At 43.5% G+C, this 72089-nt stretch overlaps 2 protein-coding genes across 2 annotated transcripts in view; both read right to left on the minus strand.

Annotated features, from left to right (window-relative positions):
* Window positions 1-10767: 10767 nt before the first annotated feature.
* LOC148543452 (protein kinase C theta type-like) lies at window positions 10768-39298 on the minus strand (the record flags this gene model as incomplete). The annotated part of the gene is made up of 8 exons (XM_088446676.1): window positions 39279-39298; window positions 25516-25543; window positions 21452-21619; window positions 20943-21034; window positions 16319-16361; window positions 16067-16258; window positions 13074-13202; window positions 10768-10881 (listed from the first exon to the last, which is right to left on the minus strand). Coding segments are annotated over exons 1-8 (786 nt in total), but the record flags the coding sequence as incomplete, so codon positions are not given.
* A 30946-nt stretch (window positions 39299-70244) lies between these two features.
* Window positions 70245-72089, minus strand: part of LOC148543453 (myb-related transcription factor, partner of profilin-like) — a 4758-nt gene continuing 2913 nt past the window's right edge. The window contains exons 3-4 of the mRNA XM_088476956.1: window positions 70963-71028; window positions 70245-70372 (exon numbers count right to left, since the gene is read on the minus strand). Of these exons, the coding sequence (XP_088333082.1) occupies window positions 70245-70372; window positions 70963-71028 (194 nt within the window). The remainder of the gene's footprint in view (window positions 70373-70962; window positions 71029-72089) is intronic.

Raw genomic sequence — 72089 nt, forward strand, 5'->3', positions numbered from 1 at the left:
ATTAAACATTTTTTTTTTACTTACCTGAATCCAGGTACAGGTTATCGGGCCTCCGGTGATGGCTCCTCTCCGGTCAGCTGGTCTCCCATAGTACACTGGGGCCCGGTCATCAGGTGATCGGGCCCCAGTGCAGTATGGGAGATCACCTGATCGGGAAGCCCGGAGAAGATCACCGGAGGCCAGGAGGATGCAGGTAAGTGTAATGAAGGGAGGGGGGGTCACGGGGGTCCGGGATTGCAGGGGTGGAGCTTAGTGCCAGGGGCGGGGCTTAGCGTTGGTGGGGGGGTAGTAGCAGTGGTCGGTTGGCGCATGCGCAGGCTCTTAGTCGCGGTATTTTTTCCAAGAATACCGCGACTAGAGTGCGGATGGGATCCGCAGGGACAGAGCAGTATCACAAGCTCTGTCCCTGCAAGGGATTTATAGTAAATCCTTGTGATATTGCCTGAATTCGCAATGCGAATTCACTCGGTAATATCACACTACAATCCGCATTCAATATGCGGATTGTAGTAAATAGAGCCCTCAGTGAGGACTGGGGTTAATATGGGGTTGAAATTATGCAGCTTTGCAGAAAGCTGGAGGTAGCCAAGGGGCACAGTGATTAACATTGCTGCCTCACTGTCCTAGGGTCAATAGTTTAAATCCCAAGCAGGACCTTTTTTGTGTGAAGTTTGTGTGTTCTCCCTCCGGGTGCTCTGGCTTCCTCAGACTCTGAAAACTGATGTGCATAACAATTATTCTCTTTATAGCGCTATTTAGTGGCATTATAATACTACTACTACTACTACTTATAATAATAATAAAAAGCTTATAGTGTCAATTGGAGCAGTACCTCAAGGCAACTGTAGATGTCACCATTGTATGCAGTAGCCACTCCTGACCTGCACGGTACAAAACTTTAGGATCATTTTCCATTGCTTTTGGTGTCGTTTCAGGCAGCCAGAACAGTGTTTAAAAAGTGACACATTATTTTATTTATTGCAGATTCAATAGAGCAGTGGTTCTCAAACTGGAAAACATGCACTGTTTGGGGTCCTGAGGACCCAGTTTGAGAACCTGTGCAATAGTGGTTCCAGCACAGAAATGTACAGCACACAGAAACAGAAAATAAGCGTATAGTGTACACTGTGGGGTTCAATGCAGAGCAGAGTTGCCCACCCCGGGAGAAGCCTGGGGAGGGGAAGCAGGTGGGCGGAGCTGGGGATGGAGTCGGCCGAGTCACATAATTAAGCCCCACACCCCTCATGGGAATTGCCCGTGACCGCCAGATATTTCCAAGAGGGGGTAAGGCCTAATGATGCGATTCTCCTAGAATTGCATCATTAGGTCCTGCCCCCAACACGCGGACCCGCTGATACATGGTAATATTCTCCCCATTCTGCCCACTTCACTAGGAAGTGGGCAGAATGTGAGATAAGTGCCTACCCTTCAGGGGGTGCGAGGGGTTACCCAAAGAATCGGGAGCCTCCCGCGACTTCCAGGGGGTAGGCAAGTATGATGCAGAGTTGAATACAAGTCATCCATATTTGTGTGCATGGAACTAAGGGCCTCATTCTGAGATGTATGCTGTTCCGATTTCTATGCAGTTGAGCAATTATTGGTGCAATGTGCATGCCGCCAAGCCCCCTGTGCTATGCCTAAAGGGATCGCAGTGCGACTGACAAGAAGACATCGTTTGGGGGAGGAAACTTTGGAGTGGTCGGCAAAACGCAGCCAGGTCGCTGCCGTTTTGGGGTCGGGTCATAGCAGGTGTCTCTAATTCTCTACATAAGACAGGGTTGCCGATATCCTGGCTGCCCCTTCCGGGAGGAAGCAGCCAGACCGGAAGGCAGGGTGTGTGGCCATAATAGGGGGCGTGGCCTGACAGGTTTGTGAGCAGCACAATCAGGTCATTTTGGCCCCAATGCACAATGCAGAGATTACCGCCATTGTGAAGCGAGGGGCGGGGCCAAAATTACAAGAATCGCGTCATTGGCTGTGGGGGTTTCTCTTAAAACTGCGCGGGAGGGGGGCCGGAGCACCTGCCTTTTTTGGGGGCCAGGAGCACCACCCGATTTTCATCCAAATTGGGAGAGTAGGCAAGTATGACATAAGATGGCACCAGCGTCTCAGTCTAGACGGCCATGCTGCATGACCATAAGGTTGCGCACAAGGGCTATTATCGGAGATCCTGTGTACAGGTTGCGAACGTGTACACAGTGCTGTTTGTGTTTACTCCGGTGGGCGTCTCAGTACTGTTAGAGGAGGGATCTCAGTACTGTTAGAGGAGGGATCTCAGTACCATTAGAGGAGAGATCTCAGTACTGTTAGAGGAGGGATCTCAGTACTGTTAGAAGAAGGATCTCAGTACCATTAGAGGAGGGATCTCAGTACTCTTAGAGGAAGGATCTCAGTATCGTTAGAGGAGGGATCTCAGTACTGTTAGAGGAGAGATCTCAGTACTGTTAGAGGAGAGATCTCAGTACTGTTAGAGGAGGGATCTCAGTACTGTTAGAGGAGAGATCTCAGTACTGTTAGAGGAGGGATCTCAGTACTGTTAGAGGAGGCATCTCTGTACTGTTAGAGGAGGGATCTCAGTACTGTTAGAGGAGGGACCTCAGTACTGTTAGAGGAAGGATCTCAGTACTGTTAGAGGAAGGATCTCAGCACTATTAGAGGAGGGATCTCAGTACTATTAGAGGAGAGATCTCAGTACTGTTAGAGGAGGGATCTCAGTACCGTTAGAGGAGGGATCTCAGTACTGTTAGAGGAGGGATCTCAGTACTGTTAGAGGAGGGATCTCAGTACTGTTAGAGGAGGGATCTCAGGCCCTAGATGGGTACATTCGTTCATATGCAAATTTGTATACATCTGCGTTCGGACCGCAGCTATCCATGTGCTTGGTTCACCGCCATCATCGTTATCAGTGCGCACTTATACCATCTCTATGACTGGTGCAGATCTGTCTGAAAACAGTTATAATAACGCTTACACACAACTCTACATCATACTTGCCGGGGAGTAGAAGCAGCTGGGTGGCAATGGGGGTTGGGGACATGACGGTCCGCATCATTAAGCCCCGCTCCCTCACGGTAAATTGCTGTGATGCATGCATATTTAAATAGGGGGTGGAGCCAAATGACAAGATTCTATTAAACCCCGCCCCATACACGGGGACCCGCAATCGCCGCAGAAATTCTCCCCATTCTGCCCACTTCACTAGGAAGTGGGCAGGAATGCGGGAGAAATGCCTACTCTACCGAGGGTGCAGGGGGTTACCCAAAAAAAACGGCGACTTCCGGGAGAGTAGGCATGTATGCTCTACATATCCTGCTATTCTGTTGATGATCCCCCTCCAAATTTTGCCTACAGCCCGTTGCAATCCAGTTACTCCCCACCAGCTGCAAGTGGAGATGCAACTGAATCGTGTACGACTCTGTATGATCCATACTTGTGTACGATTGGTTCCAGAGCATGTGCAGTACAAAAAAACGCAAGTAAATCTTGTCAGACAGACTTGCAATGAACTCAGCCCGTGTTCCTCCACAAAAATGTATTCAATAATTGAAGCACTCAACACGGGATGGGAGAGTGGTAAGATATATTGGTATGGTCGGCTTCTCTAATAATGTCCAAGGCGCTAAAGATTTCTATGACCTAAAATGAGAATCTATCATCGTGTAATATTTGGTGTGATCAAATTTAAAAATGTAATTTCTTACGGCTCTCACCCCACTGAGGAGCTTCATTTATACAGCTCTACATTTTTGCACAGAAACATGGGGCAAACTTTCAATACAAAGAATTCGGGAGAATCCCGTAGGGGGCAACCAGATGTGAGGTGCAGGAGTGAAGGTGGGCACGGCATCACAATTGCGTCATTGTTGCTCATCACCCCGCGGTATAAAGTCACGTTATGTAATATTGTGCAATGTGAGCAGGACCAGAATAATGTGATTCGCAATAAATTGCATCATCAAGCCCCCGAACTGCCCACCACTCAGGAAATGGGCAGCATTCAGGAAAGTGGCTAGCACTCTAAAGGGGTATATTTACTAAAGTGCAGGTTATTAGAAGTGGAGTTGTTGCCCATAGCAACCAATCAGATTCTACTTATTTATCTAGCATCTTCTAGAAGATAAAGGCTAGAAGCTGATTGGTTGCTATGTGCAACAACACCACTTCTAAAACCCACACTTTAGTAAATATACCTCTTAGGAGGCCAGGACAGTTCCCCAAAATGAGTGAGTATCCCGACCATTCCTGGAGAGTAAGTAAGTAGGAGATAGGGGTGAGCAATTAGCCCACATTTCGTGCTCTAAAACATTTGGGGATCTTTGCCTGTATTCAGAGTTTGCTTCATCTACTGTACAGTATGTAACTAGACAGCCCTATACATCCGTTTGTGAGAGTAGCACTCTTCATTATCGGTGCACAGACACGAGTAGGGCGTCACAAGAGGGGTGCGGGCCGCACCCGGATGTCACCCGGGTTGACACCAAAGTACAGACTCCCCCTCAGTGACAGAAGCCGAGTGCTGCACTGTAGTATTAAGTGCAGCACTCGGCTCCTGACATTGTGAGGGAGCCGGCACACTGCACACAACACAGTCCGCACCTCTTGCACCCCCCCCCAGTAGAAGAACTGGACCACAGGGGTTCATTGTCACCCAGTTACACCCATTTAGCCAGAAGTGGAGATGTGGCTAAATAGCCTGCAGGTCCACAGAGGTACATATGCCCGCCTCGGACACATCCGCAGTGCGAAAACTTGCAGATGCAGCCAATTTGCGTATGACTCTTACTCAGGCCCACAGTGAGCTCTTTACGCGTATTGACTTTTTACACATGTAGTACATTTCTGCGCCAGAATCACTAATGGGTTTGTCAGGTAATTGAGATTGAAAATCTATTACATCTGGCTTACACCAAAGCCACCATTTAAAAAAAAAAAAAATTATATCGTATTAATAGGCGGTAAGTATCAGGAATCTCAACATGTTCTGAATGTCAGCAGACCACATGAGAATATCCACAATGTCAAAATTTTCAGTATGTCGACATTGTGAATGCGGACAGTAACGGCATATGCAATTAGGGTTAGCGTTACGTTACAACTAGGGTTAAACTGTAATTAGAGTTATGGATAAGCTGCAATTAGGGTTAGGCTGCAATTAGGATTAGGGATAGGCTGAAATTAAGGTTAAATATAGGCTGCAATTACGGTTAGGCTGCAATTAGGGTTATGGATAAGCTGCAATTAGGGTTAGGCTGCAATTAGAGTTATGGATAAGCTGCAATTAGGGTTAGGCTGCAATTAGAGTTACGGATATATTGCAATTAGAGTTAGGCTGAAAATAGGGTTATAAACTGCAATTATGGTTAGGCTGCAATTTGGGTTATGGATAAGCTGCAATAAGGGTTAGGCTGCAATTAGAGTTATGTATAAACTGCCATTAGGGTTAGGGATAGGCTGAAATTAAGGTTAAATATAGTCTGCAATTAGGGTTAGGAATAGGCTGCAATTACGGTTAGGGTGGTATATGTTCAGAGTGTCGACAAAGAAGGGGTGTCAACATTCACAATGTTGACGATGACATAATGTCAATTAAAAAGGAAGGAAGAGGGGAAGACTTGGAAAAACAATTGCACAGGAGTAAAAGTAGGTCAGAAAATAAAGTCTACTCAGGTAGGGTCTCTACTTCAGGGAAAAGATGGGGGAGCTCCCAGTCCAGACATAATGCTGAGCATAAAGCTAAAATGAAGTCTGTTTTCCATGTAAGGAATTTGAGGTCAACAGATTCCAGTAGCTCGAAAAGTGGAAACTGAAAAGCTGGGGACTAAATTTAGGTACTAATGAGCTATCGGCAGAGCAGAAGGTAACTAAATGTGCAGGGGTCCATATGTTCTTGTGAGATGGGTACACACAGGCACCTCAATCCTGGGGGCCTACACTGCACACCATGCACTCATATAATTATTATAATTACTTTTCCAGAGTTCCACATCGGTCGGTTCTGTATACTGAAATCACTGGGAAAATGGCGTGGCAGCCATTTTCCAGGTGACATCATCACGTTGTAGAAAGCCAGAGTCCACTATACTGCCGGAGAAGAGGAGGCCCGCCTGTGGGCTGCACATGGGCCCTCTCCTCTCCTAAACCGTCCCCGATATTAATAGTTGATCTAAGAAATTACTGAATCTGTTGTTTGATCAATCTGAGAGAGAAATATGACTAACTATAACAGTTATTAACTTCTGTGATAATTTGAAAATAGGGCATGTTCTAATACAGCTTGGATATTCAGGTTTATTGATGATGGTACATGTGTGTAGTAATATATGCACTCCATGTACTTTTCAATATTATTAAAGAGTGATTTCTATTAATTTCTGTCTATTTCACACATATTTATACAGATTACCCCCAGCGCCATCATCTCTTTTACCCAAGCCCGGGCCTGTTGAAGGGGCCTGGTGGGGACCCGGGTCCTGCAGCCCGCCCCCCACCCCGTCCAAGCTGCCGTTGCTGCCGTCAACTTATGGACAGCAGAGAGAGCGGACGGACTGCTGCTGAAGCAGCCTCTCCCCAGCCCAGCACACACGCTGCTGTCACGCTGTTTGCTGGGCTAGGGAGACCTCTCTCCATGCGTTAGTCAGACCTCCCTTCCTGTATTATATGCGGGAGTGGGGAACAATTGCGCCCCCACCCCCTAACACCTGCACACCCTATGCAGTACGTGCGCAGCAAATGTAGTCTTTTTTTGGGGATGGAGGGGGTCTGGCCACACCTCCCCAGTAGACCATGCCCCCTCCCTATACCTGGGCCCGGCAGAGCTGTTGGCAGCCCTGCTCAGGATACCAGCAGTCACAATCCCAATGCCAGCATCCCGACAGGGTTAGGAAACCGACAACTGTTGGTATGTATCCTAACCCTGCCTCTATCCCTAAACCTAGCCCTCCCTCCCCGCAGCCTAAACCAAACCCTCCCCCCACAGCCTAAATCTAACCTCCCCCACAGCCTAATTCTAACCCTTCCCCTAGTGTCTAACCCTCCCCCTAACCCCAATACTTACCAGTAGGATTCTGGCGGTCGGGATGCTGGTGTCAGGATTCTGGCACCGGCATTCTGAGCACTGTCATCTGGACCGCCAGGATATAAACTACATCCGGAAATCAGTGCTATGTCCTCAGAAGGTCACATTTATGGGTGATAACAAAGAAATGGGCATTAATCATGGACAGATAGTCATTACACCATAGAGAATATCATTTTTTTATTATAATAACTGGACATAGTGCAAATATCAGCAGCTCACACAGTATATAAAGCAGAAGCTGGTGGAAATTGGGTCCGGCCTGTGGTGGGTGCGCACCCGCGCCCGGAGGGGGGGTTTCTGAGTACCTAGAAAACCCCCCTGCCAGCTGCTCCATCGCTGCGCAGCTGAACTATTTTTTTTTTTTTTAAAGAGAAGCTCAGGCAACTGTGCCTGCTGTCATACTGTGCTGGCTGTAGGGGGAGCTGCAGCGGCAGCGCACTGTCCCTCCTAGGCAGTTCACATGGCAGCACCAGCATTGTGAGAGGCTGAGAGGGAGCTGCTGCCGGGTGACAGAGATCTGATCTTACTGCCGGCAGTCTCTCCTGGACTCGAGCTGCACTGCAGGTCTGTGTATAACATGTGGGGTGTAATGATGCCAGAGCTGTATTTATTTGTGTTTTTAAGTGAGAGGTATGTGTCAGTGTAGTCTTTGTCAGTGTGTGTGTCTGTAGTCTGTGTCAGTGTGTGTGTCTGTGTCAGTGTGTGTGTGTCTGTGTCAGTGTGTGTGTCAGTATGTGAGTGTGTGTCAGTGTGTGTGTCTGTAGTCTGTGTGAGTGTGTCAGTGTGTGAGTTTGTCTGTCAGTATGTGAGTGTGTGTGTCTGTGTCAGTATGTGAGTGTGTGTCTGTGTCAGTGTGAGCCAGGACTTATTGCAGTGATCACTATAGGTTTCCTGTCCAGGCCAGACTCCCCATTTATAGTAGACTCTTCTGTGACTCCTGTTCCCATGTAGACCCGACGTCATTCTCCGCTGCCAAATGCTCCTATGCTCTGCAAGATGAAGGCAGGATCGTTTTGTTATAAATCAGTCATGTTTATATGGGGCTACTCTGAGACTGACATTAAATCATTAGTTTATTTAAACATGGAAAAGCTGTATGGTGACTCTTCTTTTAGCACCCAAATACTGTACCACTGACCACACTACTGAGCAGAATACCCCAGAACATCACACTATGTATGGCATTTCTCATTCATACAGGGGGCATAAGCAAAACCCAATAATTTTTGAAAGATGACTCCATGAACCATTAACAGTGCTTTATACCTGCACTCTTACCCCCATTCATAACCATGTACCATTATCCCTCATTATACTGCCCCTCACACTTACCTCCAGCCATAATAAGTACAGTGATCCCTCATTATACTGCCCCTCACACTTACCTCCAGCCATAACTAAGTACAGTGATCCCTCATTATGCTGCCCCTCACACTTACCATCAGTGATCCCTCATTATGCTGCCCCTCACACTTAAAATCAGTGATCCCTCATTATACTGACCCTCACACTTACATCCAGCCATAACTAAGTACAGTGATCCCTCATTATACTGCTTCTCACACTTACCATCAGTGATCCCTCATTATATTGCCCCTCACACTTACATCCAGCCATAACTAAGTACAGTGATCCCTCATTATACTGCTTCTCACACTTACCATCAGTGATCCCTCATTATACTGCCCCTCACACTTACATCCAGCCATAACTAAGTACAGTGATCCCTCATTATACTGCTTCTCGTACTTACCACCAGTGATCACTCATTATCCTGCCCCTCACACTTACCTCCATCCACAACTAAGTACAGTGATCCCTCATTATACTGCTTCTCACACTTACCAACAGTGATCCCTCATTATACTATCCCTCACACTTACATCCAGCCATAACTAAGTACAGTGATCCCTCATTATACTGCTTCTCACACTTACCATCAGTGATCACTCATTATGCTGCCCCTCACACCTCCAGCCACAACTAAGTACAATGATCCCTCATTACAATGCCTCTCACACTTACCTCCAGCCACAACCAAGTACAATGATCCCTCATTATACTGCCCCTCACACTTACCTCCAGCCATAACTAAGCACAATGATCCCTCATTATACTGCCCCTCACACTTACCTCCAGCCATAACTAAGTACAGTGATCAGTCATTATACTGCCCCTCACACTTACTTCCAGCCATAACTAAGTACAGTGATTCCTCATTATACTGACCCTCACACTTACCTCTAGCCACAACTAAGTACAGTTATCCCTCATTATACTGCCCCACCTGTCACTTATTATACTATTAGTAGTTCAGGTTTTTCAGTCGGTTTGTGGACGGCTAATGGTCAATTTCAAAACCGACTGTTAGTAAATCTTCAGTTTCTATAGTCGTCTATGTGAAAGTATCATTTGTTGGTCCAATGTTCTAAACTGTTGTAAAGTCAGATTTCTGGTTGGTTTTGCGTCGTTTTTTTACTTTAGTAAATCTCCACTTTGCACACAAGACAGCAAAATGCACAAGAATGCAAAATCAACCAAAACTGACTCTTAGTAACTTTAGCCCATAGTATGGAAAGGTCTTATGTACAAAGCAGTAATATATATTTACAGTTCTTCTCTCTCTATCTTACACCTGTCGAGCAGACAATTTATTACATGGGACTAGATTATAGGCTTGTTTATATCTGTGATTTATGAGTACGAGTAGCCAGTCATTGAATTAGGGTAAATAATGTATTCTGTAATCTGATAATACTGAACATTTATTTCCTATTAGTAATTTTGTTGGAATATTGACCATAGATACATCAGTGTCACTATAATGTTGTATATTGTATTGGGGTGTGCACCATTATACACATCCTGTACATGTTGTGATTAGGGTGTAGAGATGCTGGTGACTGGTGGACCTCAGCAAATACAGAGTTGTGTACACAGCAAATCATTCTACAATCTAAATGTTATAATTTAGTCAAATACTGTAATAGAGTTGATTGTATATAAAAATATTACCTCTGCTGTCCCAAGTTTTGAAGTACAGAGGAACTGCTGCTGCAACTAACATGTCAGTTTTATGGAATGCCGAGATTATCCAGGTGCAAGAAATAATGCTGCTACAGACTTGAGGAGGACACAGCAGATGTTACTACTGTGATTGTTGGTAAACAGCAGATGTTATTACTGTATTGTTGATAATCAGCAGATGTTACTACTGTATTGTTGTTAATCAGCAGATGTTACTACTGTGATTATTGGTAAACAGCAGATGTTACTACTGTGATTGTTGGTAAACAGCAGGTGTTACTACTGTATTGTTGATAATCAGCAGATGTTACTACTGTATTGTTGTTAATCAGCAGGTGTTACTACTGTATTGTTGTTAATCAGCAGGTGTTACTACTGTATTGTTGATAATCAGCAGATGTTACTACTGTATTGTTGTTAATCAGCAGATGTTACTACTGTATTGTTGTTAATCAGCAGGTGTTATTGCTGTATTGTTGTTAATCAGCAGGTGTTATTACTGTATTGTTGTTAATCAGCAGGTGTTACTACTGTATTGTTGGTATTCAGCAGATGGTATTGCTGTATTTGATGTTAATCAGCAGGTGAAAATTGCTGTGATGGAACCAGGCAGGATGTTATGCCGATCACTGGTTGTCCATGGTTCTCCACCGGTCACTTACAAACGAGAATCCACGGAACCGGCGCTCCTCCACCTTAGATATTGGTGGCTCCCGTGATGCTTGAGGTGGTACCAAGTCATCCAGTTTATGATGTTCACAGGTGGTAACTGGGGTCTAGGAAAAGGAGACAAATCAGATCCATCATGTAAACACAAAATAAATACACAGTAATTGGGCTCTTTGTCACTGTGTCATAATGAAAAATAATTAGGTAATGTGCAAACTCTGCTTACTAATATTATGCTATACCTGTATGTTGTGTGATTATATAAGCAATCAGTATATTAATATTAGATAATACTGTAACCTGCACATTAGGTGGCAGATATATGTATAATGGTAACTAGATGCCTCACTGACTTTGGGTTGCTGTATAATTACATTGTAGTTTGGATTTACCCTTCTACAATATCAATGCATGTTGCATGTGAAAGGAAGAATATTGCCATAGGCAAATGCAAGGTTTTTTTGGTTGCCCCTCTCCAGCCCACACCATGACCACAATAGAAATAGTAAACTAATAGAATTATACTAGTGTTGCATGTTCTTCTCAGTATCAGAAATGGTCAGCACCATCTGTGGATCTTTTAATGTGTCAGCCAGAAATAAATACACCTGTGCACCAACTAGGAAATCTGGAAAACATGCACTAAGGGGTGCACTACTACAGACCATCTATAGGGATCATTAATCAAGTGCACAAGGAAACTAATGTGTACATATATGCCCAGGGCAGTGCTAGGTTCTTCTGCTGCTCGCCTAGACTCCTGGACTTGCTCCAATACTCTGGAATTGTGCCCACATCTGAAATAAAAACATTCAGCTCAGGCAGGATGGCCCTACTGTCACATCTAATGGGTTAACTATGTTTGCTGGCCCTTTATATGTCAGAATTATGACACACACAGTACTTTGGGCCTGATTCACTACCGATCGCATCTGAGATTACTTACGCAATCGACCGATCGTTGCATTCTGCGCATGGAACGCAGTGTGTGAACTGAACACTGCGATCGCAGTGACTATGCAGATCCATTGCAGAGTGATTGATAGAAAGTGCCGTTTGTGGGTGGTCACGCGGGGTGGTTGGCGAAACACAGGCGTGCCAGTGCGTTGGAACGCCGTTGCCTGGGCTTGTAAAAATTATCCACTGCAATGCCATATGCAGCCTGAGGCCTCATAGCGTGAGCTGAAGTTAGCAATTCCTGAGTAAGGTCAGAGCTTGTGCAAGTGTGCGTGAGGCTGCGATGGTACTCAATAGTACAGATGGTTTTGCAGTCGTACTAAACAGTACATATGTATGTGTGTAAGGTAAAGTGGGCGTCCTTATGTTCTGTGATGGCATAGTGATCGCAATGGATTAGCATACTACTATCGCAGTGAGTCTGCGTGCATAATCGCTATTGCATTCGCAGTTACGATCCTTGCTGAATCAGGCCCTTTGTATGACACAGTGTAAGTGCTAATGATGCCCTCTCCATGGACTGGCCACACTCGCTCAAAATCAAGGATTTCTAAACTCCCTCTAGAAATTCTGCATTTGCCACCGATTGCAATAAATTGGCTGAAAGTAACATATACGTCTGATAATAAACATATACTGTCCATGTGTTTACAATTGAATTTCAAAAACATTCCACAAAATATTCTCCACATTCTGCATTTGGCCACAACATTTTTACTGCAGTCATTTAGCCATACTGTGGGCCTGATCCAGCAAGGATGACAAGTAAGAGATTGCATGTACTTGTCCGCTGCAAGAATATGCTAATGAATGTTATCTCAATGCCATCACACAGCCAGCATAGAGATGCCTACTGCTACCGAGTAACATCGGCCCCTCACGCACAATTACAGCAGGGTTGACCTTACTCAGAAATTGCTAACCTCATCGCACGCAGTGTGTGCACAAGCTGTGTATGTCGTTGCAGTGGCTAATTTATGCACGCCCATGAAAATGGACAGACACGCCTGCGTTTCACCAACCACTCCCCCGCCACCATCCCCAAATGCTCACGGCCTGTCACTCACTCTGCGATGGATTCCTATCTGTGAAGGTGAACGCAGTGTGATCGCAATGCTAACTCGTGCAGTGCATGCGCAGTACGCACCATCGGCCGATCTGCATACACTGTTGCAGTTGCGATCTGTAATGAATCAGGCCCATTGTCCCTCTAGATTGGCATTTGTGTGACCATTTGTACAATAACATTCATCTCTCCTGATCACCAGCATTGTCTATGAGATAATAGGACTGTATGATGGAGCACATATTGTGTACATTCCTATATTGTACATATACTTACCGGCGGCATTATGAATGGGGGACATATCCTGCCAGCCTCCAGGTCTTCCCAGTTAATGGGCCAGAAAAACTGATGATCTTTGATGTTAATATATAGTCGCTGCCTTCTTTCTGGGGATTTGCATAGGAACTATCAAAGGAATAAACAGAAAAGTATAGAGTGTTAATGGTAGATAAGCACTAGCTGACCAATGTCATACCTTTTCCTTATGCTACTTTATTCTCAGGATGACATGTATAAAATATTACATTTTGTCGTACAACTACAGCCATGGCCAAAAGTTTTGAGAATGACACACGTATTGGTTTTCACAAAGTCTGCTGCTTCAGTTTTTGCATATACTCCAGAATGTCATGAAGAGTGATCAGATGATTTGCAATTAATTGCAAAGTCCCTCTTTGCCATGACAATGAACTTAAGAGCTGATTCAGAGCCGCTCGCTAGATGTGTATGCAAATTGCGTAGGCAGTGCAATCGCACAGCAATGCATTTGCACGCCCAGTATTTCTTAAGCTGCATACACACACAACGATTTTTTTAATGAACGATTTGAGTAAATGATTTTTTCCCTTGAAAAAATTTACTAAAATCGTTTACTAAAGTTGTTCATTTACTAAGTGTCATGAACGATTTTTATGAACTACAAACGATTTTTGCATATTCCCTTAATGAAAATCGTTGAGTTGACAAGTCTGACTGAACGACAAACTACAAACGTGAACGTGCATGAATGATAATCGTTCATCGTTTGACTCAGAAAGTGAACGATTTTTGCCATCAATTTTCGTTAAACGATATCGTTTAACGATAATCATTAAAAAAATCGTTGTGTGTGTATGCAGCTTTAGAGAGCGATCACATAGTGTATGCAGACATCCCCCAGCCTGTCTTAAGATCCTCACTTGTGCACATCATGCCCAGGAAGTGTATCCAACCATCGGTACATGACCATACCCTGCCGCAAGCACTGCGAGCACTTCTGTGTAAATACAAGCCAGGTGACGTGTACTATGATGCTGTCTTATAATTATGCACACTACTAAAATGCAGTTGAGATGCTCAGGCATGCCTGTGTTTGCACCTCCACTCCCTTGTTTTTAATGGCCAGCCCCTGTTACCACCTACAAACTGCTTCCCCTGTCACTCACTCTGCTGGGCTGTCTATGCGCAGTGAGCAAACACATTGTGAGCTTTCGCTAAGGTATGCGCACTGCAATGCATACACACTGCATACCATCGGCAGCAGCGAACGTTTGCATCTTAGCAAGTGGGTCTGAATGAGCTCCTTAATCCCAAAAACAAAATTTCCACAGCATTTCACCCCTGCCACAAAAGGACCAGCTGGCGACATATCTGTGATTCTCTCGTTAACACAGGTAATGCTGATTGAGTTAGAATTAACAGACTGGAAGCTTTAAAAGGAGGGTGGTGCTTGAAATCATTATTCTTCCTCTGTTAACCATGGTTACCTGCAAGGAAACACGTGCAGTCATCATTGCTTTGTACAAAAAGGGCTTCACAGGCAAGGATACTGCTGCTAGTAAGATTGCACCTAAATCAACCATTTATCGGATCATGAAGAACTTCAAGGAGAGAGGTTCAATAGTTGTGAAGAAGGCTTCGGTGTGCCCAAGAAAGTCCAGCATGCACCAGGACCGTCTCCTAAAGTTGATGCAGCGGGATTGGGGCACCAACAGTGCAGAGCTTGCTCAGGAATGGCAGCAGGCAGATGTGAGTGCATATTAACGCACAGTGAGGCGATGACTTTTGAAGGATGGCCTGGTGTCAAGAAGTGCAGCAAAGAAGCCACTTCTCTCTAGAAAAAACATCAGGGACAGACTGATATTCTGCAAAAGGTACAGGGATTGACTGCTGAGGACTGGGGTAAAGTTATTTTCTCTGATGAATCCCCTTTCAGATTGTTTAGGGCATCTGGAAAATCACTTGTCTGGAGAAGGAAAGGTGAGCACTACCTTCAGTCCTGTGTCATGCCAACAGTAAAGCATCCTGAGGCCATTCATGTGTGGGGTTGCTTCTCAGCCAAGGGAGTGGGTTCACTCACAATTTTGCCTAAGAGCACAGCCATGAATAAAGAATGGTACCAAAACATCCTCCAAGAGCAACTTCTCCCAAGAACAGTTTGGTGACAAACAATGCCTTTTCCAGCATGATGGAGCACCTTGCCATAAGGCAAAAGTGATAACTAAGTGGCTAGGGGAACAGGTCCATGGCCAGGAAACTCCCCAGCAGAGCTGTAACTAGACTTTTTGGTGCCCTGAGCCAGAAAGGACATTAGCACCCCCCATTTTTCAAATAGGGACATAACGCACCCAAAACAAGGGGAAAGGCCTCATGGGAAAGGACCAGGGAAGAGATGGGGTAGGCCAGAAAATGCTTGGATGAAATAAGAGGAAGCTAGAAGTGAGAATGATAATAAACAGAAAATTAATAGGCCTGAACATTGCCGCTTGTCCTGCGGAGCCCTAGTTACAGCCCTGCTCCCCAGACCTTAATCCCATTGAGAACTTTTGATCAATCCTCAAGAGGCGGGTGGACAAACAAAAACCCACAAATTCTGACAAACTCCAAGCATTGATTAGGCAAGAATGGGCGGCCATCAGTCAGTATGTGGCCCAGAAGTTGATTGACAGCATGCCAGGGCGAATTGCAGAGGTCTTGAAAAAGAAGGGTCAGCACTGCAAATATTGACTCATTGCATAAATAAACTTAATGTAATTGCCAATAAAAGCCTGACACTTATGAAATGCTTGTAATTTTACTTCAGTATACCATAGTAACATCTGACAAAAACACAGAAGCAGCAAACTTTGTGAAAACCAATACTTGTGTCATTCAAAACATTTGGCCATGGCTGTACATTTGCTGGGAGTGTATTCATTAGTATTAATGTATGTTCTCAGACCTGTGCCTTATTTCCCCTGTGACAGTATAATCTCCTGACCCTGTGATAAGCCTGTATACTGCATACTCACTCGCTTTAGGATGTTACTGATGCCAGGACTGAGTTCCTTTGGGTAGACTGGGTTATCATTGAGGACAGATTTTATAACCTCAACAGACTCTTCACCACAGTAAAAGGGTTGGTCTCCTGTGGCCATCTCAAATACCATGACACCCAAGGAAAAAATGTCTGCCATGGCATCATACGGCTTCTTTCTAAGCATCTGTAAAAACATGATGGAGAAACAGATGATTAGTACATTGTCCAACCTGGCAGGAGGCACCGGGTTATGCTGACAGCTCTCCTTTTTGTGCACAATGAAACATCTGATGGAAGGAAGAATATCAATGAACATATACAGGCAATTACACAGACAGCATTCAGCTGAGGGTTTATATGAGGGAAATCAATTACTAAATTAAAATAACTGTTATGATAAATAATGACCGTGTATATTATACTAGAGAGCCAAAGCAAACACCGAGGCAAATCAGGCAATCGCAGCAATAAATATGGAGAAAGTGCAATGGTTACTGTTATATAGAAATATGATCATGTACATAAAGCTGTGGTGCCCAGTAGAGTAGTCAGCAGTTGGTATACATGGAGCTGCAGCGTGATGCTGGCACATTAGTGGGAGGAGAGACTTGGCAGCATTACTCGTCAGTGGAATCTTCTGTGAATGATGGAAGACAGAAGACACAAGTGACGGGGAAGCTACTGATACTTTCAGCCACTTATGTCACAGGAAGCGCTGGATAAGCTGCAGCGTGCAGAAGTACACCTGGGGGACTGCAGAGGAAGGACAGCTTGGCCATCTTTTTGGAAGCTATTTAAATATGGAAGTGGGAACATCAAGAGGGGTGAGAGCTCCCTGACTGAATGTACCACAAGGTCATAAGACTCATTTGGGGAATGAATACCCTGTGGAAGCCATTCATACACTGTACTGCTTACTATATATTGTTACTGAATCATTCCTGGTATAGGCTTTTACTCTTTGGTAAAAGGTTTTTATTAATGTAAACTCACTCATCTACTAAGCTCTCACCCACACCTCTCCTCCCTACATCTCCAGCCTCATCTCCTCACATGCTTCCTCCCACCCTCATCTCTCTGCTAATCTCCCTGATCACCACTTCCCACTCTCACAGTCAGGACTTCTCCTGGGCCTCTCCTAACCCCTTTTTTCATCTCTACATAATTATGCTAAGTGAACATTGCAATGCTTGGGTCTATTCATAAATAACAATGTTCCCACACCATGTTGCCGCATATCACAGTGATATGCAATGTGACATCTTATATAGGAAGAAGCAGTGATAGCCTCTTTCTCTGGCCAAAAACTCCACTTCACTGCCTAATAATTACACCCCTATGTGACTATGGGCCTAATACAGAGGTGAATGCAGTGCAGCGATTTTTTTCCACATACTGTGATTGATTAGTAACGATGGGGGGAGGTAACGGGTGTGAAGATACAAAAACACAGGCATGTCACCACCGTATTCTGGGCCCCTCCTAGTCAGTCTCTGCGCATTTGTTTGCAGATGGACTGGGCCCGGCCTCTTAGTTGAGACGGACATTATGAGACACCGTAGGGTTGCTCAGAAGTTCAATTCTGGGACCGATGTTGGGGCTATTGTATGTAAGCGGCGGGTCCGAGACGCCGGCCGGTGGGCATCTCTGTACACAAGACAGCGGCTGAGTCATTAACATATTTTCACAAGTCCGCTGCATCTGAAATCTCAGTTACAGTACGAATGCAACAGCTGCCACCTCTGCATCAGCCCCTATGTAACATTGCTTACTTGGATATATTAGTCTGTACTTATATAATTTTGTGTCACTTCTCTTCCTCTTGAAAATATTCTTCTGGACTATAACCTGATTCAGAGATGGACCCTAATCATGCTGCAAATGTGTACACAGCGACTGTGCAAGAATATGCAACTGTCACAGTCACCTAGATTTGTATTGAGCCGCCCACCGGTGACTTCACAAATCCAAGTGACTGTGCAAAGACCCAGCATTAGTCATAGATCAGTCGATTATCGGAGTCCTGAGTAACCCTATTGTCACACAGAGTGTCCACGGCAACTGAGAACCATTTTTCTGCATACGGGATCACAGACAGCGACATGCACCCAAAATGGTCACCAAATGCCTCCCCCTTTACTCCCCCCAAATGTTCCCGGCCTGTCAATCACACTGCAAGAAAATAGTCGCTCCGACAGCTGGCGGTAATGGAACTTGATACATGCTCAGATTCCGATAATTGCTCAATTGCGCAAACATCTGCATTGCGGTCCTGATTCAAAGTAATATGCAAACCCGATGGTATGTGTACTATTGCGATGTTAGAAAACTGGTGCATGTGCAGGATCTGTACTACACAGGCGCCAGTCTCTACTGCAAGATCTCTCACAGTTCCCCAAAGCTAGAGCCTGATTCACAGGCTGCGGCCATTTGGGGGTGGGGAGTGGGTGGAGCTAGCCTCCATGTCTTGTCCCATTATTGTAAGAGTGTTGAGGCCAGGGTCTGCGTCTTCCAACACAAACTTCCTGGCCTCGACTACGCAGCTGCTAGGGGCAATCTGAGTAACCTCAGGGTTACTCAGATTGCAGGTTGTCTTGAAGAACATCTGATGCTGCATCTTAGGGCACAGAAATTGTATATGCGATGCTGTCATGAGGCCTCTATGTACACAAGACGCTTCCTGCTGCATTAGTATATCAGCTGTACGGTATTGCACAGCTAATTCCCTGCAGCTGTGCAATACCACACAATGCTGGCTTAGGCCCTGTATCCATCCCTGACTCAGACCCTGCCTCCATCCCTGACTCAGACCCTGCCTCCATCCCTGACTCAGACCCTGCGTCCATCCCTGACTCAGACCCTGCATCCATCCCTGACTCAGACCCAGCATCCATCCCTGACTCAGACCCTGCGTCCATCCCTGACTCAGACCCTGCATCCATCCCTGACTCAGGCCCTGCGTCCATCCCTGACTCAGACCCTGCATCCATCCCTGACTCAGGCCCTGCGTCCATCCCTGACTCAGACCCTGCATCCATCCCTGACTAAGACCCTGTGTTTAGATATCATTAAGAACCAAGATGTTGTCCGATTAATAGTGAAATGGAGATACAGTATGAGAAGCCTGTAGCCAATTAATCTGTTACTCACCTCAGGGGCCATGTAACCCACCGTCCCAGCAGCTCCTGATATCTTCTGGCCATTGGTGTTTTTAACTGCGAGGCCAAAATCACCAATTTTGGCATGGCCAACAGCATCCAGGAGCACGTTCTCCGGTTTGATGTCCCTGTGAGGAGAATGAGTGTAAGTTCTGCCTGTCAGACAGCTACCAGCTGTACAACTTTGTTTGTTACAGAGAAAGATTCCCAGAGACACAATAAGAACCATGTCAGCGACACAGTGGGAAAAAGGGATCAGTGGTGTAAAACATGGTGACTGTAGGGAGGCAATCACTGTGACTGACAGCTGCATAGAGTCACTATGGGGCCTATTTATTAGTTATCAGCTTTTAGACCTAATAAACATAATTTCTTATCTATATCTATAGTGGCAGCTATTGCCGTGCAGACATCCTATGGATCCCTTTCCCAATAACTATCTGAAGATGGTGTTAGCTACTGGGGCCAAGCTCCAGAATACTTCACATTCCAGAGCTTGGTAAAATCGGCATATACAGTATGCAGCCCCCATATAAACCTATAGAAACCTATGGGGGCTGCTTTTGTGATTAAACTGGGGGATTGCAGCAGATATCCCCAATATGTGCTGAGATTCCCTATACATACATTCAGGGGTTACTTAATATTTGCAGGTACCACCTAAAAAATTGTATTTTCAGGGGAAATCTATGATAAATAGGCCCCTATGTATGCGGTGAGATAAAGAGGGAGATAAGAGGGTGTGTGAAGCAGTCACAAGAACCTCGCCCTACATATCATGTAACTCAAGAATGAATGATCCCCCATTTGCAGAAAAGGGCAGCGACACTTCTCTATAGCCTGACCCCCAGCAACATAATAGCTATACTGTAACTGCATATAGGGGGTTACTGTATGTGATCATTAGAAATAATGAGTTACCTATGGATAATGGCCCTTGAGTGGAGGAATTGGAGCCCACAAAGGATTTCTGCTGTTAAAAATCTGATGAGGAAGAAAGAACATAAATATTAATAGCAAATATTTTTAAAGTAAAATGACCAATAATGAGATAGTACATTCCCCCTGATATAGTATCAGAGTATAAGAGTGACACGTGACATATTATTATCACACATGGGGCGGGATGCATGATGCATTGCACTCGCGATGCATTCCACCGGTCATCGCATGCATGCTGGTGTTGGTATAGCTGGTATGCATGACGATCACCGCAAAGGACCGCTCTGTCGGTAAGAGCATCCCTTTGCGATGGAGGGACATTCGGGTCTTTGACCCAGAAGCCCCTCTGGCATGTGCTGTGGAGGATGCTGGGAAGGATTCAATTGGAAACCTCTCTCAGCACTCTGCTGAGAGAAGCCCATGGGCTCCTATTGATAATCCCAACAGGAAGATGTCGTTACCCACCGCGCCCTCCGAGGCTAGGTGCATATGAGAAATGCACATTTTTGACCACATTTCTGCCCTTGATGCATCCCGCCCATGCTCTTTGTATAGCTGAGTAACACAATGGAGCCCCTGTGTCCAGGAGACTCTGTATTATACACAGACCTGTCACCATGGACACCTATAAAGGCCCAGCCTGGATTTGTTAGGCCGCATAGGCCGGGTCCTACTGCAGCCCAGGTGCAGGGATGGAAACACTGATGTTACTATTTGTCATATCAATAATAATAATAATAGTAATAATATACCCACGTTCTTTCTTACCTGCTAGTGGCATCACCTAATGGGGCACTCTTCTCTATTAGCTGGTATAGATCTCCCCCACTCAGGTACTCCATGATGAATATGATGTGTTCCTGTATAGGAATCAGAGAGTATGATATAAGTTACATTATGGACATTACTCTGACACACAGCAGATTATAATCAGTAATACTCAGTCACCACTAGTGATGTGAATGAGGCCCAATGTATACGCTGTATACAGCCCATCTTCTGTCTGAGATGGGCCTCTACATATATAATGCCCACAGGACACGGGGTAAGTGATTGAGTCAGTGCTGGACAGTGAGGAGCACGGGATGAAGGATCCCAGATACTACACAAATGTACAGAATTAGGATAATAAACCTCTGTGTCAGAATAATGCGTCATACAATATGTGCCATTGGAATTATGCGGGGGTCCAGTAATGGTAAAATAATTGTCTTATATTACAGAAGCTGTGATATTCAGAAGTTAGTTACAATTATGACAGATACAGAGACTCTTACCGGGGTCTGGGATGCTGCATAGCCATGGGTGAAGAAAGTGCTGTTGCCAGTGACTTGCAGGATGTCCCGCTCTATAAATATAGGGTTCTTGCCCCTGAGTAGTGTCCTCTTCTTCACCAGTTTTACTGCCAGCTGCTCTCTGCTGTTGGGGTGGGATGCCAGCAGTACCTGCATGAGACAGATAATTTTACTGGTATGAATACCCCTTTCCCACTGCTGCAATAACCCTGGTTATTGCCGGGTCGATCCAGGTCACTGCTGAGTGGAAAATGGTCCTGGAAAAATAACCCAAGTCAAGTGACCGAGGAATCTAACCCAGGTCACGACCAGAGTTGATATCAGAAAGGAACTGAGTATCGGTCCACTATAAACAGCATGACCAGAGTCACGATGACCCGGGTCATTCCTCAAACCAGGGGATGGCCTGGCTTCAGTAACGCTTGGAGAATACATCAGCTTCAAAAGTCCACTGTAATGCCGGACCCGGGATATAACTCAGGTCCAGCTGCTGGTGTAAAAGGGGTAAAACCTGGCTCTGACCCGTGCTTACTCTGTGCTCAGTGCTCACAGCTGGGTTTTTGGTGGGATAAGGTATAAGAGTTAGAAGAAATTTGCAATGTTATTTAGCTGTGGAACCTGCCTGGCTGACACTCCCAAAGATCATTGTACAAACAGGAGACAGCAAGATAAATTGACAACAGCAAGGTGAGAATGTCCCATCACCCCGTAGGGAAAGTACAGGGGATGAGCGTCTTCCCTGAGCCCAGGATTGTAGATCTTTTGTGCCCAACATTTATTACAGAAAGCCCAATCTCCCCATCTAGTAGATCCTTGTGGGTCTTCACTTGTTCCTGAGATACCAACCATCACCAGCTTCTCAGCCCCTATAGTCTCTGTAATAGCCTGTACACAAACAGGACATTGAAGTGAGGTTATTTGGTGACTGTTCTGGGCAACAAAATGTAAGAACAATGGAGTCCCAGTTTTGAGCAGACAGCACCATATCCATACCTCCCAACTGTCCCGCATTCTGCGGGACAGTCCGGTTTTTCTGGGACTGTCCCACTGTCCCACCCGCGGGCCACAGTGTCCAGCGGTAGGGGGAAGTTGGGGGAAGCATACACCACTGCTCTGCATAGCAGAGCAGTGGATATGCAGAGCACAGCATCTATTCACAGCATGGGGGAGAAGCCCGGGGGCAGCCCAGCATCTCGGAGATGCTGGGCACGCCTTTTAGTGATGTAAATGGGGGCGTGCCATTAGGCCACACCCCCTTTACCATCTCATAATGCCCCCTTTTCGGGCGTGCATCTCCAGTCACAAATGTTGGGAAGTATGCCATATCTAACATTGGCCTATTACATGTACTGTAGCTCAGCTCTGTTAAAACGCAGAGCAGAACTGTCCCCTAGCACCTCAGAGGTAACAGAGGATTTCAGAGCAGGGAGTGGTACAACAGGCTGTTTGATAATAACTAATATCATTGCCATGCATGTGTGACCTAGCTCCGCCCTGACACCTACACTGGCCACGCCCCTGTCAGCTGTTCTAAGCAACAGTCCAAAACCATATATGGAGGTGAGTGTGGGAATGTGCCACTGTATCCTCTATATTTGCCTATTTACATAGGCCCCATTGTATTTTTAATGGAGAGCTCCCAATGTAAACACCTATGTGCATGTAATGATAATTATATTTAGATATGAGCGGTAAAGATTCTGTGGAATCCAAATCGCTCTGAACATAGGGGATCCGAGTCCACCCGAACCCTGTTCAAGTGTTCCCTGCCTGACTCAGATCCCCGTTAGAGGCCAAGCCGCAGCCTCCTGATGTCAGATTCTCGCGAGAGAATCCAACGTCAGGGCTCCTCTAGTGTAGGGCAGACCACTGTGAAAGCTGTCTGCCCTACACAGACACAAACACAGCCGCCAGCGGCAGCTGTGTGTTTGTAAAAGCAGCCAATGAGAGTCAGGCAGACTCTTATTGGCTGCTGCACGGAGGGAGACGGTTGGAGCTCACTCATGAGCTCCGTCTTCTGCCTCCCTCCACGCGTAACAGAGTAGAGCAGAGTGTACGGAGACAGGAGCGGGGATTCAGGTAAGTACTACTGGGGGCCTGCTAATGGGGGCACTACTACTGGGGGCCTACTACTGGGGGCACTACTACTGGGGGGCATACTACTGGGGGCATGCTAATGGGGTCACTGATACTGGGGGGCATACTACTACTGGGGGCATGCTTATGGGGGACTACTGCTGGGGGCCTGCTACGGAGGGCATACTACTATGGGGCATACTACTGGGGGAATGCTAATGGGGGCACTACTACTAGAGGGCATACTACTACTGGAGGCATACTACTGGGGGCCTGCTAATGGGGGCACTACTACTGAGGACCTGCTAATGGGGGCACTACTACTGGGGGGCATACTACTATTGGGGCTTGCTACTGGGGGCACTGCTACTGGGGGCACTGTTACTGGGGCCTGCTACTGGGGCATGCTAATGGGGGCACTACTACTGGGGGCCTGCTAATGGGGGCACTGCTACTGGGGGGCATACTACTACTGTGGGCACTACTATTGGGGGCCTGCTAATGGGGCACTACTACTGGGGGCACCACTACTGGGGGCATGCTAATGGGGGCACTACTACTGGGGGCCTGCTAATGGGGGCACTACTACTGGGGGGCATACTACTAGGGCATGCTACTGGGGGCATTACTACTGGGGGCCTGCTAATGGGGGGCATACTACTGGGGGCACTACTACTGGGTGCCTGCTAATGGGGTGCACTGCTACTAGGGGGGCATACTACTACTGGGGGCACTGCTTCTTGGGGCATACTACTGGGGGCATGCTAATGGGGGCACTGTTACTGGGGGCATACTGCTACTGGGGGCACTACACTGGGGGCCTGCTAATGGGGGCACTACTACTGTGGGCCTGCTAATGGGGGCATTGCTACTGGGTGGCATACTACTACTGGGGGCACTACTAATGGGGGCACTACTACTGGGGGGCATACTACTGGGGGCCTGCTAATGGGGGCACTACTACTGGGGGGCATACTACTGGGGGCACTGCTACTGGGGGGCATACTACTACTGGGGGCACTGCATAGGGAGCCCTCCTACTAAGGGGACTGCATAGGGGGCACCACTACTAGGGGCATTGTGTAAGGGACACCACTGCTGTGGGCATTACTACTTTGGGCTTTGTGTATAAGGGTCATTACTGTGGACATTGTGTAAAATGGTCACTACTGTGGGCATTGTGTAAAAGGGTCACTACTGTGGGCTTTGTGTATAAGGGTCACTACTGTGGGCATTGTGTAAAAGGGTCACTACTGTTGGCATTGTGTAAAAGGAGCACTCCTGTGGGCATTGTGTAAAAGGAGCACTCCTGTGGGCATTGTGTAAAAGGGTCACTACTGTGGGCATTGTGTAAAAGGGGCACTACTGTGTCGTAACATAGATAAGAGACACTACTTTATGGTGTAATGTGAATCAGGGGCACTATGTGCTGTGTAATGTGAATAAGATTGTGCACTGTGACTCCTAAGGCCGTAGCCCACTTTGTAAACAAGTACTGTGATTCTGCTGGCCGTACCCCACTGGGTGGGTGCACTACTTTTCATTTCTACCACTGCTGTGTGGCAATCTGTCATTGATGTGCTTTATACTGTGGTGTCTGCGCCGCTGCTTTGTCGCTTGGTAACCAGTAAGATCACTGCAACCTTTGGCCAATAATGGTGAAAACTATAATTTAAACTGTGAGGTGGTCTAAATTGACTGTAAATGACTGGAAATCAAGGTTATTTAGGTTAATAATACTCTAGGAAGAAAAAAAAGCCCAATTTATGTGATTTTAGCTTTTGTTTGTCAAATTTTGTAAAAATATCCAAATCCAAAGCAAGACGACGAATTAGAACCAAATCCAAATCCGTCAAAAATGGTCCTGCGCACATTCCTAATTATATTATATAGTTATTAAAGCAAAGTTCTTAAGATATATTTGCTGCATTGTTTACAGGTAAGTCACCAAATATGTACTAATCACTTACCTTCCCGAAACCACCCTCTCCAATAATACTGTGGTAGATCAAACATTCCAATATATGAGAGGCAGCGGCTGTTTCCGGGGGGCTGGCTGGAGGGGTCCCACTTACACCTTGTGGCATAAAGAGAAATCACATTTATTGACTGATATAAACATAGATATTTGGCAATATTTAATTTAAAGGTTTGAGATAATTATATCATAGAAAGTATTTATACCCTGTATTATATAGTATCTGGTAAGAATATTGTTATGTTGCCTAATTATATGTTGTTGGGGTGTAAGAGAAATGAAATACATGAATAGGGAATAGCTGCCAGCATTGGATAGGACAATGTAACAGTCACAGGTGCTGCAGAATAGTAATAACAAGGTATAAAGATGTTGCAGAGTTAGGTGATAGGGAAAGGACGTGAATGGTGGTGAGAGGTGAGAACATGACGTCACCGTATTGCACGTAAGTACTAACCTACACCTCACTTACTTCTCTATTACATTACATGTGGGGGGAGATGTATCAAACCTATAGCAACCAATCAGCTTCTGTCATTTTAAAGCTTTTTATTGTTAGACAATTTGATACATCTCTCCCTTATTAGTGTTTTCAAGCAAAAGGCTTTTTACCTGCTGTTCCCTTTTTAAATTTCTTTTGATGGTCTGGGGCTTCACTTTTGTGAGTTCTCTTATTGCCCCTCCGAGCTGTGAGCTCTATGATGGGAGCACTGGGTCCCTCTCCTGGGCTGTCATGTCTCAGCTCCTTCTTCTTTTTCTTATTGCAGCCAGTGTCCCCGGTCTTGTCTAAGGGTCTCTTTACAACTGATCTCTTGCTGATGGTGTTGTCTACCTTGGGCCTCTTATTAGGGGCCTTACCTGGCTGCTTTGATGTTCTAGCCTGGTTCCTGTTGTTCTTACACTGATGGTCCTCTCTCACCTCAATATCTCCTCCCTCTGTGATATTGGGAGAATCTCCTCTGCCCACACAGATATCCTCCTTATTACTCCTACTACTCTCCTTAATAGGAGACCTGTTGTTATCCGGTCGCCTTTTCCTCTTTCTTGACCTCATATCAAGATAAATCAAGAAAAATAAAAAAAAATTCGCTAAGCACGAATAAAATCGCCTTCACACTGCAATAGGTGAAAACACACAAACGTATCTTGTGCAGGTAAGCAACTGAGCCAACAGCTCTCTGACATCATAAAGCTTTGTGACATCACCAGCTGCTGTAGGCCCAGTGTCACTGCCTGTTACCCACAGTGCCTATAATACAACCATGTTTATATAAATTACTGGTGGGCCCTGTCCCAAGCACTGTGATGGGAATCTTTGGGGTCCAATGTGTCACCCAAATCTCATATGTAATTACTGTACTTATTTAGCCTATCAGGGTCAGGTGATACCTGTCTGCTTGTAAAAAACAATAAAAATGGGCTGCTATAGTGTGATCCACAGGTTACATTCAGCTTTTATTTTATATCAGTAAAATTATATACAAAATTATTCAAATTTAGCAAAATATAATAATAGAGCAATCTTAGGGCCTCATTTACTAACGAGTTTTATCACCAAAATGAGTGATAAATGTCACTGTGTATGATAAATGGTGCTCCAGCCAATCAGCTCCCAACTGTCATCTGTTAGAAAAATGACAGTTGGGAGGGAGCTGATTGGCTGGAGCACCATTTATCATACACAGTGAAACTTATCACTCGTTTTGATTATAAAACTCATTTGGAAATGGGGGCCTTAGTGTCAAAAAGATAGGAAATTATGAAATAAAAACTACTGTATTTTTATTCCTGAGATATCTCAAAAACTTTCTGGGGCTGTTTCAGAGTTGGGTGCAATGCAAAGAAAAAAGGAATCACTTTGCACCAGGACAAACCATATTGTACTGCAGGTGGGGCAGAATTATAATATGCAGAGATATTTAATTTTGGGAGGGGCATGTCCTATCTGAACTCTAATTTGAAGTGTAAAAATAAAGCTGCCCAGCATTGTAGGCTACATGCTAAATCAGCCATTATTTACCCTGCATTCAGAAGGACAGCGTAAGGCAGGTGCAATCTGACTGAGCCAGGTTAAACCCCGTGGTTGTGATAGCAGTATACCTATGAGAATGTTGTTGTTAGTGTCAGACATTAGAATTAGCCTATAGGGTTCCTAGGGGGTGTGGCCTTGCTGGTATATTCGGTCTGATATGCATACAGTAGATTCAGCCTCTTTGTTTCTGGAAATAATGTTTTTGTTTTTGCATGTTTGTTTGCTATGAGTGTTGTGGCGGAAAGAACGGTAGTGTGTTTTTAGTCGTCATACAAGTTAGATGGGTGCGCTCTCCTTGTTCAATTATAGGCCAAAATGTCCTACAGGGAAATGACACAGCCCGTCCGGGCGTGCTTTTTCTGGAGAGTTGAACTCTAACGAGTGATGTGTTTGGTCTGCCTGTTTTTTGTGGGAGTGTCCGTTCTTTGTTGTCCACCACCATACTAACTTTAAGCTCACAATCAATTTCAATTGGCAAGATCTAATGGTCTAATTCGATAGCCCAAATTCAATATTTAATTAATTATTATTAATTATTAATAATCTGTTGTCAAATAAAATTGACCTTTAATTTTAAATCCAACTGTTGTTGTCCGTGTGTTTATTTTTAGATACGTTTTTAGTCGTTTTAAGTCTGTAAGATATAGTGCACATATCAACCATTAGGGAGTTTAATAAAATACATGCATTTGTACCTTTGCATTGTAACATGGTTTGTCCAGGTGCAAAGTTACTGGCTTTGTTTTAGTTGACTTTGCTCCAAATTTAGAATCAGCCCCTTTATCTCATATTAGGGGTGTTGCAAATAAGGGCCAAATGTAATTGCAAGCGAATTGTGGAAGCCGCCATGATTCCGGCGAGATAGTCTTTACATTTAAAGTGATAATTAGTTTAAAGGCAATATCAGCTTTAAACCTAGTGACTATCTCACCAGAATTGTGCCGGCTCCTGTAAATCGCAGGCTATTACATTTGGCCAAGATACTTTAATATTTACACTAGGGGTCAAAAGATTTACAACACCCCCATTTTTTCAGTTTTTATTGACATTTTTTTTGCAATTCAAGTCCAGTTAATAACCTTACACAGGGAAGCCCTGAGCTGTTAGAGGATATGGAAAAGAGTTTAGCTTAGCCAAAACTGTGTAAATGTTACAGTTATAAGAAAACACCTTTTTCAGGGAACAAGCAATGGGCTAAGGGCCTGATTCAGAGCCGCTCGTAAGCGGCAGTACGCTCATTCTGAGCGATGTTCGCCCATCTGCGCATGCGTAGGGTTTTTAATACGCATGCGCGCAGGGCCGCCATCAGTGGGGGACTGCCGGTACTCGAGTCCCGGGCCCGGACCCTGGCAGAAAGGGAGGGGGTCCAGTGCTGCTCCTGCAACTGCTGCATAGTCCCCCGCAGTGCCCGCACTACCCCCTTGAGTGAAAAGGGAGTGGGGCACTGCTACCAACCTGAGAAACTCCTTCCTTCACGATTCCCCTACTTCCCCCTTCAGTCGGCTTGAAATGGGTGTGGAGCCAGTGTCAAACCCCGCCCCCCGAACACCCACGAATCGCGTCGTTCCTTGGGGGCGGGGCCTAATAATGCAAGATGCCAGCCACCCATTAGCAACCAGGTGCTGTGCAGAATTGTAAGTAATAAATATTTTTGTGTTTGTCTGTGTTAGTGTGTATGTACTGTATATGTCTATGTGCTAGTGTGTATATATGTGTATGTACTGTATATGTCTGTGTTAGTGTGTATATATGTGTATGTACTGTATATGTCTATGTGTTAGTGTGTATATACGTGTATGTGTACTGTATATGTCTGTGTTTGTGTGTATATATGGGTATGTACTGTATATGTCTGTGTTAGTGTGTATATATGTGTATGTACTGTATATGTCTGTGTTAGTGTGTATATATCGGTATATACTGTATATGTGTTAGTGTGTATGTACTGTATATGTCTGTGTTAGTGTGTATATATGGGTATGTACTGTATATGTCTGTGCTAGTGTGTATGTACTGTATATGTCTATGTGTTAGTGTGTATATATGTGTATGTACTGTATATGTCTATGTGTGAGTGTGTATAAATGTGTATGTACTGTATATGTCTGTGTTAGTGTGTTTGTACTGTATATGTCTATGTGTTAGTGTGTATATATGTGTATGTACTGTATATGTCTGTGTTAGTGTGTATATATGGGTATGTACTGTATATGTCTATGTGTTAGTGTGTATATATGGGTATGTACTGTATATGTCTGTGTTAGTGTGTATATATGGGTATGTATTTCGGTATGTGTTAGTGTGTATATATGCGTATGTATATATCTGTATGTGTTAGAGTGTACATATGTGTATGTATGTTTGTGTGGATGTATGTGTATGTACCTATGTTAGCGTGGATATATGTATATGTGTTATATATACATGTACATGTGTGTTATGCTGCATATATTATATGTGTATGTGTGTGTTTAACAATATATATATATATATATATATACACACAGTATATATATATATATATATATATAAATATATATTTATTTTATTTTAATTATTTTATTAGAAACCCCCTCCCTCTCCCTCAGAAAATCCTGTATTTGCCCCTGCACTTGTTTAATAAATTTTCTTTTCCTTTGGCGTTGGGGTGCATGACATCACGCCACTGGATGGGAGATGTCAGATGAGCCACGGCGTGTGAGGAGCAGCGCCAGCCAGCCCTGGAGGAGAAGAAGCCAGAATGAAGAAGCACAAGGCGATAAGGTAAGTCATAATTAATTAGACCTAGCAGTAGCGGGAGGGGGGGCCCAGGGGCCCTGCCTATTTTGTCAGTCCTGGGCCCCACAATATCTGATGGCAGCCCTGCATGTGCGAACCAGTCAGTGCGGCCGAAAATCGTTTGTTCGCTATATAGCGAATGCCTGCTATTTTGAGTGACAGAATGAGGCATATGTGGGTGGTAACAGGGGAAGGTGCTTGAAAACGGGGAGTGGAGATCAGAACGCAGGCGTGCTTAAAGGTCAAAACGGGCGTTTTATGGGTGTGCATAATTAATACAGCAGCATCATTGACCACGTCAGTTGGTTGTTTTATAGTCAGAACTGCTCACAATATAGTGGTAGGAAAAACCATCCACAAGAATAGCGAGCAGTTCATACGCTGTTCAATGTACTCGATTAATCTAATATATAGCGGACATGACGTATGATGCGAGCGGCCAGGGGGCGTATTTTTCAAATAAATGTCCGCATGTTTTGTTCGCTCATTCAGACATGGAGGCGTCAACAGACCGCAAGGAGCGAACGGTTCATTTGAATAGCCACCCCCTTTTTCTGAACGAGCGAGCGCTAATTGCTTCCGGCTCTGAATCAGGCCCTAAGACCTTACAGCTGTTCTGCAGCAATGACAAAGAGGCTTGCCTGGGCCATGATGCACAGTCAGTGTACTACTGAAGACTGGGAGAAGGTCTTTTGGGCTGATGAATCCAAACTTTAAATCTTTGGCTCATCATGCAGGGTTTTGTACACTATCGAGTAGACAAAAGGATGGTTTATCAATATGTGGGGTTTATTTACTTGTAATAGCCACCACTTCCACACATGTTTTAGCCAAATATTTAAAAGGCCAATGCTTTTAAAAGCAAAGCTCTCCATGTTTTGTAGTAAAAGCATTGACCTTTTTAAATTTCAGGCTGAAACACACCAGAGTAGGAAGCGAGATCGTCTGGGACTCTTTTGCTGGAACCGAAGCCAGCAACTTGCATGAAGTTACTGTCACCTGGAACCAAAAGGGTGACCTCAGCATTTGCAGTGCCATGCAATACCCTCTGCTCTGCATCTAATTGGTCAAGAGTTCATCCTATAACATTAACCTGAAACATATGTCCAGGCTATGGGGCAGATGTACTAAGCTCTGGAAAGTGATAAATTGGAGAGTGATAAACTACTAACCAATCAGCTCCTAACTGTCATTTTTCAAACACAGCCTGTAACCATGACAGGAGCTGACTGGCTGGTAGTTTATCACTCTCCAATTTATCACTTTCCAGAGCTTAGTACATCTCCCCCTATGTCAGAACTGCCTTCCGAGGAAAAGAATTAGACGGTAGGCTTCATATCATGGAATGGACAGCACAGTCTCCAGACTTAGGGCCTGATTCAGCTTTGGGAATAGAGTAAGATATAGCGAGTAACTGTGAACCTGGACAAACCATGCTACAATGTAAGGGGTGCAAATAGTATTACATATATTTTGTGTGGTAAATACTGGCTGCTTTTGCATGTAGCCCACAAATACTGCACAACTTTATTTTTACACTGCAACTTAGATGACAGTTTGGGCTCATCCCTCCCAAATCTAAATCTATCTGCACATTTTACATCTGCCCGACCTGCAGTGCAGCATGGTTTTACCAAGGTGCACAGTTACTTGCTATATCTTACTATATTCCCAAGGCTGAATCAGCCTGTTAAACCCAATTGAGCTGGCTTGGGATAAACTGCACAGAAGGGTAAAAACAACTAACCAATAAGCTCAATACATTTGTGAGAACTTCAGCAACAGTGTTGGAAAGAACTTCCCGAACTCTGAGCCTTATACAGAGATGCACGCCATGCTGATATTTATGCAGATTGAGCGATTGTTTACCATCGTACATGCATGTAAGCTGCATTGTGCATGTGCATAAATTATTTTGTGACTGCGCTCGCACAGAGGAGTCAATCGCAGAGTGAGTGACAGGTAGTCAGCATTTGGGGAGGTAACGGGGGGGCGACTAGGCATATGCAGGTGTGTCTGACCGTTTAAATGCCATTTCATGGGTGTGCATAAATAAGCCATTGCGATCTCCTTCGCAGCATGAGAGCTCTCTGTGTGTCAGTCGCTGTGTTTGAGACAGGTCAGACTTGCCACCTATGCTGCATGGCTGCCCGATCTACATCGATGTTACCGATGTTTATGCTGGTGTGAGACATCGGATGCATATGAGAAGGCAGCAGTGAGCGTCTCTATGCTTGTGCAAGGTTTGGAGACATTAGCATATTTCTGCAATTGCGACCCATGCAAAATCGCAGCTCTGAATCAGGCCCTCTATGTGATTTCCATGGTAGAAAGAATGACTATGAGTAAAAAATGTAGATTAAAACTTGTACAATGAGACAATAAACTGCAAGCACTTCACTAAGAACTGGAAACATGTGGGTGTACTAAATCTTTTGAATTTGTACCCCTATATTGGGCCTGATTCATCATAGATCACAACTGCATAAATTAGCCACTGCGATGCCATACAAAGCCAGGGCCGAAATCAGGGGGGGACTGGCAGGCCTCGAGTCCCGGGCCCGGAGACAGCGGAAAGAGAGGGGTCCCGGGTGCTGCAGTCCTGCACTTGCAGCCCTGTTCAATGGAAATACAACACTGCCGGCTGCTTGTCATTTATTGTGCCGCCGTGAGCCAGCCGGAGCTCGCGGACCGGCAGCCAATCAGGAGCAGCCGCTCCTGATTGGCTGCTGGTCCGCAAGCTGTGATTGGCTCACAGTCACGCCATATTGGAAATGCCGATGCACGGATGCAGCGCTACTACTAGAGCCACCCCGGCCCCTCCCTCTCTCTGCTCTCAGCACTGACTCTGGTTGGCTGGCTGCACCAGCGCAGCCAGTTGATAAAAAATCGAAAAAAGGTACCATACTACTCACCCCCCAGTCCAGCAAGCTGTCCCTGCCATTCTTCCTTGCCCTGTGCTTCTCCCTAGTCCTACCAGCCTTCCCTGTCCTGCCCCCTCCTCACAGGTCTTAGTAGCAATTGTAGTAAATAAGTATATGGAGTAGTGTCTCTTTATTTACTACTATTGCTACTAAGACCTGTGAGTGCCGCTCGTGACTCTCTTTTATATATATATATATGCTGCTTTACTGCTTTTCAAATTGGTTTACGCAAATTGGTGTCCGACCCTCTGGTGTAGCTCCACCCACCTCTGCCAACTCCCCCCCCCCTCCTTGGTGGGGGCCCTGCCTATTCTCTCCCCATGATTTCTGATGGCAGCCCTGTACACAGCTCAGGCTTGCCTACCCTCCTGATTTGGCCGGGAGCCTCCCGAATATCGGGTGCTGCTCCCGGCCCCCCAGAAAGGCAGGCAAGCATCCCGACATTCCCCAACCCTCCCGACCTCCCCCCAGAATACACAAGAAATCCCCACAGCGGGGAGACTGTTGACACGATTCGCGCTGAATCGCGTCATCGTGGCCCTGTCCCTGCTTCACAGTGCTGAAAATAATGGCATTGTGAAGAGGGGGCGGGGCCACGATGGTGCGATCGCACAGCCCCGCTCTCGGCTCCACCACCAAACGTGTCACAGCTGTCCGGACATGACCCCCCCTGTTAGCCGACAATCAGCTCCATCCCGGAAGGAGGTAGCTGATTGTCGGCAAGTATGACACAGCCTGAGGTTACATTGCATGCGATGAGGTTAGCAAATTCTGAGTCAGACCTGTAATTGTGTGTTAGGTTCCGATGGTGCTCGATGTTACCGATGGTTTTGCAGACTTGCAATGTGTTACGGATGTGAATAAGGTGAAGTGGGCGTCCTTATGTTAGGCTGTAACGGGATTGTGATTGCAAACATTAGCATATTTTCGCAGTGGGTCTCCGTGCGTAATTGCACCTACGATCGCAATAGCAATTATAATGAATCAGGCCGTGTGTTACTTATCTCAGGGGGAACACTGATGGTAAGTCTGGTCACTGAGTGATCCTTAAATGGACCCAGTTTTCCAAAATATTGATTATGTTTTATTTTTGTAGTTCAAATACCTAAATAATATTATGGGGTGTGTCCACCATTATATATGTGAGAATTATATTACACAGTGGTGATACTGACATGCATTGTGCTATTGGTGCTTCAATAAGTTTTATTTCTTATGTCTGTAAGTATTTAATAGAATATTTATTATTGAAATGTTAGAACTCGGGGAGAGAAGATCCCTGACAGGTGCTCACTGTCATAGTGTCCCTAGTAGGGTCCTCCTCCTAAGCGCCATTGAAGACCATCAGTAGGGACCTCCGGCCGTTGTCACTAAGGAAAAAAAGAATAGAATTAACTATTCAGCGCGTTTCGTCCTTTAGGGTGACAAGCAAGGGAATAGTCACGGGTGATGGTGACCTTCACCGGGAGGATAAACGGTCATCACAAGCACTGGTGCCTCAGCCACCCAGGTATCACCTAATAGTACTTGTGCACTGAGGGTGAAATGTGGGTGTGCAAGGATCACTGATACCGGAAGGAAGGGGACAAGGACAGGACACACACACGGAGTGTATACTCACCATTGTAATACTTGTCACCTTGATTGAGGGTCAGTCAGCACCTGTGAGGAGATATTACACAGCCACCCACACAACTACCTCCATACTAACCTAAGTAAGACCGAAGGCTGTCAATTTAAGCCTAAGGGACATTAAACCACAAGTGTTTTGAGTGTTGCCAGTTTAATAACGTGTTGGTTATTGCCACTTTAAGTGTAGCTGGTCTTATGCAGCCAATAAATCTTTCATGGGGAGTGGTCTAATGGTGCGTACACACTGGGCGATTAAAGTGGACGACTGAACGATAACGATATCGTTATCGTTCAGTCGTCCACTTTATCGTCCATTTTTAACACAAAAAAGATGAACGATGACGACGACGCGCGTTCCCGCGGGTCGTTCGTCATCCTCGTTCATCGGGCTGACATGCAGGCCAACCTGACGACCTCGTCAGGTTGCTGCATGTCAGGGAATGGGTGAGAGAGCCCGGCGCTGAACGATATCACTAATGATATTGTTCAGCGGCTGTGCTCAATGTCATGAACGACATTGAGCACAGCCTGCCGGGGACACACTAGACGATATCGCTCAGGGAGCATATCGTCTAGTGTGTATGCACCTTTAGAGTATATAATGGAGTGATGTATGAAAATCTGCCTCTTTGTTACAGTTTGTTTCCAGGACAGGGAAGTACAATGTGTGATGTGAATCTCCTGTATTTATCTCCTTTTTTCCTTTTCTCTTTCTCCTGTTCTCTACACTCCAGCTATTCTTTTATTCTCTTACCCTATACTTTCATTCTTTTCCCCTATTCTTCCATGCTTTCCCTCAATCTTCTATACCCCTGGGATTCCTTCCTGGTCTCTCCCTCTTGCCCTTCATAATGTCCCCCCATCACTCCTGTTAACACTGCCCGCTATGTGTGCTGCTGGGCTAAAACAGCAGGCTCCCATGCTGCCCAGCTCTTTCTCTCCCCCCCCCCGAGCAGGCCGCCGCGCTTATCGTGGACAGGGCCTGAGGCAGCGCTTGTGCAGTAGGGCAGGGCCGCAGCTATGGCCGTGGCTGTCAGTCCTGACCTTTATCTTTGCTGTACGGAGGCAACTGGCGGTATCCACCGCCTCCGATGCTGCCTCCACATGGTGCCCGGCGTGGCCGCGCGCCTTAGCAGAGCCGAGGCCAGAAACTTCGGCCCCGCCTGTGCTGTGAGACAGAGCGCGGCTCAGCATGTTGCCGCTGGCTCCGTCTCTATTTTGTTTAACCAGAGGCAGGCAGCATTGGCTGCTCCGCTGGTTTGGTTCAGTGAGCGGCCTGCGGGCCGTTGGGCACCCGCTATTGGGGTGGCGAAGGGCGAAGGGGGTATGGCTTTGCCCCAAGTGCGGCCGCCATCTTAATACTGGGGGGCTGCTGCTGCCTGCTCTAGGCGCGGCAGGAAATCCTCCCAGGTTCCACAGTCTGCCCTATTTGTGCCCCATAGTATAAGGGACCATACAAAATTAGGATCCCCTTAGTAATGTCACTAATTAACTAACTGGCACACTTCAGTCCCTGTTGATCTTTTAAAATGTGTTACTAGGAGATCTGGAAAACATGCAATGAATATGGTTGTGCAGCCGGTAGTAAATAAATTGGACAGCCAGTAATAAATAACGTGGTGCATCGACTAGGGGATCTGGAAAACATGTAATGAATATAGTGGTGCAGCAAGTAGTAAATAAATTGGAAAGCCAGTAATGAATATAGTTGAGCACCGACAAGGTGACCTGGAAAACATGTACTGTTTGGGGTGCACTGATATAGCCCATCTATAGGATCAATTATTAATACTGAATAATACCCTATCCAGTACATAAAGAGACCAATCTGTGCATCTATGTCCACGGCAGTACATGTTTCTTTTTCTGCCCTCCCCCAGATTCCCCAACTTCCTCAAATGATCTGTAATAGAGCCCACATATGTAATAAAAAGATTCAGCTCAGACAGGATGACTCTACTTTTTACATTGAATTGATTACTGAAGCTGTTTGTCCTGGCTGTATATGGAAGAATTATTTAATTCCGTATATTCGTATGATGCCTGTTATAGCTGGTTTTCAGTGCTGATTATGCCCTCTTAGTGGTAACATGCTAAAAATCAGGCATTTGAAAGCCCCTCTGTAGAAATTCTGCATTTGCCTCTGAGCCCTGTCCCCCTTTACAAACAAGGGCTGTTAGGTTTGCCCAAGCGGGAGGCACAGGCAGGCCCCTCCTACATATATTTAGCAGAGGTCGCGTGTGTGACCAGTAGCAGTGGGCTCTCCACTACCACAGTACGCAGTTACGCCAGCAGTTATTTAGTCTCCTATGCATAGAACTAGGCAGTCCTGGCTCCGCTGACCCAGAGTGCTGCCTGGTCGGCTGCCCAACACTGCGTCAGTTGTTACCAGAGTTGGGACCATGGCGCCCGTAAAAAGTGTATGTCATAGCACCCACCCCCCTGCACACACACTCCCTGTACTGAACCGAGCTAGTGGGGTATGGCAAGCTTGCGGGGGAATACTGGAGTGAAGAGTAAAAACAGCAAACAGTGGCAGTATCCAGTATCTGGGCACTGAGGTACTATTGGTAATAGAACTTTTTAGTTATGCACTATCTGACATTAATGGGTAGCTGCTTTGACACTGCTTATTTAAGTATAGCACCTAGGATCTAACTGTGATCTCCTTTGAATCATTGATATCAATTGATGAATGAGCTTGGCCCACAAAGTCACGGTGCTTGTATTTTTGGGCCCACAAAGTCACGGTGCTTGTATTTGTTATACACAGAGGGCTATGGCCCACATTCACGGTGCTTGTATTTGTTATACACAGAGGGCTATGGCCTACAAAGTCACGGTGCTTGTATTTGTTATACACAGAGGGCTATGGCCCACAAAGTCACAGTGCTTGTATTTGTTATACACAGAGGGCTATGGCCCACAAGTCACATTGCTTGTATTTGTTATACACAGAGGGCTATTGCCCACAAAGTCACGGTGCTTGTATTTGTTATACACAGAGGGCTATGGCCCACAGTCACGGTACTTGTATTTGTTATACACAGAGGGCTATGGCCCACAAAGTCACAGTGCTTGTATTTTTTATACACAGAGGGCTATGGCCAACAAAGTCACGGTGCTTGTATTTGTTATACACAGTGGGCTATGGCCCACAGTCAAGGTGGTTGTATTTGTTATACACAGAGGGCTATGGCCCACAATGTCATGGTGCTTGTATTTGTTATACACAGAGGGCTATGGCCCACAAAGTCAAGGTGCTTGTATTTGTTATACACAGAGGGCTATTTTTTATTTTTTTTACACAGCCACTTCTTGTAGTCAGTGTGCCCCCTTAAACAGTCACCTCCACTTGTGAGTCTCTGGACACCGCACTTAATCAGCAGAGTATAGTGCAGCATACATCAGCATGCAGTGTGCCCCCTTACATACACAGTCACTTTTGCCAGCGCAGCCACTTAGCAGAGTATAATGCAGCATCAGTGTGTGTCCCCTTATACAGCCACTCAGTGATCAATGCTAGTGATCTAGCCACTCGGTGCCCCCTCAGCCCAGTTGCAGAGTAGCGCACTATCGGAGTGTGCAGGACACATGGCGCTGAGTCGCGGGACTCGGCACCTTATGTAGAGGCGAACTCTTGCCTCTCGCGAGAGTTCAGCACTCTTGCAAGATCCCATGTCAGGACGCAGACGTCTGGCTCGCAGTGGGGATCAGAGATGGCAGGAACACCCGAGCCTCAGCTCAGGTGGACTCGGATCCCTACTGTTCTGAGCGGTTCGGATTCCACAGAATCCGAACCGCTCATCTCTAACTAAAATTCGCACCAACAGCCAAGATGGACAAGTTTGACACATACATGGACCTCAAATAATTATTTGCTAAAGACACCCATGCCCCCAACACAAACCAACAAGTAACGACATATACAAACACACCAATCATAAACCCACCTATCAATTCTACCCCAGTTACATCATGGAGAACCATATACAAAGGAACAAAAACATCATTATCAAACCGGCAGACAAATGGGGTGGAATAGTCCTACTAGACAAAGCTGACTACCTTAAAGAAGCGTTAAGAATACTTAGCGATGAAAACACATATAGTAATCTGAAACAGGACCCCACCAAAAATTTTTAGTCAGTACTTCAGAGATTACTTAAAAAGGGACTTCTTGAAAGAATACTCACGAAACAAGAACATGAATTCATTAATATAAAAAATTTGGTAATTCCTGTATTTTACTACTTACTCAAAATTCATAAAGACCAGACACAAGCACCAAGCAGGCCCATCATATCCGGAATTAACTCACTCACCGCCAACCTCTCACAATATTTTGATACCTACCTACAACCATATCTAAAGGCGCAAAGAGCATACCTCCGAGACACAACAGACATTCTCAACTGACTAAAAAGCATGAAATGAAATGAAGACTATTGGTTAGTTACTTGTGATGTGGCATCTTTATATTCCATCATAGATCATGAACAGGGTTTAGAGATCACCAGACACTACCTCACTTTGGACCCAGAAATGGAAGAAAAACAAATAGACTTCATCATTGAAAGCATAAATTTTATCCTAACACACAACTACTTTTGGTTCGGCGATGAGTTCTACATACAGACCAAGGGAACCGCTATGAGAACAAGGTTCACGCCAAGCTTTGCAAATCTCTTTATGAGTTACTGGGAGGACAAAAACATCTGGTCCCATCCTAAACTCGACGCGAACCTCGTTACATGGACGAGATTCATAGACAATGTCTTTTTTATTTGGAAAGGAGACATCATTTCACTCACAAACTTCATTACATACGTCAATGACAATGAAAACAACCTTGTATTCCCCACCAAATATAGCAAATCCCTAGTAGAGTTCCTAGACTTAAACATCTTTATCGAGAACAACAAAATCCAGACAAACACGTTCCGCAAAACAGTTGATGTGAACAGTATGATCTTAGCCTCAAGTGAACACCACCCCAACTGGTTGAATAACATACCAGTTGGGCAGTTCAAGAGGCTAAGACGTAACTGTTCAAAGCTAACAGACTATGACAAACAAAGCACGACAGTAAGATCACAATTTCTGGAGAAGAACTACAACAAAGACCTAGAACAACAAGCATACAAAGAAGTGAGAGAGCAAAATAGAGAACCACTTCTAGAATATAAATCAAAGACAGAATCAAATAAGCAAAACAAAGTCCTCTTCATCACACAGTACAATAGACAAGCAAGTCAAATCAAACATGTACTGAAAAAACACTGGCACATATTACTCCAGGACGAGACCTTGGGGGACATCCTACCACCTGTACCAAAGATAGTGTTTCGTAAAGCACCTGATGTGAGAAGCTAAGTAATCAAAAATCACATTCCCCCCACCAAAACTATCCAAACAACACTAAAACCAAAACCAATTACAGGGGGTTTCTACTACTGTGGGACATGCATAGCATGCAAAACAACCAAAGAAGCACAACACCCATACATGCAATAACACTCACTAGCAATGGAAAGGAACTTAAAATAACACTGAATCTCATAGTCATGATTGAGTAACACAGGTCTAGAGACATTTAGTATTGTACACATTAGTTTCCTGTCCAATGACAAGTACCAATCCACCAAGGGAAGAGCACAATCAGTAACCTTATGGTTATTTTCACATAAGTTACTGTAGGGACCTGTGATCGACGATCGCGGGTCGCTACAGTCATCGGTAAGTTGGTGGTGTGCTGGATGATCGATATTGATCATCGAGCATACCAGGGAGGGTGCATTTCGATCTGCCATCGATATCGTATCACTGGCAGATAGCTACGTGTGTGCGCATCATTACTGAGTGTTGGAGAACAGCTGCCACAGACAAGTGTGTAACTGTATCCGCCAAGAAGCCGCTGCTTCATATATATAGCCCCAAGTGTCAAGATGAAAATGATATGGTAATAAAAAAGAACTTTAAGAATGCCCCCTGAAATGTGCTGATATTTGCATGTGCCTAGTTTGCCTTTAGGGTGAAAATGAACTACAGCACTAGTCAACATACAAACCAGATGCCATATAAACTTATAAAGCTACATATATACTAAAAATTAAAATGAATAGTCATATATCGGAATGGATCTGAGAGGACTTGAACATTTGCTCAATGGCCTCCCCTCATGTCTTGAACTGCAGATGGTTCACCTATTTACAACACAGCAGTGTTACTGAGGTATGGATAGGTTACTGTACTCAGTGCCTCTCAAATTCAATACACGGACACACTAACAGTGCATGTTTTCCAGGTCTCACAAGTGAAATAATTAGAATTACCTGTGGATCTTTCAAAACATATCAGTTGGTAATGAATACACCTGTCTCCAACAAGAATATATTGAAAACATGCACTGTAAGTGTGTCCCGAGGGCTGGATTTGAGGAGCACTGCTCTACTATGAGCTGCAGCCAATAACCTGATCCAAAATGTAATCCTAATGCATGTTTTCCAGGTCTCCTCATAGAATCACAAGTTAAATAAATAGTACATTTTAAAATATGTTAAGTCAGTCAGTAATGAATACACTTGTGATCCAGCACAGAGTATGGGAATCATGCACTGTTTCCTGAGACCTGGGGATATATTTTTTAGAAGTGGAGATGTTGCCAATAGAAACCAATCAGAATCTACTTAACATTTAACTAGCACCTTCTAGAACAGGGGTGGGCAATAAGCGGCTCTTCAGCTGTTGTTGAACTACAAATCCCAGCATGCCTTGCAACAGTTTTAGCATGGCCAAATAGAAAAACTATGGCAGGGCATGATGGGATGTATAGTTCTACAACAGCTGGGGGGCCGCTTATTGCCCACCAATATTCTAGAAGGTTATAGCTAGAATCTGATTGGTTGCTATGGGCAACATCTCCATTTCTAAAAACTCTCACTTTACTAAATAGACCTCCTGGAGTACAGAAAAACTGATATAGTCTAAACATGGGCACACACTATACCAGAGTTTATCAAACTCTGCCTCTACATACTAAGTTTTAAGGATATCTATGTTTGAGCACAGGTGACATAATTAGTAGCTTAGTCAATTTGATTTACCTATCTGGACTCAAGTATGGATATCCTTAAAACCTGGACTGTGGCGGCGTGGCTTGGACGCTGAAGATTACGGCAGCATGGCGCCGGAGCTCCGCTGTTTTTAATCTTCAAACAGCGCCTGCCGCCGTGCTATCCCGTTCCCTGGGTCAGTCCTGCACTTTCTGACAAATTAAAGACCCCCGGGCAGATAATTCACCTGCCAGACAGCCTCTCTAGCCTCCAGACAAAGGGCCCTGGGAGCCAGCAGCAGCGGAGACGCCAGTGCTGAGGCTCTGACTTCTCCCTGACACGTCGGGATAAAAAGCTGCCGCATCCCCCGCCGCCGATTTATATCCCCGCTCATTACTCACCACAGCTTGCGGAGACATGAGAGAATGCCGCCGGTCGGGCCCTCGCTCCTGTCCCAACATTACAGGTGACAGTTATTCAAGAGAGGGAACTCCCAGGGGAGAAAGGAGTTCCGGGCGCCTTTTTAAGTTTATACAAACTCTCACTTTCTCACTAAGCGCTCCCCTTCTATTTTCAGAGCGGCATTTGAGCACAATATTATCTGAAAGTTCTCTAATTAATTACCACAACAGCCTTAGTGCTCCTAATTAATAGGCACCTAAAGAGCTCTACATTAACCCCGGTATTCCAATCCATAAAGCTGCACTAGCAGCACCTTAAATACAGCAAGATATCCCAGTGTTAAAAGGAGTTGAGGCTCTAACATCAGATGGAGCATTCTGGCCCTTCTCAAAGGCAGCCCAAACAACAAAGAGCTCGCTCTGAGAAAAGAAGAGCTGAAATCAACATGGCTTCTGCCTCTGAGTCACAGTGCTCCATTGCAGACATGGATACAAGCACTGCTATATCTCAGCCCGCTTCCCCTGCCTCAGATCATCAAGATAACCTTGTTACCTATGGAGAAGTGGTTAAAGTGATCCAGGAGGCTATGGGCCCTATAATGGACACTCATTCAACTAAACTAACACAAGCGGTCTCGGACATAAAATCTCAGATTTCAGACCAATGAGAATAGACTGGAAGTCATGTTCCACGATGTTGATGAGTTAAAAACCAATACTGCTTCTCTACAAAAATCACATTACCAAGTATTGAGTAAACTTGATGATTTAGAAAATAGATCACGAAGGAACAACCTTCGCATCACTGGCCTACCCGAAACCCTTAAGGGCACAGAACTGTCTCGATTTCTTATGTCGACCTTACCGGAACTACTGAATATAACGGATATATGTTCTGATATGGTAGTGGAAAGGGCGCATAGAATTGGCCCAGTGCATGACTCTAAGGACTCTAGACCACGTGTTATTATCCTCATATGCTTAAACTTTCTCCACAAGGATGCCATTTGGAGCGCTTCACGCTGACATGGAGAACTTCAGTGGGAGGGATCTAAATTCCATATATTTCAAGACTATTCTGCAGAGGTGACACGGGCAAGGAGAGAGTTTTCTCCTCTTTGTTCCCGTTTATACAAGGCCAATCGCAAATTTGCTCCGCTTTACCCTGCGAGACTGCGATTGTTTAATGGAGATTCCTTTAAGGACTTCACTTTGGTTGCTGATGCGGATCTATTCATTTCCGAGGAGATGGTGTCTTCCTCTACATTTGACCCATGAATCTATTAAGCCATCCACGTGAGCTGAAGTCAAAGTGCAGTTTAGTTTTCTTCATATGTCTTCATATATTTGTTTTTGAAGTCTAATTTAATACAAAAAGCTAACGTAAGGGGACTTTTTTCTATGCTGTCTGATTATTAGAGGTCTCTATAAATTTCTTAGACATATCTTTTTTATTAAAATTAGACTAGGAAGTTCTAATAAGTATAATGGTAACGTTATATTATGTTATGCTGTATGACGATTTATTTGTCTTCAAATGCCGGGGTATGTCAAATGCATTCCTAAATTGTTAAAGAGATGTTTTTGCGCTCTAATGCATTGAAAATCTGTCTGTATTCAAATCTTAGGGAACTTCTTGACCCTAACAGTTTTTTGTTTGTCTTCCCCCTTTTTTTTCATTTTAGTAATCCTCATGTGTCTTGTCTTGCTTATCTTATGATACGATCTATATGGTGTTCTCACTATCTGATAATATTAAAGTGGCTCAGTGGTTACTACGCTTCTTCCATATTTCATCATGACTAGTTTTGTTTATGGTACCTGGAATGTGGGTGGGATTAGCTCCCCGATAAAGAGAAAGAAAATCCTCCTTTATGCGAAAAAACTTAAACTTGATGTTGTTTTCTTACAAGAGACACATCTCCTCCCTCCTGAAGTGATTAAATTAAACATGCTGGGATGGTCAGTCTTAGCCTCCTCCACATATTCTTCTAAGGCTAGGGGGGTAGTCATCTTGGTAAACAAAAATCTTAATATAATTGTCCACTCAACTACTACCGACCCACGTGGCCGATATGTTATTGCAGACATATCAATCAATAATTCTAGATTTACTCTATGTAATATATATGCTGCTAATTCACAATCCAAGAAATTTTTTCTACATATTCTTTCTAAATTACATATGTACTCAGATGCACCTCTTATTCTTGGAGGAGATTTCAATTTAGTTACCTCAAATGTATTAGACAGAAATACTATGTTAACAAGACCTTCCCCCCCAAAGATTGGTGTGCCCTATGTATGTGACCAGCTGGGATTGGTAGATGTGTGGAGGGTGTGCCATCCAGTGGAGAAGGATTTTACATGCTTATCTGCGGCTCATGCACTCTCTCCCGCATCGATTACTTATTGATCTCCAACCATTTGTTCTCCAGAGTAATAAACTCTAAAATAGAACCAATACATATATCGGATCACGCTTTGTGTTGGATACCGATATTGGGTACTACAGACAGGGATCCTATCCGCCAGTGGCGTTTTCCATCTTACTTGTCTAGTTCTATTAAGTTTCGTAATATGTTGGAGTCCACATGGAGTGATTTTAAACTTAATAACTCAGATTGTGAACATACTGACCCGTTCCTCTTTTGGCAGGCCTCCAAACCTGTGATGAGAGGTGCTATTTTATCTTATTGCAAACATAGAGAAAAACAAATAGGATCAGATTACTTGGAATCCCAGGCAAAATTTACATCTGCATACCAAGATTTTAAAAGTAATCCTAATCTGATATCCAAACAATCATATTATCTTCAAAAAGCCCAGTTTGACAATGTTTTATCCTCTATGGAGTCTAAATATACTTTCAGTAAAGAATCGAGATATTATACCCATGGGAATAAATCAAGTAGATTATTATCTAACTTAATAAAAGGACATCACTCCCCTACAATTATTAAAGCCTTAAAAAAAGATGACGGTACATTGGTCAGATCCAATGCAGAGATGATAGCAATTCTTAAATCATTTTACTCTCAACTATATTCTGATCCGGTCCTGGATGAGTAAAAAAAACAGCTTTTTGGTCCAACTTGCATGTACCGGCTATGTCCACAGATCAGGCTCTATCTTTGATAAAACCAGTAACCACAGATGAAATAATAGCAATCATTTCTTCTCTAAAAAATGATAAAGCCCCAGCTCCTGTTGGCTATTCTAATGATTACTATAAGATTCTCTCCTCAAAAATTTCTGAAACCCTTATGGTAATATATAATTCAATTCTAATGGGTAATAGTCCTCCACAAAATTTAAATTCTGCCACCATCAGAGTTCTACCAAAACCAGGTCGGGATCCAGAACTCCCAAGTTCATACCGTCCGATATCATTATTAAACACGGACTATAAGATCTTCACAAAGTTACTAGCAAATAAACTTAAATTAGTCCTACCATCCATCATCCACGCTGATCAAACTGGATTCATCCACGGCCACCAGTCTGTTGCAAACATTAGGAAGGTATTTTCAGTTATGCAATGGGTGGAATTCACTGGTTCTCACCATGCCAATGTAATACTATCAACTGATTCCGAAAAGGCATTTGATTTAATCATGTGGGACCACCTACTTGAGTTATTGCGAAGGTTTGGGGAACCGGCGGAGTTCACTCAATTAATAGCTAATCTATACTCAGATCCTATGACACAGGTAATGAATAATGGATATCTGTCCTCACCGTTCTATATAAAGAGGGGTACACGCCAGGGTCGCCCACTGTCGCCCCTACTTTTTGCACTAGCTTTGGAACCCCTGGCGATTGCTCTACGAGAATCCTCACTTTTTACTGGTATTATGGTGGGGAAGGTAGAGGCTAAGATGGCACTGTTCGCAGGTGACATGCTTCTACTAATATCTAAGCCTAGTGAATCTATTCCAGTAATTGTCTCTTTAATTGAAGATTTTGGGAAGTTTGCTGGTTATAAAGTAAATTATACTATATCTGAAATGCTTCCCTTATCAGGAGATGTAACAGGATTTGATTTGCACCCAATACTTTCCCTGTTTCCAGTGGTCACAACTACTCTCACATACCTGGGAATTCAGATTGCTAGGTTATTAATAGATTTATACACGGCTAACTTTAGACCTGTATTATCAACCATTTCTAAGATATTGTCTGGTTGGATGAATTTGCCATTGTCTTTGTTAAGTAGAACTACTGTGATTAAAAGTATTGCCTTTCCCAAACTAGCATATTTGTTGCAGATGCTTCCTTTGGACCTCACAAAGAAAGATGCTTCCCATGTGGACTCTTTATTCTCAAAATTTCCATGGAATAATAAAAAACCAAGAATAGCTTATTCTAAGATGCAGCTGCCCCACTCTGAAGGTGGGGTAAATTTACCCGATTTACAATCATTTAGTAGAGCATCACATTTTAGATATATTCTGGATTGGTTTTGGTGTAGATCTATATTTGTAAATTTTGACCTAGAAGTAGAACTATTTTTCCCTTTCTCCCCGGGGGCACTACTTCACTCACCCAAAAAAGACATTCCAGCACAGATATTTTTCAGTACTTTATTTTTTACTACATATCATTCCTGGAGGTACACCAATATCAAATTACAAAGAAATACTTGCTCCTCCAGGTTTACGTCCTTTTGGGGAAATCCAGCTTTTACTCCAGGCCTGCAAAATTATGTATATAAGAGATGGAAAGAGGCTGGCATTGTATCGATCAGAGATGTTTTTGATCCGGGGGGAGTCTTGATGTCTTTTTCTGAATTAAAAAATAAGTATGAGTTAGTAGACAGACATTTCTTCATGTATTTGCAAATTAGACATTTCATTAATTCTATGCCCAAACCTATGTCCAACGCTGAGACACCTGACCCTTTGCAGACTATTTTTTCATTTTCCCATACCAGTCCTTATAGACTTAGATATTATAATATGTATCTCAGATATTCTCAGTATGGTAAATTTTGGGAAAACACTCTTAAAAAATGGACAGCTGAGGGCGTGGCCTGATGGTCTTTCAGCACAGACGTGCCTTGCTGGAGCTCCTGATAATTAACATATAAAAGTGCTTTTTATCCTATTATTTTATGACCAGCGCTGCGCTACTTAATGCACTGACCGCAACGGAAACCATTTGCCTTTTCATCATCGTTTATACTTAATTACCGAAGAAGCCATCATGCCTAACAAACGGAGTAAGCTAGCCACTCTTGCGCCTCCAATCAAATTTGTACCCCAGAAAACCGCCGATTCATTGTCTGCGGGAAGATCTTCACTGACAACCAAAGCCACTCCCACTCCTAGCCCTGCAGATTCTCTTGATCTAACTACTGATACTCCGCTGACAGTCCGTACACTCCATCAAATGCTTCAGGCATTCCTTACGGACCTTACCTCCGACTTTCAAGTCTCCATTAAACAGCTGACCAGTGAAGTGACCGGTATCGGGGATCACACGAATAACTTGGAGACTAAGATGCAAGAATTAGTTTCCTCCCACAATGACCTGCTGACATCCTATAACTCTGTCTTAACGGAGTTGGTTGCTGTTAAAGATAAATTGGCGGACCTCGAGGATAGATCCAGGAGGAATAATATTAAAATCAGAGGCATCCCGGAGTCCATAATTAATGCCGACCTCCAGAACTTTGCTTTGAATATCTTAAAAAAATTGTTGCCCTCCGTGGAAGCTCGTGATTTGCTGATCAATCGCATCCACCGCCTACCTTAGCCCCGATCAGCTCCGGCAGGTTCTTCTAGAGATGTCCTTCTACGGCTTCATTTCTTCCACATCAAAGAAGATATATTAAGGGCTGCCCGCGAATCGGAGGATACGGAAGTTCTTAATAACCTTCAATTATTTCCTGATCTCTCGGTCCACACTATTAATAAGCGAAGAACGTTCCAACCTCTCACGAAAGCACTCTGGGATAATGATATTCAATATAGATGGGGTTTCCCGGTAAAGCTTTTGGTGCGAAAGGATGGCTCCACGTTTATTATCTCCTCCTTGGAAGCTGGCGCCAAATTACTGGCTGAATGGGAAATACCTGTCTCGATCCCAACATACTCCCAGGGTCCCCTTCTACAACCGGAATGGTCTCGAGTGGGATGAGGCAGTGTCGTTTTGGTCATTTTGGTCTTTTAGGACTTTTCAATATTTCCTGGTTTCCTACTGGCCAAGAGCGGTTCAACATTGGGCCATTTTGGAACATTTTAGCATTTGCTACAATTAAGTTCCTTCCTCAAGAACATTATTATTTTTGTATATTTAGCTTTGGTTCATTAAAGTGAACATTCTCTGCTGCATTTTATACGATGTGAGTGTTCCCGGTGTAAGGTTTGTTGTATCCTTACAATTTCAGATTAATGTTTTGCTTAAAGTAAATGTTTTTCAGAATTATGACCATAGATTCCTCCCTCTCCCCTTCATCCTTTAAAATTACAGTTTTTTACTATGATTATTTTTCTATATTTAGGACAAGAGAGGGATGGTAAATGTGATTTATTGGTCTTTGTTATACTATGTTTTATAATAGGTCTCGGGGATGAGGAATGACACAGTCCTCCCCCACATGTTAACTATTTTGCCGTAATGTTTTTTCGCGGCAACTACTAAGGCCCGATATACTGGGTCTTTTGGGTTCTATATTCTCTATATGTGTTTTTGTCTTCTGTTTTACGTGTTTTGGTTTTACTTCCCATTTTTTTTTTTTTATCTTTTTGTTTTATTTTCTTTTTAGTTTATTTCTTTTTCGTTATATGACAGGTACATTTGGGCCATTTTTACTTACACAATATCTTATTACGCCTAATGGTTAAAGTCCTTTCATTGAATGTCAAGGGCCTTAACTCTCCTCATAAGAGACATCTGGCCCTTTCTACATTCCACCAACATGGGGCCAATGTTGTGGCTCTTCAGGAGACACATTTCTCATCCTTAGCTCCCCCCATATTTAAGGATCACAGATATCCTTTATGCTACATGGCTAATAGTCCACTTAAACGTAATGGTGTTGCCATACTGTTCCATGCTAACACCCCATTTATATTACACAGGAAGATAGCGATGGGAACGGTAGATTTCTCATTCTTATTGGTAAAATTGAAGAGACTCTTGTCACCCTGGTTTCCCTCTATGCCCCTAATTCTCGCCAGATCCCCTTTCTACGAGAAACTTTTGAGGAGATATCTAAAGTTAGACAGGGAGCACTTATTGTGTTGGGCGACTTTAATTTGGTCTTAGACCCTAAAATAGACAGATCTTCCCCCCAGGGCCTTTCCTCCACCCCTCGTGATATAGGCCCCTCGCTGGCTTTTAAGAAATTGCTGGCAGAGTATGATCTATATGATGCCTGGCGCACCCTATTACCGGATGAGAGAGACTATACCTTTTTTTCCTCAGTTCACAATAGCTACTCCAGAATAGACCTTGTCCTTTTAGATAAAAGAATTCTCCAATCTACAAAAAAGGTTAAAATTCTCCCCATTACTTGGTCAGATCACGCGCCGGTCCTATGGATTTGGGATATAGGTTATCATCTGACTCCCAACCATCCCTGGCGTCTTCCTGAGTATCAATTAAAAAACCCGGAGATTTTGAAGGCCCTTACCGACTCCCTTATGTTATATACTCAGACTAACTCTCCCTCTGATACCTCTATTTTCACACACTGGTGCACCTTAAAAGCGGTCCTCCGTGGTACCTCTATTCAAAAAGGAGCTCAACTTAAGGCTCGCTCTCGCGAATTACAAACTGGCTTAGAATCCACTTTACGGTCCCTGGAGTCCCAAAATCAGCTTCACCCTACTAGAGTGCTACGCAAACAACTCCAAGAGGTTAGATCACAGCTCCAAAAACTTTTTTCGTCACGAATGCAAGTGGCTTTTACCCGATTACGCCATAAATTCTATACGGCAGGCAATAAAGCCTCTCGTCTTTTAGCGCGTAAGCTTCGTGGGCATCAAGCTCGTAACAGAATTAAGTGCCTTTTAACCCCCTCTGGTTCGAAATGTCTTAACCCCCTTGATATAGCAAACTTATTTTCGGACTATTATGCAAAATTATATAACTTATGCGATGACTCCTCAATCCCTCAGCCTTCGATTAATGTAATTTCCTCCTTTTTGGATGATTTATCTTTCCCTACCTTAGATGCGGATGGCCTGGCATCCCTGAATTCCCCCTGGTCTTTGAAGGAAATTCAGGAAGTAATTAAGAATCTACCCAAGGGCAAAGCCCCTGGTCCTGACGGTTTCTCAAATTCTTTCTATTCTGTATTCACTGAGACCTTGTCCCCGGTTCTTTTAAATTTTTTCACAGAAGCTTCTGATAAAGGTTCTTTCCCATCCGAAATGGTAGAGGCACAAATTGTCACCATTTCCGAAACCTGGTAAAGACCCCTCAGTGTGTAAAAACTATAGACCCATTGCGCTCCTTAACATGGACGTAAAATTTTTTGCTAAACTGATAGCCAATCGTCTGAATCTATTGCTCCCACAATTGATCCATCCTGACCAGGTGGGTTTTGTTCATGGGCGGCAGGCTCCCGATAACACCCGCAGGGATTTAGACTTGGTTGAATGGGTGACGTTTAATAAGCTGTAACTCCTCCTTCTCTCTCTTGATGCTGAAAAAGCGTTTGACCGGCTACATTGGGACTACATGCGCCAGGTTGTGTAGATATGAAATCCAGGGTGACATCCTTCGGTCTATCAATGCCGTTTATTCTGGCCCTTCTGCCCGTGTTTTTAGTAATGGGTTTCTCTCCTTACCTTTCCCGATCTCTAACGGTACCAGACAGGGGTGTCCTCTCTCTCCACTGATATATGTGTTGGCCATCGAACCCCTTGCACAAAAAATCCGCCAATCATCTGAGTTTCCAGGGCTCTCCATCCACAATACCTCCCACAAGTTATGTCTGTTTGTAGATGATGTTTTGCTGTTTGTAACCGATCCGGAGATCTCGTTGCTTCCTCTTTACACTATTTTAGATACTTATAGTGCTGCTTCCTTCTATAAATTGAATGTTACGAAAACCGAAGCTTTACCTATTACCATTGCACCTTTATCCTTATGCTCTTTAAAGAGACGTTTTCCATTTGTTTGGAAAAATTCTTCTATATCCTATTTAGGATTTAACATACCATCCTCTATTAATGCCGTATTTAATGAAAATTATGTTCCCCTCTTGACCCAACTATCTTCCCTGGCCACTGCTTGGATGAGTCACGAGATATCCTCGTTGGGTCGCATAGCGGCGTTCAAAATTATGTTATTACCAAGATTGATGTATTTATTCCATGCCATTCCCTATGCTATTCCTCGCAAATTATTGCAGCAGATGCGCCGCCTGATGATTTCTTATGTGTGGAGGGGTAAGCCCTCTAGAATGGCTTATAGCCGTATGGTTCGGCCTAAATGCCTGGGTGGCCTTAACCTACCTGATCTGAATAGATACCATGAAGCGGCCCTTCTATCTCAAATATGTGATTGGTTTCTTCCCCCTTCTGTTAAAGTTTGGGTAGACTTAGAACATGCCCTTATCCGGCGATTCCCTCTCCCCGATCTTCTTTGGCTACCCCAACAGCATAGACCGAGATTCCCCTTGATATCTAAAACAATCCTAGATGCCTTAAAAGTTTGGGACTGTAACCTCTCAACCCATTTCGATTTTACCCTCCCTGCTAGAACTGTTTCCCTTCGAGCATTAAATATAGTATTGCCCAATCTCCATATGTCCTACTGGATAAGTCTGGGTATGGAGTCTTTGGCAGACTTTTTCTCCCCATCCTCAATTTTAACATATATTGGCCCTGATTCAGAGCCGGACGCTCTGACCAGAGCGCTCGCTCTGAATCAGGGCCCACTTCCATTAAAATGGAGCGTCCTCCTGGACGCTCGTATAGCTGTGGGTCACCACCCACAGCATATACGAGTGTGCAAAAAGATGGTCGCGATGTTCTTGACCATCGCGACCATCAGACTTGCGAGTGAAAGCCTGCGGTTGGGTTTCCCAACCGCAAGGCCAGGAGTGATTTTGGCTCTATCAGAGCCAAAATCACTCCCACTGACATCACTAGTGATGTCAGTGGGGCCGCTCCGTCTGGCAGGCATGCCCCCGGCACGCCCACCAAAGGGGGCGTGCTGTCAGTCACCATCGACAGCATGCCCCCTTTGATGAGACACTCCGAGCGAAGGAAAGTCCTTCGCTCGCCGGGTCTCACGCATGCGCACGATGGAGCTCCCTCGGTCGTGCGCATACGCAGTGGGGAACATCGACCCACTTGCGAGTGTACTGCCGCTCACGAGTGGGTCTGAATGACCCCCATAGATCTCTGTGCTAAATACTCACTAGGACCTTCTGCATGGTTTTTTTACCAACAATTAATACATACCAAGATGAGTACAGGTCCCACGGTGTACCAAACACCGCCGGACCATATTTTGAGTAAATTCTCTAAACCCTCATCTAGTGGAGCCATATCTTATTGGTATTCTTTATTATCTCCCATAGTTCTCCCAATTAAGTCCCCTGCCCAACTCCACTGGGAAACAGATCTCCAGCGTACCTTTACCTTTCCACAATGGGAGAGTATATATCTTTCTTCTTTCTCTATATCCACATGTACCAACCATATTGAAATGTATGTAAAACTTTTAAATAGATTATATTTAACTCCCTCTAGGTTACATAGAATATGGCCCACTGTCTCTAAGTTTTGTTGGCGCCTTTGTAACTCTGAAGGCTCTATTTTCCACGTTTTCTGGGATTGCCCCCTTATACGCCCCTTTTGGGAGGAAGTATTCAGTCTCATTAATGACGTACTCGGCCTCCAATTGACCTTAGACCCCTCCCTTGCTCTTCTCCATTGGTATCCAAATTCTGTTCCTAAACCTGCTCGGTATGTTCTTGGCCATATACTGATATCCGCTAAAGCCACTATAGCCCAGCACTGGAAGTCCCCTTCTCCTCCTCCATTTGCTAAGGTTATAACAAAAACACAATTCCATTTTGAGATGGAGACGAGAGAGGTCACTTATTCTGTGGCCGCTTCGTCTTCCACTATGAAGTGGAACCCCTGGTATCTATATGTTACGAATGGAGGAAGTGCGGCTGTGTCCATATCGTCCCCAAACCAGCAGAGTCCTTCTCCTTTTGGTCTTAATGAGCTTCCATAGAAGGACCACAACACCTAATACATTATGTGCTTTTATATTTATGGTTGTTTATGATTAATGTCTATGAATGTACTGTCAATCTTTCCCCCCTTGTATTTTATTTTTCTTTTTACCTGCATATACCCTTTTCTTTATTCTGTACCCCTATAAACATTTTGCAAGATATTCAATAAAAATTTATTGATGAAAAAAAAAAAATGGACAGCTGATATTGCTGATATCTCAGATTTAGATGCCTTATTAAGTCATAATTTAATGGTATTTAAATATCTACAAACTGCTTCACTGCAGGAAACACATCTCAAAACAATACACAGAGCATTTATATCACAGGCTCAGAGAGCACATATTGTTCCAGATGAAACCGGCAAATGCCCAAAGTGTAAAATGCAAGGAGCTACATTCTTTCACAATTTTTGGCAATGTGGGAAGATAGCAATATTTTGGCATAAAATTATTATTTATATCAATCAGATATTCAATTTGATTTATCTAGAGATCCAATAACATGTATGTTGGTAAATTTGTCGATGTGGGACCTGGGTGTGTTGGGAAAAGAAGTTATTCCTGTCATAACTGTTATCCTCACTGTTGCAAAAAAGTTGATACTGAAATACTGGATCAAGAGGTCTACACCCTCTCTGGCTGAGCTGAAAAATATTCTTCTCCGAATCATTTATTTTGAAAGACAAAGGGGGCGTGCTGTCGATGTTGATTGACAGCATGCCCCCTTTGGTGGGCGTGCCGGGGGCGTGCCTGCCAGACGGAGGCGTTCCCAAGGGAATGCCTACCATCAGAAGCCGGCACCACTGATAGAGCCAAAATCACTCTTGGCATTGCGGTTGAAAAACTCAACCGCAGGCTTCTGGTAGCACTGGCGATGGTCGCGATGGTCAAGACCATCGCGACCACCATCCTGCACGCTCGTATAGGCTGTGGGTGGTGACCCACAGCTATACGAGCGTCCTGGAGGACGCTCCATAGTTATGGAGGTGAGCCCTGATTCAGAGCGAGCGCTCTGGTCAGAGCGTCCGGCTCTGAATCAGGGCCATAGTCTATTAACATACCTCCCCCTCCCTCTTGCGTGTTCCTAAATACAACCCCTACAGTGGCAAACGCAGGATTTCTAGAGGGGGATTTCCAAATACTTGATTTTGGAGCGAGTGTGGCCAGTCCATGAAGGGGATATAAATAGCACTTATCCAGCTTTAATATGTTACATACAAAGTATATTGTGTTGCATAATTCCAGCATATACAGGACCAGCGATCACAGTAAGCTATTATATGCGGCAGAAGGTCCATCCTGTCTGAGCAGAATGGTTTTTTTCAGATGTGGGCATCATTCCAGAGCATTCGAGCAAGTCTGGGAGTCTGGGGTAGCAGCAGAGGAACCTAGCACTGCCCTGGACATATATGTACATATTGGTCTCCTTATGTACTGGATAGTGTATTATTACACAGTATTAATAATTAACCCTATTGACGGTCTATAACAGTGCATGTTTTCCACATCTCCTAGTTGGTGGACAGGTATATTTATTACTGGCTGACACATTTTGAAAGATCCACAGTTGGTGCTAATCATTTCATTTGTGATACTGAGAAGAACATGCAGCACTAGTAACATTCTATTATATTACTAATGTGGTCATAGTGTGTGCTAGAGAGGGGGGGTTTCCAGGCAGATGGAAACCCCCCCTGCGTTTGCCTATGCCCTTTTTGTTCTTTTATTGATATTTTCTATATTTGTTTATTTGTGTAATTTTTCTTTCTGTTGTATTATATAAAAGAATATCTGATTTTGATACTGTAATTTTGTAACCAACACTCAGTTTAAACTCTGACAATTTTATGTAAAATGTATTACTCTATATATTACAAGATTCCTTTTGAGAGAATTTAATAAAATGTTTTTGAAAACAAAAAACCTGGACTGTGATGGCAGAGTTTAGCAAACTCTGGACTATACAATATATATTGGCCGATCTTCTGATCCACAATGGATCACATCAACCATTATTATTATTATTATTATTATTATTACTACTATCATTTATTTATATGGCGCCACAGGTGTTCCTCAGCGCCTTACAAAGTACATAAACAAATAGGTTGACCAGTGACTTACTGTACAATACAGGACAAGGACATGGATAATATATATTGCTACATTACCGACCATAACACCCAGATAAGCTACAGAGCATAAACAACCAAGTGTTAGGTTCCCTACTGGGGAGTAAGAAGTAGATGAAAGTAAAGTAAGGAGAACCACAGGAGGGTAGAGGGCCATGCTAGCTTGAGCTTACATACTAAAGGGGACGGGGCAAACAAACAGGGGTGACACAGATGGGGTAGTCAAGGAGGAAGGAGTATGTAGCAGCAAGTTAAGATGAGAGCTGGAAGGCTTTGATGAAGTAGTGGGTCTTGAGAGCCTGTTTGAGAGATTTTAGAGAGGTGGAGAGTCTGATGGGAAAAGGGAGAGGGTTCCAAAGGTGGGGAGCAGCGCGTGCAAAATCTTGGAGGCAGGAGTGGGAGGAAGTAATCAGTTGGCATGATGGGGTGTGGCCACGGAGAGCATGGAATAGCACACTTTCTGTTGCGCTCTCCGGACCCAAATATCCGCTTTCCACATCCTGCCTGCTCTCCCGGGCTTATTATTCGGCAACCTGGTGGTAGTTGGTGTGCAGATTGCGCTGACCCGTCCTGTCACGGCTGCGGAGACTGGCTTACCCGGAAAGTTGAAGATTGCGGCGATGGGGCCTGTCCACGTGAGATGCCGGCGCCATCTTCTGTGTCTTAGCGGCGCCTCCACACTTTGCTCTCAGCTCATCTCCGGTGATCAGGGGGAGGGCTGACTGGAATCTCCCATACGGGGCTGCTGGTGAGTCCTTCCCTGCTGGCCGTGGTAGTCATGTGCAGGGCTCCTTTACATGCTGCTGCTGCGCTCCTCCAATTCTGTACAGACATGCATGAGGAGCCTGTGCTTACTATATCCTGCCTGTAAGCTGCTGTTGATACCAGTTTAACCTGACTCTGAGCTATATACAAAAGGAACTTTCTTTAACCCTCCTTTATTACTACTGTGGTCTGCTATATATATATATATATATATATACTCTGTTGGAGCCTCTCATATATACTGCATGATGGTGAAACATCATAACTCTCTGCTGCAGCGGCTAAGCTGGAGAAGTTCTCTAGAGTACCTCCAGCTCAATCCACTTCTACTTATCAGAAATGTAATTCTCCTCCTGCATCTCCCGCAGAGTTGGTGACTTCAGCTGAGTCCTCTGATGCTGGGCATCAGCGAGTTCTTGAAGCCGTGACTGCTTGTGAGACCAGGCTCTCAGAAAAGATTGGCAAAGTGCAGTCAGATCTATCCATTATACATCACGATCTGCAATGTGTTCGTGAGAGAGTCGGTGAGGTGGAGACCCGTACATCCACTCTGGAGGATAAAGTAACAACTTTGGGTGCTCGAGTTAACTCTCTTGATTTGCAGCTTACATCCATACAGAGGAAAATGTTTGACATGGTGGGACAGCTCAGGCGAAATAATGTGCGATTCGTTGGGTTACCAGAGAAGGAGGAGGGTACTGATCCTGAAAAGTTCCTGGAAAAATGGCTCTTAGACACGGTTCTACTTCTTTTTCTACATATATAACAATCGAGAGAGCCCACATTGTGCCGTCTAGACCTTTGCCACCTGGGGCGCCACCACGGAATTTCATAGCGAAATTCCTTCATTTCCATGACCGGGACTCTGTTCTTAGATTGGCCCATACTAATGGTCCTTTACAGTGGAACGGAACTCGGATCTCTGTATTCCCTGACTTTGACATAGAGATATAGAAAGACAGGGCCCAATTTCTTGCAATTAAAAGGCGCCTTCATGATCTTAATATCTCCTACGCAATGCTATATCCATCTAAGCTTTGTGTAGTTGCCGATGGTGAAACCAAATTCTTCACGCCACCGAGGGAGGCGGCACTATGGCTTGACCGCCACAGACCAGCCAGGGATGCATTGGCTAATGATTGATATCCTGAGCTTTAATAATCCTACATTTCCATATGGCTAATGTCTAATTTGTTTCTGATATATTTAATGTGTTTTATGTTTTAATGCTTCCGCTGTCTATGTAGTCTGGGTATATATTATTGAGGGCCAACCTTTGTTGGTGTCATCTACCTACAGTATTCTCATGGCTTTTTCAGCGAGTTAAGATTTCATACTTTTATTGTTTGCTCTTCAATATTCATTGTATAATCTATTTACTAAGCTAATATTGTTGTTGGGCTATATAGTACTTTATGGGTAGAATATTTTTTATTCTTTTGCTGACTGTTCACCAGATTATTCTATAACACAATATTTATGGTTTTGTTATTTGCTCCCGGAGGATGAATCTGTGTACGGAGGCCTCCCTGTGTTATGCTCTGTTGTCATTATATATTTTGCTCCATTTATCTTGTTTGAGGTAAGGTAATATCTTATTTATATTGCATAGTTTAGTTTAGTTGTAAGGGTTAGGGGTATTTAGGTACAAGGTATGCCTAGGTTGGGTGTGGTATACAGGTGGGGGGTGTTTTAAGGGGTGGGTCCATACTAGTTTGTATGGGGTATTTTTTTTATTTCAAATATGATGGTTTATCCTTGGTATGTATACATTTGTTGTGTGCTTTCATGGTTGCATAAATTATTTCAGTACGGTATTAAATGATGGTGTCACATATTAATATTCTCACTTGGAATGTTAGAGAGTTGAATGACAAAGTCAAGAGATCATTGGTGTTCAGGCAGGTGAAACTGTATGCTTCTGATATAATCTGCCTTATGGAAACTCATTTGATTGGTGGGAAATTGATGTCCTTAAAAAAGCCTTGGATTGGTTGGACATATCACTCATCACATACTTCGGCGTCTAGGGCCGTGTCCATACTGGTGCGTAAATCTGTTCCATTTACTTTAGAGCAGGTTCAATGCGATACTTGGGGTAGATATGTATTCCTGAAATGTAAGATTGACTCGGAACTTCCGGTGGGCGGGGCATCAAGTATAGCCGCGTTTTAACCTGGCTCCCTGTGAAGGACATTAAATCCTGCAACATCAAGACACGAAACACAGAATTAAGCCACACTGTGTTCACCAAAGTATCCCTCTTTGCCTGAGGAATCCAGGGATATCTGTATTGCCAGGGAGTCTAAAGTATTTTCCCCGGAATTCAGCCATTAATCTAATGGCATGCGTGCCTGCCGAGAGTTTGCTCGGCGCGAACACGCCCTGACAACCAGAGTGGTTTCCCTTGTGAGACTTTAACGCCTGAATTGCTGCAGATTTGGCATCACTGATATTAAACAAGGTTACCGGGGTACCCTTGGAGCTGACAGGGCCTCTCGTGCGGAACAACGCTTCACGCACATGGCGGACATTCAGTGATAAACTGTCCCTGACCTGTGGCCGTGTATACCCGCTTCATACGTCCACTGTGGACCGGCTGGATTGCTCAGTTTCTGATCCCAGGTGGGGGTGGTGCTGACGGCCGCTAATTGAGACCGCATACGCTGGAGGCGGCTTCCGCCGGCTGCCCTTACCTGCTGTGCCGGCTGTGGACTTGAGAGATCGGCGCCTTATCTGCGAGGCATCCAGGTATTTATACCAGCCGCCCCTGACCTGCGTGAGTGTCAATATCTATTATCAGATCGGCGGCTGCCTGTTGCCGGGTGTACCCGCTTCTTACCTCCGCTGTGGACCTGCTGGACTGCTCTGTTTTTGATCCCAGGTGGGGGTGGTGCTGCCGGCTGCTAACAGAGACCGTGGACGCTGAGGACGGCCTTCCCCGACTGCCCTTACCTGCTGAGCCGACTGTGGATGTGGGAGATTAACTCCTTATCTGTGAGGCGACTAAACATCTATGCCAATCGCCCCTGACCTGCGGGTGGAGGTGGTGCTGCCAGCCGTTAATTGAGGCCACAGACGCTGTCTCTACTGATAGCCCTTACCAGCTTTGCCAGCTGTAAATGTGGGAGAGCGGCTCCTTGTCTGCGAAGAGACTAAACACAACCAACCGCCTTGTTTGAGGAGCGAGGAAGAGCTGTAGAACCGCTGCGCTTCTGACATTCTGCTGAACTGTTGGGGGTTACTCCGGAGATTGCAGCAGAAGTCGGGGGTCAGGTATTGTGTGCGCTGCCCAGCGCTTTGACTACCCAATCTGAGTGACTTCAGGGATCAAAAAAAAAAAAAGGCTGTGATAAAGATCATTGTTTACTCAGACCTGACTGGTCAGGGGTGATCAGTGCCGTCAATTGTTTGTGACCCCTGTCATTATCCCCATTGAATTCCACACCCCGGTGCTAATACTCAAAAGACTTTTCTTGAAAATATTCAACATTGTAAATGTTTTGATTTCTTTGATTCTGTCTCCACCCAGTGGATAAACTTTATAATTACATTATGTTTTTTCTGATGCTAATCCATCACATTATTTTCTTTTCTTTGGTATTTGAATAATTGCATATAGGTTATACTAAGTCAATGCTGAATTGTTGACAATATACAGGATATACTCTAAACTAACAACCACAATGTGATTGTTATGGTTATAGCTTTACTGTGCAAATCCAGGTAGCTTCAACCCCTTAATTGTTATACTGTGAGTCTATGAATATTTTAAGTTAACTAGTATTGAGTACTGCCTTGGGTGTGTAGGACAACTACAATATTTACTGTCTTATCTCTGGGTGCTTGGATATGGACAAATACGTCCATAAGAATACTTCAAATAAAACCCCCCAATCTAACGCAAATACTAGAATGAGTAGATCTGGCAAATCCACTGGGAAATCCCAGCCCCCACCTAACCCTACTGGGGAGGAAACATCAACTAGTATTTCTAACGATGATGTTCCTTGTGGCCACCCATCAATTATGGAAATGGTTCAGGAGATTTCCAAATTGATTATGCCCCAAATAGAAAAAATTGAAAAAAAACTTGAAAACATTCAAACATCATTTGATACGGCTTTTACTAAAATAGAGGCAAACACTACTAGAATTAACACACTGGAGCAAAGAGTGAGTGATACAGAGGACCAGACCCACACGCTCCAAAATTCTTCAGATACATTAACAAATTCCATTCAAGCCATGCAGGCTAAAATAGATGATCTGGAAAATAGACACAGGAGGAATAACCTCTGGTTTATAGGAATTCCGGAAACAATACGAGATTCACAGCTATCGGAATACATTATTACCTCAGTGATGGGATCACTTGACATATCAGATGCCACGTTACTTTCCCATATTGATAGGGCTCATCGAATTGGCCCAGAAAGACAGGATGTAGCAGGCAGACCCAGACCAGTTATTGCGAGATTCCTGGACTATAGGATGAAGGAACATATTTTACGCGCTTATCGCAAAATTTCTCAATTACTAGTTAATGGGGATCGTATCTTGATATTTCAAGATTTTTCAGCATCTGTCTCTCAGGAACGTAGAGAATTTTCGGAGGTCTGTAAGATACTACATAATCATAACACACGTTTTGCTTTAATGTACCCAGCGAAACTCAGATTCCAAAATAATGGCCGTACGCTGTTCTTTACTGATTCAAATCAAGCTAAAGAACATGTCTCACGTATGTTCAGACGTCAAGACAGTCCTCCACATGATTAATTGAATTACTCTTATATACCTGGTATGGTTCATGGATTTCATATACTTGTACTATAACAAGCTACTTGGAATTTGTTTTTGTTTTATTTTTCACAATTCTGAAATATGATAGTGAATAAATACAAACAATCTATTTAAAATTATGTTCAGCGATCGCCAATATGTTTATTGGTGCTCGCTTGGTTTTGGATACTAATGGAAAATTTGAGAAAAAGTTGGTTAAAGCGATGTATGTTTTTTAGGTTAGTCTATAAAGATGTCTGCCTGGCCTTCCCCCCTCTTATAACGAGATTACCTTACTTGAACTGCAGAATGTACTCACACCTGTACCTCCCTGCTTGCTGGGACGGGGAGGAGGTGGTTTTTACAATATCTCTGATTCAACACATCCATCCACGTCAGGATATTGGCTAATGCAGCTATAACAAACCCAAGAGTCCTATCCTCTTGTTTTGACAAATATTTTGGGATAGTTTCTTGGAACGTGGGGGGTCTTAATTCTCCCGTTAAACGAAAAAAGGTGGTCTCACATCTTAAAAAGCTTCTCCCACAAGTAATATTTCTTCAGGAAAACCACTGGCTGACAGGTAGTGCATCGTCCTTAAGGGCCCCTTGGCTGGATCAATGTATTTCAGCGGATTACAAATGGAATGCTAGGGGGGTGGCGATTCTATTTCATAGAGATCTCCAATACACCATTTTAAATACTATATCGGATCCTAACGGTAGATATCTTATATTAGATGTACAGATTTGGGGTTTCAAATATACTTTAATCAATTTATACGCCCCAAATGTTGCAACCTCCGAATTTCTGCAGGATTTTACCCATCTCTTGGCTCAAAGGAATAATTATCCTATCATTATGGGTGGCGATTTCAATTTAGTAGATAACCCCTTCATAGATAAACAGCCTGTCCCACGTAATCCAAATTCCCCCGTTTGGAAACAGATTCAACTTCTTCGCTCAGCCCTCCAGCTCACTGATATTTGGCGCCTTCTTAACCCAACTGATAAATCCTTTACTTTCCACTCAGGGGTTCATAAGTCCTGGTCTAGAATAGATCTCATCTTATTATCTGATTCCTTGGTTACACGGGTGGGAGAAACAGACCTTTTGAATATTGTTGTTTCAGATCATGCTCCTATATCAGTGACCTTAGAAAGAACACAACAGGCGGGAGGACAGAGCGGATGGCCATTTCCCAGTTATTTGTACAACTCAGCTGATTTCAGACAATTTCTGACTGATAAATGGATGTTATTTGTAGATGACAACATAGAGCACTGGGATAATCCCACTTTATTCTGGGGCACATCAAAAACCGTCTTAAGGGGCCACATTATAGACTATGTATCTCGAATGAAAAAAAAATCAAATGCTGACTATCACGCACTGCATGATTCATTGACTTTGGCCTTACAAAATCATATGGCTAATCCATGTGATGAGACGCTAGCTAGATATTCCGAAGCGCAACAGTTACTAAATGATTTTTTATTGTCACAAGCCTAACGGAATTTATTTTTTTCTAAATTTAAATATTACAAATGGGGCAATAGGACTGGTCGCCTCTTAGCAACAATGTCCAAAAGCAAGACATATAAATGATATATAACGGCAATACGTCACCCCCAAACTAACCAAATATTGACTGACTCCAAGAGCATCCTAGAACAATTTGATAATTATTTTAGTACCCTATACTCAGCTCTTCCCTTTGATGCGGATCATCACAGTCGACTAATGCAAGATGCGCATTTACCTAGCATATCCGTAGAGCAATCTGAGTCGCTCAGTCAACCAATTACACTTTTGGAAGTTAGTTTGGCTATTTCTCAGCTACATCTCCATAAGTCCCCGGGTCCGGATGGTTTGTCAAATGAGTTCTACAAAATACTCCAACCACATATAGCCCCTACTTTAGTAGAGCTATTTAATAATATTTTACAGAACCATACGCCTTTTCCCTATTTTAACTCGGCTTATACTATTTTGATCCCCAAACCCAATCGAAACCCTCAGGAAATAGATACATATAGACCAATAACGCTACTTCATTCGGATATAAAAATATTTGCAAAACTTATGGCAGACAGATTACAAAACATACTCCCCCAAATGCTAACAGTACATCAACTAGGCTTTGTGCGAAACACACACTCTGTTAAAGGTGTACGCTCAGCCATAGCGGCAACAATTGCCTCTTCACAAACACATGCCTCTAAAAACATATTATTGAGTTTAGATACGACAAAAGCTTTCGACATAGTTCTTTGGCCACATCTATATTCGGTTCTTGAAGCTAGAAACTTCCCCTCTTTGTTTATTGATTTAATTAATTATCTATATGCCTCACCAACCACCACCCTACAAATAAATGGCCACAACAGTGTGCCAATTACTATGTTTCGAGGAACTCGTCAGGGTTGTCCCCTATCTCCAATTCTATTTAATTTGGCTATAGATCCTTTGCTACGTCTTTTGCAGAATGACTTGGAATTCCATTGGATCAAAATAGGAAATAAAGAAATTAAACTCACCGCCTTTGCAGAGGATATTCTGCTTTACATATCGAACCCAGCGGAATCACTACCTAAAATATTTCATATTTTAAAGCAATTTGGAGACTGCTCGGGATTTCGAGTTAATTGGTCGAAGTCGGTAGCACTTAGACTGGGCTCTGGAAACTTCTTGATGAATGGTTTGGGGGAGGCTGAACTAAAATGGAGATCGGACTCCATAACTTACTTAGGTATTGTTATACCACGGAAGCCAAGTCTTCTGTATGAGCTGAACTACACGTCTGCTATCCGGGGAGTGTCTGGCAAGCTGGAGGGCTGGAAAACACTGCCACTATCTTATACAGGCAGGGCAAATTTAATCAAAATGGTGTCATTCCCTAGATTGTTATATTTGATCCAAGTTTTGCCATTGATGTTAACACCTAAAGACACCCAACAACTTAATTTCTTATTTCAGAAGTTCATATGGAAGGGCAAGCATCCCCGTATTGGGCTTATAAAGTTGCAACAGGCTGTAACAAATGGGGGAATTAATTTTCCGGATGTCCAGTTGTATTGCCAGGCGGCCCATCTTAGATATCTCAAGGATTGGCTACATTGTCATGATAACTATGCTGCTACCTCTCTGGAAAGGGAATATCTTCAGGGGGGCGACCTTATATCTTTCCTGCATTTATATGATCAAGAAATTTTTACCCCAACATCGAGATAACCCTTTACTATGGTCCGTCAGAAAATTATGGTGCATCACACGCCACAAATATAATTTAAACGCTCATAGTACATTGTTTCTCCCATTGATATCAAATCCAGATTTTCAAGACGGGCAAGCTGGTTACCCTTTTAATATTTGGAGAGTGGGTGGAGTGACCAATATAGGATGCATGGTAAATTTGGAGACACACCGACCCCTCACGTACCAGGAGATGTCTGAAAGGTGTCCAGTGACAAGTGGATACCCTGTGGCATTTTTACTGGCACAGCACTATGTTAGTCAGGTAATAAGACGCTTTTCTTCTGCTGACTGGGATAATTCACTCGATGTGATGTTGAGGCAACAATCCCAGAATAAAGGGGCAATTTCTTTAGCCTACAACTGGCTTCGAAACTCGTTAGATCACACCAAATCTCAGAGGGGTATTGTGGTTTGGACCTCCCAGGTTCCGAGTCTACAGGTGGATGAATTACTAGACGCACATTACAAAGCTTGAGATCATTCCCCTCCGTTATGTATACGGAAATGTTCCTTAACATATTACATAGAACATATCTTTCCCCCCATAGGAGATTTTTGATTGGCTTATCTGATTTGCATCACTGTTTTAAATGTAGAAATCCCCAAGCGGACCTACAGCATTGCCTTTGGGATTGCCCTATAATACGTAAATTTTGGATTGATGTTCGTACATATTCAACAACAAATTTAATTAATTATTTGCCTCTAAATCCAGAATGGGCACTGTTTGGAATTATTTCTAAAGATTTACGTATAACAAGAGGAAGCCGTAAATTATTGCTGGCAGTGAGTGCTGCGGCACGGAAATCCATTTTACAGAGCTGGATTAAGCCGGAACCACCTTCTATGAGTCTTTTCAAAGCTAAACTTTTCTATCTCTTTAGAATGGAGTGGGTGGGAGCTACTCTGGAAAAGGAGACACAGGTTGAACGTTTCTTCGCAGTATGGGAGAGCTACATTGTAACCCTTTCTACAGCTGTTAGAACACAGATATGTAACTCGTTTTCAAATACTATATGGTTCATGCAGCGTATGATAGATAATGATCTTCCAACTGTTTTGTGAATTTGAAGCATAAACATTAGTTTATAGCCAGTATTTTCAAGGGTAACGCTTGAGGAGGTAAAGTGGAGGCGGAAATAGGCGGGCCAGCGAAGACATCTATTGTTATCTTTCCTTTTTGAAATGACTGTTGTATTGCTTGTCCCATATGTTTCCTTTTTCACGATGGTAGAACAGTGTAAACAGTGTTTGTCATGCAATATTTGATTTATCTAATGTATCTCTGAAAGGACACAATTTGTACTAACATTTATGGTCATTCTTTTTGAATATTTTGTATACTGTTTGATGATATACGTTGCTTTGATACATAAATAAAATTGTTAAAAAAAAAAAAGTAAGATTGACTCAATGGGCCAAATGTAATAGGTAGTCTGTTTTGGTAAATTGCGAGTTTGGTGCTAAACTCGCAATTTTTCTCTACTCTCCAATGTAATAGGATGTCTGTTCACTAAAACTCGCCTTTTTTAGCGTTACTAAAACTCGCCATTCTCAAAATCGCATCCAGATGTTTTCCCATTAGAAACATGCAACTCTCCAAATGTAATAGGTCGCAATTTTGCAACTCGCAAAAAAAAGTTATCACAAACTCTCCACATTTTAGACCACGTTCAGATAGGTCTGTTCAATCTCTCAATAAGTGATATTTCACATCTGAGGCATATTTCCACATAGGAATCCCATTACCATTAATTTTCAGCCTATATAAACCACACCTACATCAATTTCACCTGTGTGGGTGTAGCAATGGCGTTTTTGATGAATTCATATGAGCTGTATGTGTCTGGCATTATTACTGTGGAGGAGATACGCAGGAGGAATGCGCAGGAGCATGACCAGATCCAGGTCCCTATTAGGCTGCGTGGCACACGTACCTACAGTACAAGGATGGACCTGGACTCCCTCTCAGATCAAGAGGTGGTTCAGCTTTTTAGGCTGAGCCGTGCCAACCTCCTGAACTTATATGAGCAGGTGAGAGCTGATTTGGAACCTTTGGCAGGCAGTAACTATGCAGTGTCTGGGCTGCATAAATTAATGTGTTCCCTGCATTTTTTTGCCACAGGCTCTTTTCAGTCTGTGAGCTCTAGGGTGTTGGGGATTTCACAGGCCACTTTCTCAAGGCATTTATCTCAAGTGTTAAGTGCCATGAGGAATTTGTGGCGAACATATATCTCATTCCCAAGTTGTGAGTCCGACTGGCAGGACCTAAAGGTAGCTTTCTATAGGCTCTCAGCATTCCCTAATGTGCTTGGAGCCATAGATTGTACCCACATTGGGATCCGAGCACCGCACTTGAGGAGTTATGTTTATGTAAATAGGCATAACTATCACTCCCTCAATGTGCAGGTGGTCTGCGATGGCCATCTTCGTATTCTCAGTGTGGTTACAGGTTACCCAGGGTCTTACCATGATGCCTATATCCTGCGCCAGTCCGGCCTGTGGGAGAAGTTTGATGGAGCACACATGCCAGAGGGCTGGCTCTTAGGTATTTAGATTTTATATTTTTTTGTTTGTTTTCATTTTTCCAAATGATATCTGTCCCTTTAGGCAAAAGTCCATGCTGGACTTTTCCCTCCACATCGGAGCTTTACCTTGGATAAAGTATTGGGTGCTTGCCCACGTTATCCCACTATTCAAATTTGTAGTTACAAAAACGGTACCTTGCAAATTATTATCTGCAATTCACAAAGGGATTTATCAAGATTAATTTGTATGACCCCCTAAAGATGTACAGACATGGTGGATCACTATGGGTACCCCCGTTTTAGCCTGCAAATGAAAGTCGGGGTTTTAAATAGCCGCGGAAGTTTTTTTTTCCAGACATTGATGAAGTGATGCAGAAGAGCATTTTTTTGGTTTTGTTTTTTGTTTTTGTTTTTGGGTTGTCAAACCACAAAATTATTTTGGTTTTTTTTTTGTGGTGTCCCTATTTTTTAGTTAAAAATTTAGTCATTTATTTTTTTCCAAATGTAATTTCCAGGGGTGCTGAGTTTGTTTTTTAAGCCTGCACCCCAAAACCACTTTTTTTTTTTTTTTTCACATGTAAAATTTTTAAACTGCAAAATTTCTTTGATTTAGAATACGGGGCTAATTTAAATATGCAAAAATGCCGACATTGTCCAATAAAAATCACCAATACCAACTTTTAAAGAAATAAACAAACCACCCACCCAGTTTTGACGTATTCAAGTTATGCGGAGCAGCGATGCTTTTCCGCCTATTACACTGCCTTGACTTTCCGCCTAGGGGGAAAGTCTTTCAATACAATAGGGCGATGCTTTTCTGTCTTGCAAAATGACGTCATGGGCGAAACCTTTACTCCCATTTCCACATTGCACTTAAATTTGCATACGAAACTGTACTTGATAGTATTTATTTTTGATATTTGGAATAAGGACATATTTGATTGTGTTACTAAATATACTTTCTTATCCATGATCAGGCGATTCAGGATATGGGTGTCAAAGTTGGCTCATGACACCTCTGGGTAGACCACGAGGTACTCCACAGAACAGGTTCAACCATGCACACAAGGTCACCCGCAGTGTGATTGAGCGGATGTTTGGGGTCTTAAAGAGTCGTTTCCGCTGTTTGGACCGTTCTGCTGGGATCCTGCTTTATGATGCAGCTAAAGTAGGTGACATAGTTATCACCTGCTGCATGTTACATAATATTGTCCTCGGACAAGGGCATGCTGACCTTGAAGACATTGCAGCCGAGGTGGATGTGCCGGATCCTTTAACATCACAGGACGTGGTTAACTCAGAGGCTGGGAATGAGGTTCGACAGAGGATAATTCGTTGTTATTTCTCAAGTAACTTTTTAGCTTCAAATTAGTTTTGTTTAAAAGTGCATGTTGTGTATAGTTATTACTAACTAATAATTAAAAATCAAAACACAAAATACATTCCCTTGTTTTTTTCTGTGAACATGCATATAGCGAAAGATAACAAATTGGATAATTGTGGGTAACACTAATTTTGGTATGAGCTTAAATATGTTTTCCATTACTACTGTCACACCAATTGGAGCCACATTTGTATGTGTTTACCTAATTTGTTCCAATTTATCATCCAAAAATAACCGGTGGCTTTGTTACTTCAGCAGGCATAGGTGTGTACACTGATGTAGTTTAGCAAAGCCAAATATGTAGGTTTGACTGTTCCTGTTGCTCTTCTTTGTTGTAATTTGTTTGACATTTTTGAAATGTAATGTTGTTGTCCAAGCACTTAGATGAACTGTCCTTAATCATGTTTTTTTAAATAATCAGGCATGCATGTGTTACACATAAACATGGTTCAGCACTTGTTTTTTCTGGTTTGTTGGCTCTTAATGTGAGCCCACCCCTTCCATTTTTTATAAAATCTAAAAATATACATTAAATTTGTACACTTCATATTGTATTGATAAAAACACTCAATGGAAGTTTTTTTTCTCACAGATCAAGTTCCAGTTTGATGCATGGACGTGTTTGATTTTCATGGATCCTGCTTACGGAAGCTTATTGACTTCACATTGTTTTGTTGTAAATATGTTAACATTATACTTTTGACAGACTAAACTCAAAACAAGACTTTTCAACGGATATAGGAAATATCTTAAAAATAGAATGTAAACCAGTTTTTTTTTACGGTGCTAGTGTTTGTTTTCTTTGACTCCAAATAAATGTGTTTTAAGTTGTTGTGTACCATTGTGAGATGTACAAGCATGCCTGGGCAAATGTAAAGGTATACAATGTTTGTGCGTCTTCAAATGTGTCCTAACCCTGTTTTTTGGAAGGACACTACTGTATATCTAATTTATAGTCCCTTCTGTAGAGGCCTACACCAATTGAAATGGAAAATCTACTTCCTAACTATCAACTTGACTATCCCTCTACCTTTGTGTTTAGTTATTCTGTATATCAAAAATACACACTTGAGATTACACCATATTTTTTTATATTAAGAACTTATTGGAAATGTCCAAAATCTTTACATGGCTTTTTGACAGCCATACCAAATATTGTTTAACACCAAAAAATAAACAGTTATGTGCACTTTGCTGCTGAAATGTATAACGTTACAAAATGTGAATGAAAAATTACATTCAATGTTTAAATGGCACCAACAACATAAAAACATACAATCCCAAAACCAAATCCAGGAAATGCACAATTTTTCAAAAATAAACACAATGACAAACTGAAGCTAAACACCCTTGCCCCTCCCTGCCCCTTTGGAGGCACCTCCACGTACACGTGCGCTACGTCGAGGTGGAGAGAGTGGTGATGCAGTTTGGGGGCTGGTGGGTTGGGAAATCAGGCATGAAATTGTTGAAGCCTCAACATCCTGCCTTTGAATTGGCAAGTGCCTTTGTTGTGAAAGGAAGGCCTGTGCCAACTCTCTTAATGCCACGGTTTGATCACGTATGGCTTGGGTGAGTTCAAACATGCGGACGTTATTATCACTTGCCATACGGGTACGTGTTCCCTGGGCCACTGCAGCAGTTCTATTTAATTTGCGAAGTTGGTTGGAAATGACATTTAATTGTTGGGTTTGGGTCCCCATGAAATCCATTTGTGCTTGACGGAAGAAGTGTAGGGAACGGCTCATTTCCTCTGCGTTTGGGCTTGTCGCCTCAGTTGTTGCCTGTGTGCTTTGTGGTGGTTGTGCTACAGGGCTGGGGGGTGTGGTCTCTTACGGAGTGAGAATAATGCAGGGCTCCTCAGCTTCCTCTGAATAATCCACCAGGCCCAAAGGTCTGGCTGGGACAACTGGTGCTGCTGTGACTCCAATTGGTGGTCTATATTGGCTTGTAGAAGGACCTAAATTTTTTTAGGGAAAAGGGTAAAAAATATGAAGAAAACAGTTTTGTAAGCGTTTAACATCTTCAAAATTTATGCTCTCAAAAACATCCTGACTACAACTATGTTATTTTTTTAGATTTCAAAAATTAAAGACAGGGCATATTGTTTTTTATTTAAAACAAAAATGGAATCCATTACACCTGAGTCTAAGATGCATTGTGTGTGTGTGAAAATTGCACTGGTTTAACTCACACAAAAATGACAATAACACAGGGTGAGTGACATGTTAGCAGAATTGAGTGACCTTGCGGAGTAGGCTTCATGGAAACACAGGTGTGTCAGTGTTGTTTGTAGTCATTACATGGCCCTTAATTAGTGAGACACATTACAAACATACACAGGTGTGCATGTTTAAATAGGGTCCAAGGTTGAAACATGTCACAGATGATGTTATGTCAAGATGACTGCTGTTGTAGGTCAATGTTTGTTTGCTTTTAGCCAGTATGCATTGGTATACATAGATGAGAAAGAAGCAGTGGCTGTTTTATGCTTGGCTGGATGTTTGAGTTTAAAACAGATGCTTCTAGTAGGTTAACAAGAAAACTCACCCGCCTCTTCATCGGTCATTTGAGAGCGTGGCCGTTTGTTTCGTTTTTTCCCCCTCAAATTTTCAGCTAGTTAAAGTAACATAGATTGTTTGAAATTACTCAATATGTAATCTAATACTGTGTATACCTAATCAATTGGTACTTATTTTCTTTCAGCTGATCCACCAGACTTTTCAACCTACTTTTGGCCGTATTCAATTTGAGGCGTTAAGTCTGGATTTGCGGTATTTATCCTACGATGACATAATTATCCCGTTTAAGTTTTCCGCCGTATTCAATTTGAAAGTCTTTACGCCTAGGCGTTAACTCAATGCAATGTAATTGGCGGTAAAGTATTGCCTATGAATGGCAGGCGTTAGAAAATGCAGAATTGTGGTTTTGGTGTGCAACATTTCGGGTACCCCCGACAAGCCTTCATACAGTCCCCCAAAGGTAATCTGTGTCCAAAAATGTAGCCCAAAAAGTAAGTGCACACCACAAATTGTATTTTAAAAAGGTGCCGAGAAATTTAAAAAATGGGATACAAACTTAGATAAAAACGAACTTGACTCTGGGGGGGTCCCCAAGTATGCCCCAAGAGTTTTTTTGATTGCAAGTGTTTGCGGCAGGTGGGTTTTTCAGTTTTTTTCTAAGTCACTTTAGCAACTATCAAATATGCTGAACCCCATTTTCAAGTTCCCAAAATGTGATGGCCATAGTTGTTTTTGCGTTAAAAAACTACTAAATGCGCTTCTGCATCACATTATTCCAAGCCGCATTTATGCACCTGCCGCGGCTATTAGAAACACCGACTTGCTTCAGTAGTTAAAAATGGGGGTAGCCATAGTGATCCCCCATATCTACACATCTTAAGGGGGGTCCCTAGAATTTAAACAGCTAAAACCGTTTTTTTTTTGAACCGGTAAAACTAAACAAAAAAAATAGTTTGAAAAAATTACATAAGGTCCCCCCCCCAAAAGCCAAACCAGCCCCAGGTTTGCCAGCCAGTGTTGTTTTCCAAAAATACGGGGAACAAAATGTGTAGGGTTCCCCCGTATTTTAGAAACCAACACCAGGCTGCAGGGAGTAGTGCTGGTTTTAAATATAGGGGTCAAAAACGACGTGGGGTACCCCCTATATTTAAGACC

Source organism: Taudactylus pleione, unplaced genomic scaffold (assembly GCF_031769625.1).
Source record: "Taudactylus pleione unplaced genomic scaffold, aTauple2 ptg000002l, whole genome shotgun sequence".
NCBI lineage: Eukaryota > Metazoa > Chordata > Amphibia > Anura > Myobatrachidae > Taudactylus > Taudactylus pleione.